The sequence below is a fragment of the Acipenser ruthenus genome, chromosome 7, assembly GCF_902713425.1.
Source record: "Acipenser ruthenus chromosome 7, fAciRut3.2 maternal haplotype, whole genome shotgun sequence".
NCBI lineage: Eukaryota > Metazoa > Chordata > Actinopteri > Acipenseriformes > Acipenseridae > Acipenser > Acipenser ruthenus.
Window position 1 is genome coordinate 27608490 of NC_081195.1, and position 66243 is coordinate 27674732.

The 66243-nt window shown below is 45.2% G+C and overlaps 1 protein-coding gene across 1 annotated transcript; it reads left to right on the plus strand.

Annotated features, from left to right (window-relative positions):
* The first annotated feature begins 15339 nt into the window (after positions 1 to 15339).
* Positions 15340 to 55658, plus strand: LOC117416218 (zinc-binding protein A33-like). Its single transcript, XM_034027303.2, has 10 exons — positions 15340 to 15450; positions 18783 to 18872; positions 20874 to 20990; positions 21710 to 21826; positions 22047 to 22163; positions 29888 to 30004; positions 42235 to 42351; positions 42635 to 42751; positions 53419 to 53445; positions 54171 to 55658. Exons 1-10 carry the CDS (start codon positions 15399 to 15401, stop codon positions 54710 to 54712), a joined length of 1413 nt encoding a protein of 470 aa, XP_033883194.2. The 5' UTR covers positions 15340 to 15398; the 3' UTR covers positions 54713 to 55658.
* The last annotated feature ends 10585 nt before the right edge of the window (positions 55659 to 66243 follow it).

The following is a 66243-nucleotide window of genomic DNA, read 5'->3' on the forward strand; positions in this document are numbered from 1 at the left end:
TGCGTGCAGTACCTTACACTTTTCTCTATTACAGTATTTCTCGACTGCTTGAAAGTATTTTTTGAAACTATGGTGCTGCTTTTTGAAATATTTGACACAAGACACACACATCTGTTGCAGTTTGCAAAACAGCAAATGCATTTGCAAAATGTACTTATTTATTCAAAACTGCAAATACATTCAACATAAGAATATAATGCTTTCATAATAATTAATGCAAACATAAATATCTCTTTGATCAAGCAATCAAAATAGAAATTCTCTCCATCATTCAAATAATCTAATCAAACACAAGCATTCATTTGCAGTCATTTAATCATAAAGATAAAAATAATAAATGAAACCAACAAAAGGTCTATTAGTCAATGTCTCTTCCCTTTATGTCAGGCCACACATTTTCACCCACGTCACACAAAATATTTTCTCTGGCCAGACAACATGGAAAATAACGCCTGGTATGTGGCATCCATGCTTGGCAAGCCTGAGCAGTGATGTCTTCACAGGCTGCATCCATGGCTTCAAGGAGTATAGCCTGGTCATAGGGATGGCGATCATAAACTTTCCAACACCAGGCTGAAAAAAATTCCTCAATAGCATTGAGGAAAGGAGAGTATGGTGGGAGGAACACCATGGACATACGTTCCTGGGCCTGGAACCATTCTCGAACGTGTGCGCCATGGTCGAAGCTCACGTTGTCCCACATGATGACAAAGTCACTGAGTTGTTGCCCCTCCACCACATCCTCTTCCCCCAAGAGCCTGTTAGCAAGTTCATCCAGGAAATTCATCAGTCGGTCCCCATTGCATGAGCCAATGACTGCATGATGATGTATCACCCCACTGCACACAAAGTGATGTTGCCACCTCTTTGTCCTGGGACCTCCTCTGTTGTCCATTGTCCTATTCTGTTTCTCCCGCGTCTTCTCGTCTTTGCCAGATTGAATCCAGCCTCATCCACAAATACATATTGGTGGGGAGTCACACTTGAGTCCAGCTCCATGATCCTCTGAAGAAAGATAGAAAGTGCAGTATTACAGTAGTGCAATACACTATGAAAGTATACTGTATAAGGATGGAGGAAAGTTTACATTACAATACATATAGTACGTAATGTGCTCAACACAATGAGGAAAAAATGCCTGTAAAGAAAATACGTAGCATATGTATTTACATACCTGAGCATACTGACACCGGAGCTCCTTCACCCTGTCATTGTTCCTGTCATATGGCACCCTGTACACTTGTTTCATGCTTACTGCATTTCTCTGCAGTACTCTATCTATTGTGGCAATACTGGTAATTAATTGGTAAATAATTGGTAATTGAATCCCGGCACAACAGTATATATAGATGCCCATTTTACTCACTCTGGGTTGTGTGTTCAGGGCGAAAGAACAGGAGAGAGAGAGGCGGTAAAAGCAATAATAATAATAATAATAATAATAATAATAATAATAATAATAACTGCTAGGAGTGCTGGAAGCACCAGCACCGTACTTGTTTTGTGTTTAGTGTTCGTACCCTGTTTGTTAGTGTCTGTTCGTTTTGTTTGTTGTAACAGGGCGAGCAGCCCTGTACATTGTTTATTTATTTTTAGATTGGGGTCTCCCCCTCCGCCCCTGTGCAGTGTGTTTATTTTGTATTATTTTTATTGTATTGTATACATGACGGCGAGCGCCGTATGTTTGTTATTGTTTTTGTTTATTTTTAAAACGTGTCCTGGCAGAGGCGAGATCGGTGCTCGTCCTCTGCCAGGAGTAATAATTAATAAACCCGTGCAGATTGTGGCCGAGGGGTAATAGGATGATTTACTAATTAGTTAAACCCCTCGGCCATGATATAAAAAGCCTGCAGCTCTCGGCACTCAGGGTGGGTGTTGTAGGTGCGGAGAGAGCGAGACGGAGATTAAAAGCGAAACTAAAAGAAAATAACATACAGGAACAGTGACAGCGACTGCCCAGCCTGACCTGTATGGTCTACTTATTATTTATTGTTGATTTAGTGTTCGTGATTTGTTTTTGTTTACCCTTTTATTTTGCTCTGTGAGCAAGTGTTCTTTTGTTTAAATATTTATTTTATTTTTGGATTCTTTAAATAAAACGGTGCACGCGCCACTGCACCATACGTTTTTTGTTTTGTTGTGCCTTCTTCTGCCGTGACGTCAGACCCTCAGCCATTCCTGTCACACGTGGTGTCAAAAGTGGGATCGCAGCGCCTCCAGGACGCAGGCAGAAGAGGGTACTGCATCTTTTTCATTTTTTTTTCGTTTTTTGATTGTGTGGAGTGAAGAGGAGGAAGGAAGATGGGAGGAAAGAGGTTGGAGGAAGCTTCGTGGTGCCTGCACTTCACGGAGGTGAGGCACTACCAGAGGGAAAGTGCTCCACAGAGGCCACCTCTCCAGAGAAGGATGGAGAGGTATGAGAGCTGGCTGAGGGACCCCAGCGCCCCGCTGTGGTTAAAAACAGAGGGGAGACATCTGCTGGGGGACAGCAACCTGGATATCCTCTTGGACTTCGTTAGGCTGGAGCCAGAAGTTCAGGAAAAAGCCATCACCAGAGGATATCCAGGGCTCATAGAGGCCTTGGAGAGGATGACCCAGATGGTCGACTGGGTCTACCAGGAGCGAGAGGGGAGAGAGCGGAAGGTGAGGAGAAGGAGGCAGAGAGGGAACACGGACCTGGAATGGGAGGAGCCCGAATGTCCTGCGCCTGAGTGGGAGGAGCCCGAACGTCCTGCGCCTGAGTGGGAGGAGCCCGAACGTCCACGGCCCAAGAGGGGGGAGTCGGTGTGTCCACGGCCCAAGAGGGGGGAGTCGGTGCGTCCACGGCCCAAGAGGGGGGAGTCGGTGCGTCCACGGCCCAAGAGGGGGGAGTCGGAGCGTCCACGGCCCAAGAGGGGGGAGTCGGTGTGTCCACGGCCCAGGAAGGGGAAGGCTGAAGGTCCACAGCCCAGGTACCTGCCAGCAGAGGGAGAGTTCCTGCTGGTTACACCTCCACCTCTGTGGGAGGACTGTGAGTCGCTCCCACCTCCGCCAGCAGAGGGAGCATACCTGCTGGTTCCACCTCCGTCTCCGTGGGAGGACTGTGAGTCGCTCCCACCTCCGCCAGCAGAGGGAGCATTCCTGCTGGTTCCACCTCCACCGCCCTGGGAGGACTGGGTGTCGCTCCTACCTCCGCCAGCAGAGGGAGAATACCTGCTGGTGACACCTCCACCTCCGTGGGAGGACTGTGAGTCGCTCCCACCTCCGCCAGCAGAGGGAGCATGCCTGCTGGTTCCACCTCCGTCTCCATGGGAGGACTGTGTGTCGCTCCCACCTCCGCCAGCAGAGGGAGCATACCTGCTGGTTCCACCTCCACCGCCGTGGGAGAACGACGTGTCGCTCCCACCACCAGCAGAGGGAGCATACCTGCTGGTGCCACCTCCGTCTCCGTGGGAGGACGACATGTCACTCCCACCACCACCACCACCAGCAGAGGGAGCATGCCTGCTGGTTCCGCTTCCACCACCGCCAGCAGAGGGAACATGCCTGCTGGTTTCCCTGTTGCAGCCAGAAGGGAAGGAGCCGCCTTCGCTGCCAGAAGGGGAGGCGCCTCTGCCGCCTTCGCTGCCAGAAGGGGAGGAGCCGCCTTCGCTGCCAGAAGGGGAGGAGCCGCCTTCGCAGCCTGAAGGGGAGGACCCCCTGCCGCCTTCGCAGCCTGAAGGGGAGGAAGCCCTGCCGCCTTCGCAGTCTGAAGGGGAGTGTGACGGGGTACTGCCCCGTCTTTATGATCAATGTTGGGACTGGCAGGGAGGGGGTTAAAATTCCTCCCTGCCAGAAAAACATGTGAGAATGTGGCTGGAGCCCTAATTGACTAATCAGTAATTATTGAATAATTGGGCTCCAGCCACAGGGGATAAAAGCCAGGGGAGAGGCCCTGGCTAGGAGAGAGAGGAGAAGAGAGTTCTAGAAGCAAGAGTGTGTTTGTATGTGGTGTTTTTCTGTTCCAGTGAAGGCAACGCCCAGCCTGGAAACTTTATTTTGTAAGTTTTTGTTTTGTGTGTTTATTTTGTGTTTAAATCTCTTTGTTTGGCCCTTGTGCTGGTTTATTTTGTATTTTTGTTTATTAAAAACGTTCTTTTTCAACTTTAAAACTGTCTCTGAGTCTCAAACCTCGGTCCATCCTGTCACATTTGGTGTCAGAAACGGGAGAGCGCCACCTGGAGGCTCAGAGCAGTATTTTTTTTTTTTCTTGAATTTTGGGAGTTTTTTTTTTTGGAAAATGGGGAAGAGCAGACAGCGGCAAAGGCAGGAGAAGCAGCAGCCGAAGAAATGTAGGCTGCTGCAACAACAGCCACCCCAGCTGGAGGACCCAGCCAGTCTTTCCCCTGGTGCTCCTGGTGCGGGAAGGAGGATCATCGGTGGAGGTCCTGTCCAGATGGGCTACCAGCTGACTGGTGTGGGTACTGTGAGGTGGATGGCCACAACTGGGCAGGATGCCCCCACAATCGGGACCAGGAGCAGCTGCAAACCCCGTCCTCGGCAGCCACCCCACCACTTCCTACATCACCGCCTTCACCACCATCCCAGGAAATATGGGACTGGTTGATGCACCCTGAGGCGGACCTCTTCCACGACCTCCCCATAGTTATCAACACGCTGTGGCGTCGAGATGGGGGGAGGTGGGAAAAGTGGGAGGAACAGCATCACCCGGCGTCCTTCGCAGAGCTGGCCTTGATGGTCGTTAATTACCTGGCGGTAGATATGGGAGATGCCCCAGTCATTCCAATAAAGAAGGTGGAGCTGTCGTCCCGAGAGCCAGAGAGGGGTGAGCTGTTGTCCCGAGAGCCAGAGAGGGGTGAGCCGCTGTCCCGAGAGCCAGAGAGGGGTGAGCCGCTGTCCCGAGAGCCAGAAGGGGAGGAGCCGCCGTCCCGAGAGCCAGAAGGGGAGGAGCTGCCGTCCCGAGAGCCAGAATGGGGGCCGCTGCCGTCGCCCAGAGAGGGGGAGCCCGAACGTCCACAGCCCGAGAGGGAGGAGCCCGAACATCCACAGCCCGAGAGGGAGGAGCCCGAACGTCCACAGCCCGAGAGGGAGGAGCCCGAACGTCCACAGCCCGAGAGGGAGGAGCCCGAACATCCACGGCCCGAGCGGGAGGAGTCGGTGCGTCCACGGCCCGAGCGGGAGGAGTCGGTGCGTCCACGGCCCGAGCGGGAGGAGTCGGTGCGTCCACGGCCCGAGCGGGAGGAGTCGGTGCGTCCACGGCCCGAGAAGGGGAAGCCCACAGGCCTAGGGCTGAAGGGACCCGCAGGGGAAGAATATAGGCTGTTCCCGCCTCCGCCAGCAGAGGGAGACGAGCTGCTGTTCCCGCCACCGCCAGCAGAGGGAGACGAGCTGCCGTTTCCGCCACCGCCAGCAGAGGGAGACGAGCTGCCGTTCCCGCCTCCGCCAGCAGAGGGAGACGAGCTGCCGTTCCCGCCTCCGCCAGCAGAGGGAGACGAGCTGCCGTTCCCGCCTCCGCCAGCAGAGGGAGACGAGCTGCTGTTCCCGCCTCCGCCAGCAGAGGGAGACGAGCTGCCGTTCCCGCCTCCGCCAGCAGAGGGAGACGAGCTGCCGTTCCCGCCTCCGCCAGCAGAGGGAGACGAGCTGCTGTTCCCGCCTCCGCCAGCAGAGGGAGACGAGCTGCTGTTCCCGCCTCCGCCAGCAGAGGGAGACGAGCTGCTGTTCCCGCCTCCGCCAGCAGAGGGAGACGAGCTGCTGTTCCCGCCTCCGCCAGCAGAGGGAGACGAGCTGCTGTTCCCGCTTCCGCCAGCAGAGGGAGACGAGTTGTTGTTCCCGCCTCCGCCAGCAGAGGGAGACGAGTTGCTGTTTCCGCCTCCGCCACTAGAGGGAGAGGGGCCGCCGTTCCCACCTCCGCCAGCAGAGGGAGCCGGGCCGCCGTTCCCGCGTCCGCCACCAGAGGGAGCCGGGCCGCCGTTCCCGTCTCCGCCTCCCGAGGGTCCGCTGCTGCTGCCGTCGCCTCCCGAGGGTCCGCTGCTGCTGCCGTCGCCTCCCGAGGGTCCGCTGCTGCTGCCGTCGCCTGGGGTTGCCAGGGATCCTGCTTCGCCTGGGGTCGCTACACTATGGCCGGAGCCCCACGGAGGGGAGTTGCTGGCCATGAAGAGGGGGAGGGAGGTCAGGAGACCAGTTCCCCCAGCTGCACTTTCGCGGCAAGATGGTGTGTGGCCGGAGCCCCGGAAGAGGGAGCTGCTGGCCACGAAGAATTGGGTGGTGCCGGACGTCCCACCATGGCCACCCCCATGGACACTGTGCTTCCCCCTCTTCCGGGACTGAGACTGAGGGGGGAGGTGGCCATTTAGGCCATGTTGTGCTTGGCACAAGGGGGGGGATATGTGACGGGGTACTGCCCCGTCTTTATGATCAATGTTGGGACTGGCAGGGAGGGGGTTAAAATTCCTCCCTGCCAGAAAAACATGTGAGAATGTGGCTGGAGCCCTAATTGACTAATCAGTAATTATTGAATAATTGGGCTCCAGCCACAGGGGATAAAAGCCAGGGGAGAGGCCCTGGCTAGGAGAGAGAGGAGAAGAGAGTTCTAGAAGCAAGAGTGTGTTTGTATGTGGTGTTTTTCTGTTCCAGTGAAGGCAACGCCCAGCCTGGAAACTTTATTTTGTAAGTTTTTGTTTTGTGTGTTTATTTTGTGTTTAAATCTCTTTGTTTGGCCCTTGTGCTGGTTTATTTTGTATTTTTATTTATTAAAAACTTTCTTTTTCAACTTTAAAACTGTCTCTGAGTCTCAAACCTCGGTCCATCCTGTCACAGGGAGGAAGCCCTGCCGCCTTCGCAGCCTGAAGGGGAGGAAGCCCTGCCGCCTTCGCAGCCTGAAGGGGAGGAAGCCCTGCCGCCTTCGCAGCCTGAAGGGGAGGAAGCCCTGCCGCCTTCGCAGCCTGAAGGGGAGGAAGCCCTGCCGCCTTGGCCGCCTGAAGGGGAGGAAGCCCTGCCGCCTTGGTCGCCTGAAGGGGAGGAAGCCCTGCCGCCTTGGCCGCCTGAAGGGGAGGAAGCCCTGCCGCCTTGGCCGCCTGAAGGGGAGGAGCCCCTGCCGCCTTGGCCGCCTGAAGGGGAGGAGCCCCTGTCGCCTTGGCAGCCTGAAGGGGAGGAAGCCCTGCCGCCTTTGCCGCCTGAAGGGGAGGAGCCCCTGCTGCCTGAAGGGGAGGAGCCCCTGCCGCCTTGGCCGCCAGAAGGGGAGGAGCCCCTGCCGCCTTGGCCGCCAGAAGGGGAGGAACCCCTGCCGCCTTGGCCGCCTGAAGGGGAGGAGCCCCTGCCGCCTTGGCCGCCTGAAGGGGAGGAGCCCCTGCCGCCTTGGCCGCCTGAAGGGGAGGAGCCCCTGCCGCCTTGGCCGCCTGAAGGGGAGGAGCCCCTGCCGCCTTGGCCACCTGAAGGGGAGGAGCCCCTGCTGCCTGAAGGGGAGGAGCCCCTGCCGCCTTGGCCGCCAGAAGGGGAGGAGCCCCTGCCGCCTTGGCCGCCAGAAGGGGAGGAACCCCTGCCGCCTTGGCCGCCTGAAGGGGAGGAGCCCCTGCCGCCTTGGCCGCCTGAAGGGGAGGAGCCCCTGCCGCCTTGGCCGCCTGAAGGGGAGGAGCCCCTGCCGCCTTGGCCGCCTGAAGGGGAGGAGCCCCTGCCGCCTTGGCCACCTGAAGGGGAGGAGCCCCTGCTGCCTGAAGGGGAGGAGCCCCTGCCGCCTTGGCCGCCAGAAGGGGAGGAGCCCCTGCCGCCTTGGCCGCCAGAAGGGGAGGAACCCCTGCCGCCTTGGCCGCCTGAAGGGGAGGAGCCCCTGCCGCCTTGGCCGCCTGAAGGGGAGGAGCCCCTGCCGCCTTGGCCGCCTGAAGGGGAGGAGCCCCTGCCGCCTTGGCCGCCTGAAGGGGAGGAGCCCCTGCCGCCTTGGCCGCCTGAAGGGGAGGAGCCCCTGCCGCCTCGGCCAGAAGGGGAGAAGCCGCTGCCGCCTTGGCCGCCAGAAGAGGAGAAGCCCCTGCTGCCTTGGCCGCCAGAAGAGGAGGAGCCCCTGCCGCCTTTACTGTCAAGAGGAGAGGAGGAGGAGCTACCTCAACCTCCACCACCACCACCATTGGGAGAAGTGGAGCTCCTGCTGCCGCCTTCATGGCCAGGGGCTCCCCTCCCGCCGTCGGCATCGCCTAGGGTCGCCTGTGTCTCTCTTGTATCTCCTAGGGTTGCTGCCGGTCCTGCGTCGCCTCCCGAGGGTCCGCGGCCATCGCCTCCCGAGGGTCCGCGGCTGTCGCCTCCCGAGGGTCCGCTGCCGTCGCCACCCGAGGGTCCGCTGCCGTCACTGTGGTCGGAGCCCCACGGAGGGGAGCTGCCGGCCATCAAGAAAGGGGGGGAGGTCAGGAGACCAGCTCCCCCAGCCGCACTTTCACGGCAGGATATTGTGTGGTCGGAGCCCCACGGAGGGGAACTGCCGGCTATGAAGAAGGGGGGGGAGGTCAGGAGACCAGTTCCCCCAGCCGCACTTTCGTGGCAGGAGATTGTGTGGTCGGAGTCCCACGGAGGGGACCTGCTGGCCATGAAGAGGAGGGGGAAGGTCAGGAGACCAGCTCCCCCAGCCGCACTTTCGCGGCAGGAGAGAGTGTGGAGGGAGCCCCGGAAGAGGGAGCTGCCGGCCACGAAGAATTTGGGGGTGCCGGAGATTCCACCATGGCCACCCCCCGGAAACAACTTGCTTCCCCCTCTTCCGGGACATTGAGACTGAGGGGGGAGGTGGCCGTTGGGGCCATGTGTGCTTCGCACAAGGGGGGGGATATGTAACAGGGCGAGCAGCCCTGTACATTGTTTATTTATTTTTAGATTGGGGTCTCCCCCTCCGCCCCTGTGCAGTGTGTTTATTTTGTATTATTTTTATTGTATTGTATACATGACGGCGAGCGCCGTATGTTTGTTATTGTTTTTGTTTATTTTTAAAACGTGTCCTGGCAGAGGCGAGATCGGTGCTCGTCCTCTGCCAGGAGTAATAATTAATAAACCCGTGCAGATTGTGGCCGAGGGGTAATAGGATGATTTACTAATTAGTTAAACCCCTCGGCCATGATATAAAAAGCCTGCAGCTCTCGGCACTCAGGGTGGGTGTTGTAGGTGCGGAGAGAGCGAGACGGAGATTAAAAGCGAAACTAAAAGAAAATAACATACAGGAACAGTGACAGCGACTGCCCAGCCTGACCTGTATGGTCTACTTATTATTTATTGTTGATTTAGTGTTCGTGATTTGTTTTTGTTTACCCTTTTATTTTGCTCTGTGAGCAAGTGTTCTTTTGTTTAAATATTTATTTTATTTTTGGATTCTTTAAATCTGCACCATACGTTTTTTGTTTTGTTGTGCCTTCTTCTGCCGTGACGTCAGACCCTCAGCCATTCCTGTCACATTTGTCTATTTATTTTGGCCTCAAGTGCCGTGTTCTGTGTTGTTCAAACTTTTATTTTCTGTGTGTAATAAAACACTGAGCGCCGCAGCGTCTCAGTTTCACTGCAATTACTGCCTGTCTGTGTGTTTCTTTCTGGCCTGACGTCACCTCTACAGCCAGCCTGTTCACAAGATGGCTTTGGGCTGATTGATCGATTAAGTATTTTGTGCTATTGTGCTGCACAGTCGCTGAAACAATTCACACAAATGGAACTCATTTCCTTAAATTGCAAACAATGTGTGAACAATTTGTAGGCACAGCATTCTCAAGTGAAGCTTGTATTCACTGATGACATTTGTGTTAAGAGTTGTGCAAAACAGTGCTAAGGATACGCTATTCATGTACAAAGAGTAGAAAGGGGTTGACGTTCTGAAAATGTTTCAGAAATTGAAAAATGATGTCATGCGTTAGATATCTTTGACCATAGTTTCCAAAAAAGGGAGTTAGTGGTTGAGAAATACTGTAAATGTCATTTGCCATGTTGTAACGGTCACCCTGCACAGTTGATAGGCAACTGTACTGTCCTCCCTTAGGAGATACTACTGGCCAAATAATTAAAACTAAATAAGTCAGTAAGGGTGACTGACAGTAAAACAGGGTTGTCACAATGCGTCAATTTAACTAAACAAACACCGGTTTATTCCATGGAACACAAAGCTTGACAAAGAGAATCAGACTAAACAATTACAGTAGAAAACCAACTAAATTAGGGACAGAGTGACATGGAAGAAAATATAGTGAAAACAAACCCAGGAAAACAGATTAGAAATGAATATACACAACAGAGCTTGTAGAATATATCCACAACAAATTAACAATTACTGACACGGAGGATAATGAATATACAGAATGAATGAATGAACAAACAATACAACACAAAATATAAATCAACAAAATAGTAAGGAAGTCCCAAAAAGTTATAAAAGAAAAAAAAACAACGATGACCAAGTCAATGGAAAGAGCTCACCAAACCGGTATTGAAGTCCAGTTAATTACTTGGGATGAACGTGAACGATGATGTAGATGACTTCATGAGATGAAAAACATTGAGAGCAATGAAATGGAGGTTTGATGAAAACTGAGGTTGCAAACAGTCCAGAACAGATGCACAAAAACATACAACCACACCCTCCAGCAAAAAACACAAAAGAAACTACCCTACCTAATTAAGCAAAAAACTGTAACTAGGCAATAAACTAAAGCAGCAGACAACAAGAAAAATAAAGGCTAAAGAATAATATGTAGCTAACAGTATAAAGATTAGGTTACAAAAGGTAGACAGACTCTCCCACCAGGGTGCTAGCTACAGGAGAAAAAAACCACACTCCCAACCCCCCACAATCAAGGACCAGGGGTCACAAATGGAGATTAGATAAAGGGGCATTCAGAACAGAAAATAGGAGGCACTTTTTTACACAGAGAATTGTGAGGGTCTGGAACCAACTCCCCAGTAATGTTGTTGAAGCTGACACCCTGAGATCCTTCAAGAAGCTGCTTGATGAGATTCTGGGATCAATAAGCTACTAACAACCAAAGGAGCAAGATGGGCTGAATGGCCTCTTGCTTGTAAACTTTCTTATGTTCTAATCAGAGAAATAAGAGACAGGTGAAGATTGACTGTGTGAGAGGAGTGGTGGATGAAAATTTGAATGGACCAATGGGGTGAAAGCAAGAAAGAAATGAATACTGGGAAATGTAGTTTTTATAGGTTGGCCTGGCCAGGCTACTGCCTTTACTTAAAAAGACAGGTGGGTGAAAATTACACCCACATATGTAGCAACAGTGCTACAATGTGTCTGCCCAGTTCTGAATGTTGTCTAGATCATTTTGAATGACCTTTGCTGCTGCAACAGTGTTTGCCATTCCTCCTATTTTTGTGTCGTCTGTAAATTTAACAAATTTGCTTACTATACCAGAATCTAAATCATTAATGTAGATTAGGAATAGCAGAGGACCTAATACTGATCCCTGTGGTACTCCACTGGTTACGTTGCTCAATTTTGTGGTTTCTCCTCTAATCAGTACTTTCTGTTTTCTACATGTTAACCACTCCCTAATCCATGTGCATGCATTTCCTTGAATCCCTACTGCATTCAGTTTAAGAATTAATCTTTTACGTAGGACTTTGTCAAAAGCTTTCTGGAAATCTAAATAAACTATGCCAGCGCCTAGACAGCCTCCCCAAACTGCCACGCCTCAGCCTCGGCAGCCCCAGCAGGGCCCCTGAAGGCAGGTGGCCCCAGATCCCCTTTTCAGCACAACATCTGCAGTACTGGCATGCTTGCACCTCAGACTCCTGGGTGCTCGCCACCGTGTAAAACGGTTACGTGCTCCAGTTTCGCTTGGGACCTCCTCCCTTTCACGGCTGCAGGGGATCAGAGTATTAAACTACCTCGAGGACTGGTTGATCTGTTCCTAGTCGCGGGAGGAAGCACTGGCCCACACGGCGGTCGTGACAGAGCATCTGGCGAGGCTGGGTCTCACCATTAACGAGGCAAAGAGTCGGCTTACACCGGTGCAGTGCACTTCGTACTTGGGGCTCCGGCTGGACTCCATTACGATGTGCGCATACTTGTCAGAAAACAGAGTTGCAGCTGTCCAGGGTTGCCTCTCCCTGTTTCAACAGGGATCGTAGGTCACCCTCCTATTGTGCCAGAAACTATTAGGTCTGATGGCCGCAGCCACATCAGCCATTCATATATTCTCTCCTTGGTAAATTCTTCTCCGTGCATTCTTTGTAAAGTACCCAGGAGTTGATGGCTGCTCGGTCCAATACATTGTAAAGCACATGAACAGGCCACCGTCGGGAGCCAGCTTTCACAGAATACTTCTGTGCCATCTGATCCAAAACATCAACTCCACATTTTGTTGCATTGTAAAACTCCACGGTCTCTGGTATCTTTTTTTCACTTGTTCCGATGCTAACTGACTGACCAAAAAAGCACAGCTGGCAAGCAGGCGCCAGCCTTCTAAAGGCTGATTGAAAACAATAGACTGTCAGTGATTCACTCAGGCAGAGAGTAGAGACTAATCTGATTACAGCTAAACACATGCAGACTGGTAAATAAAAATAATAAAGTAGAATACTGTTCTGTATAATCACAATACAATTGTTTTCTGTGTGGCCGTCAATGTGACTGCTTCCGGGACTTTTAGGTATAATGTAATATATCTCCTTTATTTCTGCACTCTCGTGTTTCATGCTTTGTCAGAATATTTAATACATACAGACAGAAAGGTACACAAACGCACAGCCCTATATGTGTTACACGACTGGAGAAAATGACATTTTAAAACCAAAAACCACCAAAATGACTGCTGCAGGGCTTCTAGAGTTAACTGGAAAACTATTTTGAATGTTTTTTAAGTGCAATGTTTGTTGTTCTTTCTAAAATCTAAAAATTGTGTCATCAAAAAGAGATGTTTAATTACATGTATGTTATACACATAACCAATTCCTTCTCAATGCCCACCTTTATACTTTAAACCATCCCTTCTCACTGCCCATCTTTATACTTTAAACCATCCCTTCTCACTGCCCATCTTTATACTGTAAACCACCCCTTCTCACTGCCCATCTTTATACTGTAAACCATCCTTTCTCACTGCCATCTTTATACTGCACTTCCAACCCTGCTTCCCTCATTGTCATACCGCAGTTGATGACATGGTCCACAGCTGTTGCCCAGATTTTATATTTTACAGCACTACCCTGTGGTCTCACCCGGGCTGGCTGTCTTCTGTGTCTAATACCATGACCACGACAACGATCACCCCTCTGTTCACATCATCATCCACGACCACGTCCATCAACTTGCCCATCTTGTCCTGCCTGCTCCATGTGTCAGCCCCATTTGTAACATCAACCTTGTATGCATGAGTGACATTTGATTATAGATTGATACATTGTGAAATGTGCATTTCCATGTGTGGAATGTTTATTTAAGGTAATGAGCAGTAATTGTGAGCAATGGCATACAGATATGTGTGTTTTGAAAACAAGACACTCACTTATGAAGCTTGTATTCCAGTACTGAAATTGCATTAAGTGAACCATATAGAGGGTTTAGTCTTTTGCATTTTGTCTGTTAACCAGATAAGTGTGTCAGTAGTTTTGCAAATGAGGAGTCTGTTTCAGTGTTTGTTACTGTTTTGAGAATTGAGCTAATTGTTTCAGGAAATTTGCTTTAGCAATTGAGAAAAACTGTAATAGCTTGCAACAATCAAATGTCTCTTAACAAGCTTAGCGCTGCATTATATCAAAGTAATCAGTTAGTTTCTGCGAATGTACTTTCTTCACTTCCTTTTTTGACACGTTACATTTTATAGAAAGTGCAAGGTTTCCAAAGTATTTTGTTCTTACTAAAATCGAAAATTGTACTGTCATCACTAACCCATCCTAACCCTATCTCTCTCACTGCCATCATTCTATTAGAGGCTAAACCATCCCTTCTCACTGCCCATCTTTATACTGTAAACCATCCCTTCTCACTGCCCATCTTTATACTGCAAACCATCCCTTCTCAATGCCATCTTTATACTGCAAACCATCCCTTCTCACTGCCATCTTTATACTGTAAACCATCCCTGCTCACTGCCCATCTTTATACTGTGAACCATCTCTTCTCACCTCTATTATCTGTCCTGTTTTTCTAGCCATCGACCAGAAACGTATTTTGTCTGCTTTATGACATTTTATATATTTTCTAATCAGATCTGAATGAGTACCAGGCAGTGTTGTTGTGTGATGCACTGTTATTACAGATTCTGTCCCCTGCCAGTGACAGATGAGGATAAAAGCTCTAAAACCATGACTGGTTGTTGAGAAGACGTGGTGGTGTGCAGATCTTCACTCGCATGCTTGGTTTTTGAGAGGACGTCACAATGTCCAGATCTTCACTCAGCATGCTTGGTTCTTGAGAGGATGTGGTGGTGTGCAGATCTTCACTCGCATGCTTGATTCTTGAGAGGATGTGGCGGTGTGCAGATCTTCACTCAGCATGCTTGGTTCTTGAGAGGATGTGGTGGTGTGCAGATCTTCACTCGCATGCTTGGTTCTTGAGAGGATGTGGCGGTGTGCAGATCTTCACTCAGCATGCTTGGTTTTTGAGAGGATGTGGTGGTGTGCAGATCTTCACTCAGCATGCTTGGTTTTTGAGAGGATGTGGTGGTGTGCAGATCTTCACTCGCATGCTTGGTTCTTGAGAGGATGTGGTGGTGTGCAGATCTTCACTCAGCATGCTTGGTTCTTGAGAGGATGTGGTGGTGTGCAGATCTTCACTTGCATGCTTGGTTCTTGAGAGGATGTGGTGGTGTGCAGATCTTCACTCAGCATGCTTGGTTCTTGAGAGGATGTGGTGGTGTGCAGATCTTCACTCGCATGCTTGGTTTTTGAGAGGACGTCACAATGTCCAGATCTTCACTCAGCATGCTTGGTTCTTGATAGGATGTGGTGGTGTGCAGATCTTCACTCAGCATGCTTGGTTCTTGAGAGGATGTGGTGGTGTGCAGATCTTCACTCGCATGCTTGGTTCTTGAGAGGATGTGGCGGTGTGCAGATCTTCACTCGCATGCTTGGTTCTTGAGAGGATGTGGCGGTGTGCAGATCTTCACTCGCATGCTTGGTTCTTGAGAGGATGTGGCGGTGTGCAGATCTTCACTTGCATGCTTGGTTCTTGAGAGGATGTGGCGGTGTGCAGATCTTCACTCACATGCTTGGTTGTTGAGAGGATGTGGCGGTGTGCAGATCTTCACTCGCATGCTTGGTTTTTGAGAGGATGCGGTGGTTTAGTTGGGTCAGCAAAAACTAACCCAGTTTACCTCAGTTTAAATAGGTTTGAGAGAAGGGTTCAATTCAGGAAGCCACTATGATCTCACACCCGAATTCTAGTTTATAAAAACACTCAGACTTCCCTGTCAGATCAGACCAGGCTCTCTCTCTCTTCAGTAAGAGCACTTGCTATGGAGCTGTATATGATGGGACCGGGGAAGCAGCAACTTGTCAAAGACACAGGTAATTAGTGAGTTTATTAGTGCTGCTGTAAAATCATGTTATTGAAAACATTTTGGCCACTGTTAAAAATAACTGTCTGAGTACAAAGTACAAAGATGGGTAAACTATTGTATTGTATGCATGGCAGTGGAATATATTTTTACAAATTTGAATACAAAGATGGGTAAACTATTGTATTGTATGTATGCATGGCAGTGGAATGTATTTGTTCAGGGGAAGAGGATGCTAATCTGTGCAATATTTAAAATAAAATTTCAACGAAAATCTGGAAATGTAAGTTTACTGCATAACCATAAGTGAAAAAAGTTTTAACAGAAATCCGTGGTATTATGTGATTATTATTACATTGTATTGCTGTCGTGTTCATGATCAGTGGTATTACGTGATTATTATTACATTGTATTGCTGTCATGTTCATGATCAGTGGTATTACGTGATTATTATTACATTGTATTGCTGTTGTGTTCATGATCAGTGGTATTATGTGATGATTATTATTACATTGTATTGCTGTCGTGTTCATGATCAGTGGTATTATGTGATGATTATTATTACATTGTATTGCTGTCGTGTTCATGATCAGTGGTATTATGTGATGATTATTATTGCATTGTATTGCTGTCGTGTTCATGATCAGTGGTATTAGTTGATTATTATTACATTGTATTGCTGTCGTGTTCATGATCAGTGGTATTATGTGATGATTATTATTGCATTGTATTGCTGTCGTGTTCATGATCAGTGGTATTATGTGATGATTATTATTGCATTGTATTGCTGTCGTGTTCATGATCAGTGGTATTATGTGATGATTATTATTGCATTGTATTGCTGTCGTGTTCATGATCAGTGGTATTATGTGATGATTATTATTACATTGTATTGCTGTCGTGTTCATGATCAGTGGTATTATGTGATGATTATTATTGCATTGTATTGATGTCGTGTTCATGACAATCCTAGTGTAAAACTATAGACTGGTAGATTTGTTATTTTTGCTCAAGCACAATGATCCAGATTTTCATAGGTGTCTAAATGGTGTTCAGATATTTGGATGGATGTCTAGTGTAAGTAAATTGCTTAATCCTAGTTGTGCCCCCATTGTTGCTTGTGGTACATTTGTTGATTATTTTACCCTCTCAGAACTCTTCCATACTAAATGTCTTGGCACCCTGTATTAAGGTTGCTACAATATCCAAAAAACATTATTGAAATTACGGCGCAACTGGTTTCAGATCATTTGCAATACATTTAAGTTAACAGGTAGAGGAGCTCAGTTTGTTTGAAAGCATTTTAAATGATCTCATGTATTTAGTTAGAAACTCATCACCTCACTGTTTAATATTCCCTGATGTGCAAGCGAAGGATTGACGATCATTTCTCACAGCCTCGCTGTTTGTATACTTGGCCCAGTTTCTTCATCCTGTGTAGACTGTGTCAATGGAAGCGACACACTCGCTCTCCCCCTCAGGCTGATCTCTTGAAAACAAAACTTCCCATTGCAATTTAACCGTCTCCATTACTTTTAACGTATTTCGAATGTGCTTGGTACTTCAAAGCAGGCCCTGCCTAAAATCCTTTGTTTTGGTTGCATAGTAATAAATCCACGAATGGCAATAAAAATATGTAAAATTACATTTAGTCTGGAGTCAACTGAAATCACACGAGATTTTAAATTAAGCAGTGTGCTGTTGACTGCAACGTGACTTTAATATGCAACAGATAATCACTGTACTCTTACCTGTGTAGATATTCACTGTACTCTTACCCTGTATAGATAATCACTGTACTCTTACCCTGTGTAGATAATCACTGTACTCTTACCCTGTGTAGATAATCACTGTACTCTTACCCTGTGTAGATAATCACTGTACTCTTGCCCTGTGTAGATAATCACTGTACTCTTACCCTGTGTAGATAATCACTGTACTCTTACCCTGTGTAGATAATTGCTGCAGTGTAATCTAGTTTCTGGGGCTCATTATCACCCATTGCTTTGGTTAGCCAAACTACTTATTCACTACAATAGCCAGAGCCTCCCTTACTGTACTTGAAGGAATGGGCATCCCGATACAGGGGTAAATAGTCAACTTGCTTACAGGAGTCCCAGGGATTGGTGGCACCATAACACTGTTCAATGTTTTTACATTGCAAAGATCAAACTGCATTGACTTCTAATGTATCCTTGCTATGGAAGGGTGGTGGGCAATTCACTGACACAGAGGAACTTTATTTGTATTATTATTATTATTTATTTCTTAGCTGACGCCCTTATCCAGGGCGACTTACAATTGTTACAAGATATCACATTATTTTTACATACAATTACTCATTCATACAGTTGGGTTTTTACTGGAGCAATCTAGGTAAAGTATCTTGCTCAAGGGTACAGCAGCAGTGCCCCCACCGGGGATTGAACCCACGACCCTCTGGTCAAGAGTCCAGCGCCCTAACCACTACTCCACACTGCTGCCCCATTTGTAACGTCACTCAGGGCGCTGTTGTCCATGGCCTGAATACTGAAAACAGGACCACAGGGTTACCAATACTGGTATACAGTCCAGTGCACATACAAGTACTCAAAAATAATAATGAAAACAAAAGGCAAAAGAAAAAGGGAAAATAAAACTACAAAATAAAGGTGCTGCACTCGGCAGCGTTACCCCGACCATCGCTATCCACACGGCCCGGGTCTCTGTTCTATGCTCACCTGTTCCCTCAACCTGCTCGTACTGTTTGGGGTTCTGCCCAAGTTTTTCCCCGCTCCTAAAAATTCATTTTCTTTTTAATTAATTAGTTGTTGTGCTCGTTCTTCTCCGGCTGTGCTCGGTCCGACAGCAGAGCTTCCGCCAGCTGGCTCATTTCGTCTTAGAGGGGCAGGCTGAGGGAACAACAGAGCGTTATCTTACAGGGTTAGCAATCCTCCAAGGCCCGCCTCTCAGCCACTCAGAAAGAGGGAAAACCAACACACCCTCTTCCCCACCTCTCCGTGTCACTGCCATGAGTGACAGGCGGATCTTACGAGGCTGCTGCCACAGTCAGAGCCTTCATGCTGAGAGGGTAACGGCTCTATTCAAATACACAGTCAGAGTCTGCATGCTGAGAGGGTTACTGCTCTATTCAAATACACAGTCAGAGCCTGCATGCTGAGAGGGTTACTGCTCTATTCAAATACACATTACAGCGGTTTATAGAATAGTAGTATTTTGGGAAGGGTTGACATTTTAGAGAAGAAGAAAAAAAAAACTACCTGACAGGTAATTGGTAGTTTTAGTTCCAGAAGTTTGTATGTATTCTACATTATAAACAGTATCTGAAATCTGTATTTCCAGCTCCACCTCCTCCACGGTCCTACAAGTGTGCTGCAGTGACCTTGGCAGTGCTGTGGATCCTGTCAGTGGTCATCGAGCTCGGAGTCATCTGTAAGTATTGAGCTACTGGAGGGAGGAGGGCATGTCAGAATGCTTTCAATGCTGCAGACACCAGGACACTTACTGCATATACTAATGGACCAAGTATATAGAGATGCAGAGGGCCCATGTTTCATCAGCTGGAATGCTGGTCCAGACTATTTGCTGTGGACAATGATTAATTTGACCAATATTATTTAAATAATGTTTTTGGTTTATTTAAAATTATATAATTTGCAACATTAGTTAGTGGTTCTTCCTTTCTTTTTTGTTTTCTCTGTTATGCTTTTTCGTTTGTTGATTTTTTAAAATAAAGCCAGATTCCTGCTCTCTCCCACTATAGAGACGTGGAGGTCAGTCTCTGCTGCTCTCTCCACTATAGAGGCGTGGAGGTCAGTCTCTGCTGCCCTCTCTCCCACTATAGAGACGTGGAGGTCAGTCTCTGCTGCCCTCTCCACTATAGAGGCGTGGAGGTCAGTCTCTGCTGCCCTCTCCACTATAGAGGCGTGGAGGTCAGTCTCTGCTGCTCTCTCCACTATAGAGGCATGGAGGTCAGTCTCTGCTGCTCTCTCCACTATAGAGGCGTGGAGGTCAGTCTTTGCTGCCCTCTCCACTATAGAGGCGTGGAGGTCAGTCTGCTGCTCTCTCTCCCACTATAGAGGCGTGGAGGCCAGTCTCTGCTGCTCTCTCCACTATAGAGACGTGGAGGTCAGTCTCTGCTGCTCTCTCCACTATAGAGGCGTGGAGGTCAGTCTCTGCTGCTCTCTCCACTATAGAGGCGTGGAGGTCAGTCTCTGCTGCTCTCTCCCACTATAGAGGCGTGGAGGTCAGTCTCTGCTGCTCTCTCCACTATAGAGGCGTGGAGGTCAGTCTTTGCTGCCCTCTCCACTATAGAGGCGTGGAGGTCAGTCTCTGCTGCTCTCTCCCACTATAGAGGCGTGGAGGTCAGTCTCTGCTGCTCTCTCCACTATAGAGACGTGGAGGTCAGTCTCTGCTGCCCTCTCCACTATAGAGGCATGGAGGTCAGGCTCTGCTGCCCTGGCTGCCCTTCTCATGCATGACTGGTTTATATAATTTCCTCTTTCATTATTTCCTCATGTATTCATGTTGTGCCAGCTCTGGTTCTTATGTATATAGTTTTGTTGATTTGCATTTGATTGTAGTATGTGGCTGCTCAAAGACTCTCAGTAAGCATTATGCTTTATTTATTGTTTTCAGTTCAAAGAGGCAAGTGTAAGAAAGTGAATTTAAGGAGTGAAATGTTATGGGTTTAATATTATTGCACATATGCTCTCTGTCCTCAGTTTAGCTGTCACAAAATAATCTTGAGATAGCAGTGCCTAGTAATCAACTCCCCAGAAAGCAGTTTAAGAGAGTTAGAGGGGATGTGAAACAATTGCACCATATCTCAGGAATATAGACGGTTCATCACAGAAACTATCAACAGTGCCCTGAAGAAACAGAGCAGAGGACTAACATAGGCTGTAAATACCAATTGTAAAAAACAGCTGTAAATAAGTTGTAATTAAGCTGATAAACGAGTTTAGGTCCCAAGGTCACCTAGTGAAAATTTATATAAGAAGTGGATTAGGGATAGATTAGTTGAGCAGTGGTAGGAGATCCATCGGCTCCAGTGTCCTCCGTGTGCCTCCGCTCTCCCAGAGAAAGGTAACTGTATTTTTTTCTCTGTACTAGATTGCTGATGCATTTACAGTCTGTGCAACTGCTAAAATAAACTGCTTGTGTTTTCTTTCTGTATACTGGAGTCCTGTAACCCACTGTGTTGGGATGAAATAAAAGGGTTTACATTTTACTGATTGGCTGTAATATTTTAATTCTGGGAACTATAAGAGTTATAAATGGAGATAATTGAGTTAACAAAACACATAAAACCAACACAAGCATCAGAGATGGGGAGGAATCAGGTATTAGTCATGAGGCTACATAAGGAAGGTCAAATAATTGGACCGTCTTGAAAAGGGGTAGCTGTTTGATTTACATCTTGTTTTTCAGTTCACAGAAGCCTCTTTGCAAATAATTCAGAGCTGGAGAACAGACTGAAGGACATGGAAAACAACTACTCTGCTTTACAGAAGAACCAGAAGAATACAACAGAAAGCTGGATTGCTGGTAAATATTATCACCTAAAGATAAGGAAAACAAAAGCAGATGAAGGTATCCTCTCTGCTTCATACTGATGATAGAAGCAGTCTGTGTGTTCATGCAATCTGATTTTGTAATATTTTATTATTTATGAATGAGAGGAGGCCGGTCAGCCTATCTATGCTTGTCCAGTTCCTAGTAGTCGACTGCTCTCTAAACTTTGTCAAGTTAAAGGATGCCTGTGATTCAGCCTCAGCAATCAGCACTCTCTGTGTGAAGACGTGTCTCCTTTCGTCTGTCCTAAGTCTGTCTCCACTACCAGCTGTGTCCTCTGCTCCTGGTTTCTCGACTGTGCTTAAAGTACTGGTTATGGTTAGCTAAGTCAACTCCTTTTAGGATTTTAAACCTCCTCATTCTTTTTTTGTTCTTGGCTAAATATATGCAGTTCTTTCCTCCATCTCTCCGTAGCTTATTCCTTTAAACCCAGGATTAGTCTGGTTGTTCATTAAATTCTCTCCAGGACCAAAATGTCTTTTTGGTACTGTGGTGTGTATACCCAAGCATTCAGTTTGCCTTTTTGATTGCTTCCCCACACTGTGTGGGTGCTGACAGTGATGAGTCTAGAACAACACCAAGGTCTTTCTCGTGGTGAGCCTGTTCTAGTTCTACACCACCTCTTTGGTATTTGGGTTCTACATGTTTGTGACCTGCATGTAACACTGTTTGATTTCCATCTTGTTTCACAGTTCAAAGAAGCCTCTTAGCAAATAATTCAGCGCTGCAGATTCAACTGAAGGACACAGAAAAGAACTACTCAGATTTACAGAAGAACCACAAGCGTGTGACTGAAAGCTGTAACAATGGTAAATACTCAAACTGAGCTGTATTAGCACACAGGCTGCAGGTAAGTTTGACTTGATTTATTAGTGGTGGGCAACGATATGATAATTTTACATCGATATCGTAGCAGTCAGGAATGCTTGAGAATGTAAGGTTGCTGTCACTACCACCAGTCACAGAAATGAGATTTCACAAGTTCAGTCTTAATAAGAGAATCTGTTTGGTTTTTATTGTGTTTCTCAGTTCAAAGAAGCCTCTCTGCAAATAATTCAGCGCTGCAGATTCAACTGAAGGACATGGAAAACAACTACTCTGCTTTACAGAAGAACCAAAAGAATACAACAGAAAGCTGGATTGCTGGTAAATATTATCACCAAAAGCTGTATTAGTGTGACTGACTTCAGTTATTGTGTCTTTGACACCCTTTTATAAGAGCACACGTGAAGAAAACAAAGTATGGGAAGCGCAATTGCTTCTGATATTTTAGTTTGGAAAAAAACCAATGAAACAAATCAGATTGCAATAAACTAATACAGGATCTAAAACTATTCCAAACATAATGTATATGAGGCTTCTAGAGGTTTGAGTAAAAACAATTAGAACATGTCCCCTCATATTTAATTAAAATATATAAGAAAAGATAAGGAAAACAAAAGCAGATGAAGGTATCCTCTCTGCTTCATACGGATGATAGAAGCAGTCTGTGTGTTCCTGCAATCTTTGATTTTGTAATATTTATTTTTTATTTATGAATGAGAGGAGGCCGGTCAGCCTATCTATGCTTGTCCAGTTCCTAGTAGTCGACTGCTCTCTAAACTTTGTCAAGTTAAAGGATGCCTGTGATTCAGCCTCAGCAATCAGCATTTTCTGTGTGAAGACGAGTCTCCTTCCCTCTGTCCTAAGTCTGTCTCCACTACCACCTGTGTCCTCTGCTCCTGGTTTCTGGACTGTGCTTAAAGTACTGGTTATGGTTAGCTAATCAACTCCTTTTAGGATTTCAAACACGTCAATCGTCCTAATTCTTTTTTTGTTCTTGGCTAAATATATGCAGTTCCCTTTCAAGTTGAAAATAACCATCAAGGTATGGGATATTGCCATCAGGGAGTAGCGATTGGCTGAGCTTTATAGCAAAGCTGCTGATAGGCCTCTGCACAAGCTGCCACGTAAGCCCGCCCCCCTGGGAGCTTACTACATGCAGCGCGCAGAGACTCTCTTCCTCTTTTGTCTTCAGCATTGGTAGCGGTAGGTCATTTGAGCTTGTCGACTGACTGTACTCATTAAGCTTAGGCTTGAGAAGCTGGTTTTTTGCCCCTTCTCCGAGTTTATTTCAGTTATACTCATTATTATTTTGTATTTCGGTTTATATAATCGTGTATATAAATTTATATTACATTATATATTCCTTCACGCTTTGCTTCGGCATCGCGTTTCTTTGTTACTCTCGTGGTCTTCGTCTTTCCTTTTACTATAATTATTTAATAATTGTTATTGTGTGTTTTGGGGTTTTTGTATTATATTATATATCTGTATATATATATATTTGTTTACGACGCCGTTGCGTTGGCCACGCGCGCATTGCAGCATTGGTCTTGCCTCTGGCTAGACCGCGTGTGTGTGGAGCCTGCTCTGCAGCCTCTATATTAATCCACTGCGGTGTGTTCCATCCCTGCCGCGTGGTAGCTGTACGGTCTGCCCTTACAGTCACTAAGCACTATAGTGTTGCTGCAGCGTCCCACAAAAAAAAAAAAATCCCTTTTTTCACCATTTGGAAGACGACCACCAAACACATACTCCCTTAAGCATCTAGGTAAGTATTAATCAGCATCAGACACTGTACCAGCACTAGCGACTCTGCTCTGCGGGTCAGCTGACGCTTAGGCGTCTCGTGCTAGCGTCTCAACGCTTGGTACTCGCACTCCGCATGGTGTCAGCGCCTCGGCGCTTGGTGCAGCGCTTCCGCGCTTGGGACTTGGTGCTCGACGCTCGACGCTTCGGTGCTCGACGCGTTGGTGCGCGACGCTCGGCGCGTCGCTGCTCGACGCTTCGGCACTCGACGCAACCCCCTTCGACGGTCGACGCTTAGGCGCTCGACGCTCTGTGCTCGGCGCTTCGACGCTCGGTGCTCGGCGCTCGGTGCTCGACGCTCGGCGCTCGACGCTCGGCGCTCGACGTTCTGCGCTTCGGCGCTTCGACGCTCGGTGCTCGGCGCTCGGTGCTCGACGCTCGGCGCTCGGCGCTCGGCACTCGGCGCTCGACGTTCTGCGCTTCGGCGCTCGACGTTCTGCGCTTCGGCGCTCGACGCTTGGTGCTCCGCGCTTCGGCGCTCGATGCTCGACGCTCGGTGCTCGGCGCTTCGACGCTCGGTGCTCGGCGCTCGGTGCTCGACGCTCGGCGCTCGGCGCTCGGCACTCGGCGCTCGACGTTCTGCGCTTCGGCGCTCGACGTTCTGCGCTTCGGCGCTCGACGCTTGGTGCTCCGCGCTTCGGCGCTCGATGCTCGACGCTCGGTGCTCGGCGCTTCGGTGCTCGGTGCTCTGCGCTTCGGTGCTCGACGCTCGGCGCTCGACGCTTGGTGCTCCGCGCTTCGGCGCTCGACGCTCAGCGCTCGATGCTCAGTGCTCGGTGCTTGGCGCTCGACGCTCGATGCTCGGTGCTCGATGCTAGGTGCTCGACGCTCGGTGCTTCGGCGCTCGACGCACATTTGGCGTTTGTTGAGCCACGCTCGACGGCGATGTCGGGCTTACATCGCTGCGTGACCTGTCAGGCAAAGCTGCCTGCCAGCAATCCGCACAATGATTGTGTGACGTGTCTGGGGCCAGAGTACGCCGCATCCGCGTTGGCGGATACGGCTTTTTGTCATCTCTGTGCTGGCTTCCAGGCACGCACCCTCCGCCAAAGGGCGAAGAAAGCAGTGGGTGGGCACTCTCCTTCCTCGGGATCATCCCACACCATTTCTGCCCCGCCGTCGTCTACGGCGACGCCGCCAGGACGGCTACAGCTCTCCAGGAGCCCGTCCTCCCAGCTAACAGCTGGTCAGAGGTCCCCCACCAGACGCGCCCAGGAAAGCAGCCCCTCCCCTCGTAGGGTACGCCCCCGTCGGGAGTCTAGGTCGCACTCCAGATCGCCTCGACGGAGAGGACGCTCTTGCTCCCCTCGTCGGGACAGGCGATACAGAGACAGGTCGGGGGTGGCGGAGCTAACCTCCAAAATGTCTCAGTTTATGGAGGTTATGATGGGACAGCAGTCCATCCTCATGTCCCTAGCAAATGTGGTGCCCCCAGTCCCAGAACAACCGACTGGGCCCATTGCTAGCCAGCCAGTGGCCCCTCCACAACCTGCACCGGTCGTCGCCCTCCCAGTGCAACCTCTAAAGGAGTGGGATATCGATGCAGTCTCCAGAGACGCATCTGACATCCTAGACATCTCTGAGCAGGACATCGAGCTCCAGGTGCTGGATACCGACGACCCGACGTGGTCTGTGGTGGAGAGAGCAACCCGCCACTTGGGCATCGAGTGGCCTATGACGGAACTACCACGGCGATCCTTGTTCGAGTCGCCTTCAGCCCAGCCCCATCAGTCCAGGATGCTTCCGCCATTCCCAGACTTTATTAAGGAGGTGCAGTCCACCTGGGGGGCTCCGGCCTCTGCCCCTGCGACTTCTCGCAAGGCCTCAGCCTTTAACATGCAAGGGGCAAGTGAAACATTATCGGGGCTGACAAAAGATCCTGCATGCCCCAATAAGCAGTGCAGGACCACAGAGGTACACCTGAAGAAGGGGTACACTGCAGCCACGGAGGCGGTCAAACTGTCAAATGTGGCCAGCTTGCTGACAGTCTACCAAGCAGCACTCATTAGAGACCTGCCTGAGTGCCCTTCTGTGGCCCTCAGAAGCGAGTTGGGGACGGTCAGTCAACTGCTGGTGAAGTTGGCCAAGCTCAACGCGCGGGCTCAGGGCAGGAGCATCGCATCTCTGGTGGTGGCCAGAAGGCAGCTCTGGCTCTCGCAAGCGAGAGTGCAGGAACCTGACAAGGCCCCGTTCCTGGATGCCCCAATCACACCGGGACACACATTGGGTCAGGCGGTGGAGGAGATGCTGCAACGCTCCGTCAAGGCGCGGGAGGCGTCGCAGCAAATGGCAAAAATGTGGCCAAATAAGCCGTTCAAACCGAAGTGGCCTCAGGAACATCAGTGGCGCAACCACGGGGTAGTAAGACCTCCCCTTTAGGTCCATCAGCGCGCGGCCAACCCTCGTTTGTAAGACCGCAGCGCGGAGGATGGCGCCCTAGAGGAGGTGGCAGGCCATGCCCTTGTGGCTCTGGCCAGGCCCCTCGCGAACGAACGCAGCCAAAACAGCCCTGAAAACTTCAGGCAGCTGTTAACCCACCCCTACACTGTCCCACAGCTCCAGTTCTTGCAACAATGCCCCAACGACATCTGGGTGCGCAAAACTATATTCACCGGGTACACCCTTCAGTTCCAGTTAAAACCTCCCCCCTTCCGGGGAGTGGTGGTTACTGCAGTGAAGGACTTGGTTCAGTCCTCAGCTCTGAATGTGGAAATACAGGCATTGCTCAGGAAGCGTGCCATCCAACAAGTAGACCCTGCTCTGATCGACCAGGGGTTCTATTCCAAATACATCTTGGCGCCCAAAAAGGATGACGGGCTCCGCCCTATTTTAGATCTGCGAGTACTGAACAAATACCTCCGGGTGTTATCGTTCAGGATGCTTACGCACAGGCACATCATCCAGTCAATCTGACACGGCGACTGGTTCACCACCGTGGACCTGACAGATGCGTACTTTCATGTTCCCATCTGCCCGGGTCACAGGAAGTATTTGCGTTTCACATTTCAGAGCAGGGTATACGAGTTTTGTGTCCTTCCATTCGGCCTGTCACTAGCTCCTCGAACCTTTTCGAAATGTATGGATGCCATTCTAGCTCCCTTGCGGGCTCAAGGCGTCCGACTGCTGAACTATCTGGATGACTGGCTCGTCTGCGCGCAGTCGAAGGAGCAGGCGGCACAGCACACAGTGATGGTTACAGACCATCTTCAGCGGCTAGGTCTGAAGGTCAATTCAGAAAAGAGCCGCCTCGTGCCGAGCCAACAGACCAAATTCTTGGGTCTGCATCTGGACTCAGTGTCCATGGAAGCGACCCTGTCTACACAAAGAGTTGCCTCGCTGGAGCGGTGTCTCTCCCTATTCAGGTTGAGAGAAACAGTCAGCATGGAGCTGTGTCAGCCCATGCTGGGGTTGATGGCTGCCGCCTCGCAAGCCCTTCCCTTGGGCTTATTACACCAGAGACCTCTGCAGGCCTGGTTCAATGCCTTCGCGTTGCATCCGCGGAGAGACAAACACCGCAGGTTGACGGTATCCCGAACCTGCTGGGAAGCGCTGCGCTGGTGGAAAGTTCCGTCGAACATCCGCCAGGGCGTACGCTTGGGTCCCATCTTCCGAAGGGAGGTTATCACGACCGACGCTTCCAACCAAGGTTGGGGAGCAGTCTGGAACGGCTCAGGGACCCGCGGAGTGTGGTCAGGACCCTGGAGGTCAGCCCACATCAATGCTCTGGAACTCAGGGCGGTGGACCTCGCCCTTCGGCACTTTTTGCCAGTGCTTCTAGGCAAGCACGTGTTAGTGCAGTCAGACAACACCACGGTTGTGGCGTATATCAACCGCCAGGGCGGCCTATGGTCCCCTCGCCTTCACCGGATGGTAACACGGATGTTGCTATGGGCACAACCGCGTTTGACCTCTCTGCGTGCGGTTCACCTACCGGGCAGAGTCAATTATGCAGCGGATCTTCTATCCAGAGGAGGTCCTCTTGCGGTGGAATGGCGTCTCCACCCTCAGGTGGTACAGCGCATTTGGGAATGGTTCGGCATAGCGCAAGTAGATCTCTTCGCTTCGCGAGAGACCGCGCACTGCCCCCTATGGTTCTCGGTGAGGGACCTCGACAGCCCCCTAGGAGTCGATGCACTGGCTCACGAATGGCCGCCAGGGCTCTTATATGCATTTCCACCGATTCCGATGCTTCCCGCCTTCTTGGAGAAGGTCAGGGTAGAGCAAGCGACAGTGATTCTGATCGCTCCTCGGTGGCCTCGGAGAATATGGTTCCCGAGTCTGGTGCAGTTGTTGCACGGTCGCCCGAGGGAGCTCCCTCTGCGAGCGGACCTGTTGTCCCAAGCCCAAGGAGGGCTATGGCACCCGAACCCCAAGCTCATGCAGCTATGGGCTTGGCCCCTGAGCGGGAGCGCCTGTCAGCCTTAGGGCTTTCGACGGCGGTTATATCGACCATTCAAAGTGCGAGGGCGCCCTCCACTCGGTCGCAATATACGTATAAGTGGCAATTATTTCAGAGTTGGTGTCTGGCTGAGAGCCATGACCCGGTCTCCTGCCCTATGGCAGTGATATTACAGTTTCTGCAGAAGCTGTTAGACGAGGGTAAGTCTCCCTCTACACTTAAAGTGTATTTGGCTGCTATTTCGGCTTGCCACGTACGCATTGACGGACTATCACCTGGTTGCCATTTTTTGGCATCTCAGTTTCTGAAAGGCGCAAGACGCTTGCGGCCTCCAAGAACTACCAGTTTACCGTCGTGGAGCCTTGATGTGGTGCTGGAAGCCCTTGCCAAGGCACCGTTTGAGCCTCTCCACAGCGTGGATATGAAGCTCATATCTATTAAGACTGCGTTTTTGCTGGCTGTGGTATCAGCAAAACGCGTGAGCGAGTTACATGCACTGTCAGTGCATCCTTCTTGTACTCGTTTTGCAGGAGACGGTTCTAAGGTCACCATGCGCCCAAATCCAGCCTTTTTACCCAAGGTCATATCCCCGTTTCATATGAGCCAATCAGTCGAGTTGATGGCGTTCCATCCTCCTCCTTTTTCTTCCCCAGAGGAAGAACAGTTACACATGCTCTGCCCCGTGCGGGCATTGAGGTGTTATATTGACCGTACAACGACTGTGAGGCAAACAGAACAATTGTTCATATGCCATGGTTCTAGGACTTTGGGTCAGCCGTTGTCTAAACAACGCCTTTCCCATTGGATAGTGGATGCTATTAAATTAGCTTATGAATCTGCAGGCCTTCCGCCACCAGGGCAGTTGAAGGCACATTCCACTAGGGGTATGGCGACATCCTGGGCCCTCTTCATTTGCGCGGCAGCCAGTTGGGCTACACCACATACCTACATGAGGTTTTACCGATTGAACGTACTGGATTACTCTGCTCCACTATTTGGAGCATCTGTGCTACACTCTATGACGCCTCAGGATGCGGACATATAGAGTGGTTGACAACATGGTGTTGACTATTCCACCTTAGGACAGGTGTCATTGCGAGCATAGACGCTGAGGCGCAGCTCCGCATATGCGTAGATGTATTGCCTACGCAGTTGCGTCATGACGTAAGTCTGTCCTACTGCCGAGAATCCTCCCTCGCGACGGCTTGGGTACACTGTTCACATACCTTGATGGTTATTTTCGACTTGAAAGGGAACGATAGGTTGCGGATGCAACCCCGGTTCCCTGAAAGAGAAAATACCCATCAAGCCGCGAGGTCGCTCCGGAAGCCTTCACGGCCTGAAGAGCAAAAGAGGAAGAGAGTCTCTGCGCGCTGCGTGTAGTAAGCTCCCAGGGGGGCGGGCTTGCGTGGCAGCTCGCGCAGAGGCCTATCGGCAGCTTTGCTATAAAGCTCAGCCAATCGCTACTGCCTGACGGCAATATCCCATACCTTGATGGTTATTTTCTCTTTCAGGGAACCGGGGTTGCATCCGCAACCTATCGTTCTTTCCTCCATCTCTTCATAACTCATTCCTTTAAACCCAGGATTAGTCTGGTTGTTCATTGAGTTCCCTCCAGGACCACAATGTCCTTTTGGTACTGTGGTGTATATACCCAAACATTCGGTTTGCCTTTTTGATTGCTTCCCCACACTGTGTGGGTGCTGACAGTGATGAGTCTAAAACAACACCAAGGTCTTTCTCGTGGTGAGCCTGTTCTAGTTCTACACCACCTCTTTGGTATTTGGGTTCTACATGTTTGTGACCTGCATGTAACACTGATTTCCATCTTGTTTCACAGTTCAAAGAAGTCTCTCAGCAACGAATTCAGCACTGCAGATTCAACTGAAGGACACAGAAAAGAACTACTCAGATTTACAGAAGAACCACAAGCGTGTCACTGAAAGCTGTAACAACGGTAAATATTCAAACTGAGTTGTATTAGCACACAGGCTGTTGGTGAGTTTGACACTTGAAATCCTGAGCATTCAAACCATTGCCTTTATAAGAGGTTCCATATCTAAGATTTGTTTATGATTTATTAGTTGTGGGCAACGATATGACAATTTTATATTGATCTTGTGATGCACAAAAGAAACACAACACTCACAGGTTTAATGGATTTAATCAAGTATTTTAAACATAGGTATCAAACAAAATCACAGAAAATGTGAACAAAAATACACATAAAAAAAACATGATAAGTTTTCAGTATAAAACGTGACGCATTGTCAAAATGAAAACATTAGAACGTTAGTATCGGTATGTGACAGGCTGGCTCGCAGTGGTGAGGTGTGGTGACGTCACGGACCAGGAAGTAACTGAAACCAAAACAATGGATGGGCGGGTGAAGCTGAATGCTATGGCACTCAGCTGAATTTATTAATAAACAAAACAAAACAAAAGATTTAAACAAACAAAACAGAAACCAAAGGGCACGAGGGCCAAACGAATAAACAAAGACTGTTTAGCAGTCGTTTTTTTAAATGTTATTTTTCCTCGCTCTTGCTCTCTCCCCGTACTCTCCTCTGTACACTCCACCCCTCCAGAACGGACAGCTGCAGGTTCTTATACCTAGGGGTTATCTAGCCGAGGGGTTAACTAGTTGTTAATTATCTTATTACCCCTCGGCCAGAGTCTGCACGCGTTTGGTAAGGATGCATGACTGTCAGCTAGTTAAATAATCAGTAGCTGATCAGTCATGCATCCTCACGGGGTTTTTAAATATAAGTAATAAAAGATGCGGCGCTTTTACCCGTGCCGCAAACAAAAATACAAATAATAATACATAGGGGCGGGACACTCCGCCACACGGTATTACCTCCCTGAGCATTAACACAATCCTGGCAGCGTTGACACATAGACCTGAGCAGCCTCTGGATAGACTGCTGTGGCATGTTCCGCCGCTCTTACTGTGCAGCTGCCGCCAGCTGGTGAAGGTTGGCTGGTCGCGGTTGTCTTTACGCGATTATGCAGATGGGTCAGTCGGATGTGACGATCCTGGGCCGGTGTGGTGACCTTCTGCCTTCCAGGACGTGGCCTGTCCCTCACAGAGCCAGTTTCCTGGTTTCTCTGGACTAGTCTGCTGATTATTGAAGCAGAACAGCTCATTCTCAGGGCAACTTCTCTCACAGACAGGTCGCCTTCAATCATGCCGATAGCAACCATACGATCTTCATTACTCAAGCGGGGCATAGTTATATCTTTCGCTGTTCTTGCGTTAATTAAAATCATGTCTTTTTGAATGGCTATTTATACAGATTCTTAATCAACAAATTTTGGCAATTTTAACTCAACTCAAATACTAAACACTGAGCGCCTGGTGTTTTTATGAAATCACATGACTTGAGCATAGTATTTTGTTACCCCAAGTAACAAACCTATCTGCTCACTATTTAAAATGTAAATAACGTTATGTATGTGGCCAATGAGCTATTGATGTAAAACTTAGACTGTTGCGTTTTCATTGTGCATCAGTTTGTGTGTGTATATATATATATATATATATATATATATATATATATATATATATATATATATATATATAGTGATGGAGTGTACATTCATAACCAGAAAGAGCGGGTTTTAGGACCCTGGGGCTGAGGAATTTACACTCCATCTTGGTGAAGGGGGGCTGTGAGAGGAGGCCATCTTGGTGAAGGCCTCAAGTGTATAATTCATCGTTTGATGGAGAATTGCTGTGACTAATTATGGCCCCTTTAAAAGCAGTACATGATGGCTGTACACAGAGAGGGTGTGTAGGAAGAGAGAGAATTTTGAATTTTAAAATCCCTTTATTGAACAACACAAAAAAGAACAACAAAACATGAAAATAGAAATAAACTGTTCATAATAAACAAGAATAAAACACAGATCAAAATTAGATTGCCATCTTCACCCACTGCACACAGCCCATCCTCAATACACCACCTCATAAAATGATCCATGTCATTCATCATGCTGTAATAAGAAAAATCAACTTTTACCCTGGTTACAACCAGAACTCTAAAAACACACAGGGCATCATCTATACCAGTGTTGGATAGTCTTTTTAAAATCCCGTAAAAATAGAGTTTATAAATGAATAATGGCCAGAGTCGTGGGCAGTCTGTGAAGAGGTGGAACAGAAAGGATACTGCTCCCCCACACCTGGGTCGACCCGGCTGAACAGTCGCCACTGCAGGTCCACGGAGCTCTTGGGCAGAGGAAGCTTTTACAGCACCCTCCATGACAGCAGCGCAAACTCCTCCATCACCAGGTGAACCCTCCACTTGGTGTCAGTCAGGTCTTTAACCACAGTGCTGTACAGCTGCCTCTTCTCTACAGGTTGGTCTCTTCATCCAGGGGTAACAGCATCCCGGGTTGCTCCCCCACCTCCTCCTCCGGCAGCGCAGGGGAGAGCAGCACTGAGGGGAAATCAGGCTCAGGTTCCGGGGCCTGCCTCTCCGAGAAGCACCACGCCACGAACTCTAACGCTGCTGGGCTCAGGGAGGCTCGGATCTCTCCCAACACCCTCTCTATGAAGCGCACCGAGTGTAGGCCTAACACTGCAGTCAACTCGGCCCCGCTCTTCCATCGCCACTCGGTCCATTCTACCAGGTGACCCAGGGTGGTGACTCACGCCTGTAAAAACACTAAAAAAAGCTGTTTAGAATTTACAACATCACTGTTAAAAATCCCATTAAAAAACAAAGGCTCCTCAAAAATATAACTCGTATAGAGGCTTTCATCTGTCCTTAAAATCTTAACCAACACCCAGACATTTAACATGTTCCTGTAAAAGCTTTCCAGCTCAGTACTGATAACTTTACTGGGGGTCATTAAAAACAGCTGCCTGTCTAAGCCAAGCCCCCAACCCTCATGAGGAGGGACAGAGACAGGCCTCTCCAGTTCAGCTCAGGGGTGTACAACAGCCTCTGGGCTGCCTGCAGTCTGAATGCAGCGACCCTGCCCCCTTTCGTCAGGGCAGGTACATCACTGCTGGTCACAGCCAGTGGTTTCCATCCCAAAAGAAATTAACCAGCTTTCTCTGGACCTGCTCCAGGAACCCTGGGGGAGGGTCCAGACACATTAATCTGTGCCACAGCATGGATGCTACCAAGTTATTAATCACAAGGACCCTCCCCCTGAAGGATAGGCGGTTTAGCAGCCACTGCCAGCTCTGTAGCTTTCCTGCTGCCTTCTCCAGCACCCCCTCCTAGTTTGCCTCTGTTCCTAAGTACGCCCCCAGCACTTCTAGTCCAGCTGTGTTCCACTCCAGCTGCAGTGGCAGGGAAGGAGGAGGCTTTCTCAGCCAGCTCCCTGCCAGGAACGCTCCACTTGTGGCCCAATTCATTTTTCAAAGCCCTTCATGCAGGACTCTAGTACCGCCATGTCTTTATCACTGGTTACAAACACATTCAGGTCATCAGTGTACGCTCAGAGACGGATGAGCTGGGCGAAGGGGAGGGCAGGTATGGCCAGGCCAGCGAGACGCTACCTCAAGCAGTGTAGAAAACGTAGAGCATCCCCGACAGAAAGCAGCCCTGTCTGATCCCTCTCTACACTGGGAAGGGCTGACTCAGACAATTATTAATCTTAACAAAGTTAAAAATATTAGAATATAAAATGAATATATTAAATTTAAACAGGACCAAAACCAAATGCCTCTAGGGTGTGAAATAAAAAGCCATGGTCTACCCTGTCAAAAGCCTTCCCCTGGTCAAGCAACACCAGCCCGAAATCTAAGTTAAAAAGTTTAGATACATTAAAAATATCTCTGATTAAAAACAAATTATCAAAAATGGAGCATCTTGGTACATAGTAGGTCACTATGCACCACAGTACCCATACACTCCCTAAGACGGCTGGCCAGAGCTTTGGAAAAGAGCTTATAATCGCAGCACAGCAACGACACAGGACGCCAGTTCTTCAGTCCACAGAGGTCTCCTTTTTTGGGTAGTAAAGTCAGTACTGCCCTGCGGCAGCTCAGAGGCAGCTCTCCCTCCGCCACACATTCATTCAGCACCTGGTACAGATCATTTCCAAAGCAACTCCAGAAATGTTTATAGAATTCAGCCGACAGTCCATCCAGCCCATGTGCTGTTCTATTGGAGAGCTGTGTGACGGCAGTTGTGAGCTCCTCCAGAGTGATGACCGTGTCCAGGTCGCGGCTCTCCTCCTCACCCAGGCGAGGGAAACCTTCCAACAGCTGATCCGTCTCCTGCTGGTCGCAGTCCTCAGCCTGGTACAGATCTGAATACAATGTCACCGCGGCCTGACGAAGCTCCGCAGGGCTGGAGACCTCTCTCCCCCCGGGCAGCCTCAGTGTAAGCATTTGTTTTCTTTCAGCTTCTTTCTTCTCCAAGCTGAAGAAGAAGGTCGTGGGGGCGTCCATGTCTCTTAATTCCACAAATCTTGCTCTTACCAGAGACCCCTTGACCTTCTCCTCCAGCAGGCTGCTCAGGTGCTGTTTCCTCTCTTTCAAGCTACAATAAGCCCCCTCCATGCTCTGACCGCTCAGCTCTCTCTCAAGCTCTAAAATATCATTCTCTAGCTGGCTGGCCACTGCATTCAACTCACTAGTGATGTTCTGGGTGAATTGCTGGCAGAACATTTTAATTTTAATTTTCCCCACATCCCACCGCTGTCTCAAATAAGAATAGCAACCCTTTTCTTTTCTCCACTTACTCCAAAATAGTTTGAATATTTCTTTAAACTGTGTGTCTTGTAATATTTTAATGTTAAAGTGCCAATAGGATTTGGAGTGCTGTACAGTGGTTAAACACAAAACAGCTGTGATGAGGTGATGATCGGATAGAGATGTGGGATGAATACTGCTACTCTGCTAATAAGTCCATTAAGGTGGTGCTTTTGGGTGTAAAACTAACTGTGCACCAGACAATTTACCATTATTTATTTTTAATGCAAGTATATTGTTTAGATCGATTATGTAAGTTTCTCCAGACGTCAACTAAATAAAATTTTGTCAGCACGCCAGCCAGCTCTCTCGCAGATTGGGGATTGGGTTCATCATGATTTCTGTTGTGATTAAAATCCAATATACAGTTAAAATACCCTCCTACCAAAATATAATTCTCTGGATCGCACTTCTCTAAAAGTTTATTTTTTGGGGCTGGCTGACCTGGATGTCGGAGAGCATCGAGGTGTCAGAGAGCTCTCCCTCCTCATCCTCGTCCTCTCCAGTGAACGCTGAATCCTCCTCTCTGGCTCCCGACTCCTGAGAGGACTCCACTGAGGGCAGGGCCATGGTGTGACTGGATGTTAGTCCAGTGCTGTTGCTAGCCTCCTTCCCTGTGCGGTGAAGCTCCGCAGCCACGGTCTGAGCACTGCCTTCTCAGCCGCTCTCCCAGGGCCACAACTCTCCGACATCGGCAGCGCTGGGCTTAGACCGCTCGTCACCGCCCCGGAGTGGCGGGTTGAGACCCCCCGCTACCTTTGTGAGCTGCCACAGGGCCCCAGATAGACTTCCCCTCGACCACTGCTTCAGCTCTTTCCTTCATTTTCTTTTTTTATGACAACAGTAAAGCTCTCCTCCGGATCGGCAGGGGGTTCCTGTACAGTTGCCTCTGTAGGCTGCTCCGCTGCTGTAGACTGTTCCTCCACAGAAATCCTGTTCTTAGCTTGGGGTGCAGGCACGGGCGTCTCCGCCGACTCCTCCAACTATGCTCCCCGAACACCCTCAGCCTGATCAGCCCCCTGCCCTTCGGAGCTGCCGATCTGAGCTTAGGGCAGGCTTGCTTCATGTGCCCCTCCTCGCCATAACGAAAGCATCTCATTGTGTCCGAGATTGCAAAAATTACACACTCTTTCCCCTCTACAGTAAACCTCCAGGCTACACTTGGCTTCTGCCCCGGTTTATGCGGCAATACAAACACTTGTCTACGAAAAGACAACCCATGTTTCACCTCGGGATACTTACAGCTAACAGAATCATCCTAATAGGGGACATTATTTTACCGTATCTTGTCAATTCTCTTTCGATCACTACATTTGGAATAAAAGGGGGAACATTCGATAAACCCACTTTCCTGAGAGGAGTTGAAAAAGGTAAAGCAGTAATAAAAGCACCGTTGACAGAAAATCCTTCCTCCACAATCTTATTTACTAAAGGTTTGTGACTTAAAATCACAACAATGGCCTTATTCATACGTGAAGCAGATTTAATGTTATTAAAAGCAATTATCCTACCGACTGACAATAGAACATCCTCTATGGAGACTCCGCTGTCAGGCACACACCTGAACCTGTGTCTCCCTGTCAGTTCCTCAATCTCACTGGAGTGCGAGCCCATCTCGGGACTAAAGACACTAACTTAGCCTCCTGATCGCTAAGGCCAATAAATAATAAATATATATACAAAACAAAATATAAAAGGCTATAATTAAATAAAGTTTCTAAAAAAACTTACGGACCTGCACTATTCAAACACCCTGCTCTCAGCTCGCAAGCCCAAAGCAGGCAAGCTGCTTCCAGTGAGCCCCCTCCCCAGTGTACAGGAGAATCTGTACTGTTAATAAATGAAAAGCAGGCAAGCTGCTTCCAGTGAGCCCCCTCCCCAGTGTACAGGAGTCTCTGTACTGTTAATAAACGAAAAGCTGCCACCCTGCCTGCGACGCTGACCAATGCCCTGTGTATTTGCCCTGTGTATTTCTTTACCTGTAATTACTGTGATCAGAGTGCAATGATGGTCAGACAAGCTGTTCAGTGTTATTGTTGCTTGTGTGAATTTATTGAGATGATGTTTGAGTGCGTATATCCTGTCTAGTCTTGCTCTAACTGTATACTGAGAAAGGCGGTGTGACCAGGTATACTGGCGAGTGGTGGGATGAAGACACCTCCAAACATCAACCAAGCCACTGAACTTTAAAATAGCAGCCAATTCTCTTGCTGAAGGAGGATGAGGTTCAATACTATTCCTATCTTTATTAAAATCTACTGTACAGTTAAAATCCCCTCTCACTATTAATATATCGTCCTCATGTACTGTTAAAAGAGTCTGCTTTAAAACATTCAGGAATACAATTCTATCCCTTCCTATATTTGGAGCATAAACATTAATAAAATCATAAATTATCTCTCCTATCTTAGTCCTCACTTTTACAAGCCTCCCTCTAATTATCTCTTTAAAATCTAAAATGTCAACTTCCAAACCTGGTTGAAAAAGCACAGCCACCCCTGTGCTGTTATTTGTTCCGTGGCTCAGCACACACTGCCCTCTCCATTCAGCAAGCCATCCTGCCTCATTCTCTCTGTCTGTGTGTGTCTCCTGTAAAAAAAGCCTCTCCCACCCTCTTCTGTTCTAAAAATTCAAATAACTGTGCTCTCTTAAAATCCTGCCTACAACCATTGACATTAAAAGTGATAAAATTAATTCTGTCCATGATGGCTAAAAAGTTTTTAAAAAACTAAGAAAAAGCAAACAGTAAAAGATGTAAAATTCCTATAAAACCTATCCATTTTTGCAATAAATAAATAAATAAATAAATAAATAAATAAATATTTATACTTTGGTTTTCTGATGTAATGTTTTCCTAACTGTTTGCATGAATTTCTTCAGTCTATACCGTTTTGGTTGATCTAATTCCTGTGTTGTGGCTTTCTTGAGGGCTATATGTGCAGAATTCAAAAACAATTTCAAATCTGGAAACGACTGTTTTATATCTCCGCCTCTCCTACCTTTTGACTCAGCGCTGCGCTCCTCTCCCTCTGAACAGGGAGGCACAGCAGCTCCAGGTAGAGACTCAGCGCTGCGCTCCTCTCCCTCTGAACAGGGAGGCACAGCAGCTCCAGGTAGAGACTCAGCGCTGCGCTCCTCTCCCTCTGAACAGGGAAGCACAGCAGCTCCACGTAGAGACTCAGCGCTGCGCTCCTCTCCCTCTGAACAGGGAAGCACAGCAGCTCCAGGTAGAGACTCAGCGCTGCGCTCCTCTCCCTCTGAACAGGGAGGCACAGCAGCTCCAGGTAGAGACTCAGCGCTGCGCTCCTCTCCCTCTGAACAGGGAAGCACAGCAGCTCCACGTAGAGACTCAGCGCTGCGCTCCTCTCCCTCTGAACAGGGAAGCACAGCAGCTCCACGTAGAGACTCAGCGCTGCGCTCCTCTCCCTCTGAACAGGGAGGCACAGCAGCTCCAGGTAGAGACCCAGAGCCACCGTCACTCCTCCCCGGGTTCAAATCAGGAGCCCCCGCAGCATGAGATTCCACTCCCGCAGCGCCATGGCTCCCAGACCCGAACCTCAGCCTCTTATCAGACCTGAGCCCAATCTCCTCACCATCCGCTCCTTCAGAGCTGATGGGCTGAGAGAGACCCTGGTCCAATGAGACCGCTCCAGAGCTCCGCTCTGACACACTTTCATTTTCTTTAAGATCTGTAAAACGCATTTGCTTCCTTCCACAGTAAACGTTCAAGCTACATCAATATCTACATTAGGATTGTTTAATAAAATGAATACCTGCCTTCTAAATGACATTACATGCTTTAGTTTGGTATCGATCTAATCGGAGATGTTAATTTTCCGTACCTTAAAAGCTCCCTTTCCAGCAACTCATTTTTAAGGAAAGGGGGCACATTTGACAGAATCACCTTAGTTACAGGTGTAGCTAGCGGAGACGCCATCACCAGACTTCCTTTAACCACAAATCCTTCCTACACCAGCACATCTACAGCTTGTGTTCACTGAAAAAAATATTCCCCTTTATTCATGCATGACGCTGATTTTATTTGACCTACCTGATTTTATTTCTCCTATCACCTCACTGATAGCGAGCAGGCATTCCTCCACCGACACTGTGCTGTCAGGATCACAACGACAGCCATGCCAGCGAGTCAAACCTGCCATCGCCATAGCTGAGGCTGAGCTGACCCAAAGCTACGAACAAAACAAATAAACAAACAAATAAATAAATAGACTATTTACTATAAAACTAAGACAGTAATGTAATAAATAATCCACAAACGCACTCCTACCCCAAACGCTTCCTCCAGCTCCTCCCGTAATCTCACAATCCTCTGAGAGAGAGAGAGAGAGAGAGAGAGAGAGGGGAGAACAAAAGAATGTGACTTTTAAAGAAACAGTGTTTAAGGTTGAAGTAAACAGGCTTAACCTGTACTAAGTCAACTCCTTTTACGATTTTAAACACTGCAATCCTCCTTGTTCTTTTTTTGTTCTTCTAAAATATATACAGTTATTTCTTCCATCTCTTCATATCTCATTCCTTTAAACCCAGGATTAGTTCTTCATTGAACTCTCTCCAGGGCCACAATGCAGTGGCGGCCCGTCCAATTATGCAACTGAGGCACGGCTTCACTAAAGATTAAATGGTTCAGTTATCATTCCAAAAGGTTAAAATATATATATTTTGCAGACTCGTTTTATTAGTTGATAGAAAATACACAAAATTAACTACAATTGAACATACTCATTGCATAAATTCCCAAAAGCGCTCGTGACAATACTGAAAAGTTACCAGAGACTCCCCTAAACCGGAAGCACAACACCAGAGAGCAGAAAATAAGTTGATTTTAGGTGAGGCACAAAGCAGCACTGTGCCTCACCAAGCGGTGGTGTTACCATGGCAATGGAACACACTCAGCAGTCCTGTGTGAAGCGTTGCTACAGTAACCAAAGCTTGGTGAGGCACTGACGGGGGCACGCAGCGGCGGAGGGAAGCAGCGCGCAGGAGATAAAATATTTTCAACTTTCGCCGCGCCGCGACGTATACCACCAGCAGCCAATCAGAGGAAAGTACTCTGTATGGAGGGTGACGGAAGTAGAGGCGGAGTTGAACCTGGGTTTTCTCAAAGATCCGATGAAGAGAGACGTGTCATTGTGAAGAGGGGAGAATAAAACCTGTGCTGGATGTTCTAAAGAAAGACGGGAAAAGAACACGGCTGTTTCAGGTGTCTCGGTACGGAGTACATCAATGGCTGACCGGCAGCACCATGAGTAACAAATTATACTGCTGGCCAGGCTAGCTGCTTTCTATTGAAAAATCAGTTTGGGCAAGTGATGGTTACTGAGACTGGAAAAATCTGTCACAAAGTGTGACTTTGCACAGCTTGTAACAGGAACACATAAGGAATGAGGTTTCCTTGAAATGCTTAGAGCAGGAAAGCACTGCCATAGATGTGTTGCTCAGTGAGCAAAGGCGCCTTGCTGTCATTGAGCACAATGAAAATGTGAGCAAGAATAGGGAGAATTTGAAGAGGCTGATCGATATATCAGCTGTTCTGTCTCGTCAAGAGCTTGCATTCCGTGGCCACCGTGAGGCAGAGGAATCTAACAACCAGGGTCATTTCAATTTTTGATTATTTTTTTCAGCATGACACAGAGTTGAAAGCCTATTGGCAAAAAAATGCATCTGTTTTTTCTGGCCTGTCTAAGACGATACAAAATGAATTGATTGAGTGTGTGGCTCAAGAAATAACTGGTGTTCCATGCTGGTGTCATGTAATTAATTAGTATAAATTAAATAATATATTATTTTAGGCTAGATACATAAACAAATAAGAAAAGCAGTGTGAAACAAAATGTTATCATGCAACTTGAACCTGGCTTTGAGGCTATAGCCATCAGCGGTAACTTTGTATTATAAAATGGCTTGGATAAATTAAGTGCTGTGATTGGCTGAACAAGGTCACATGACGGTGCGGTAATAACTGTCTTACCGCGTGGCTATGACATCACAGACCAACTTACTTACCTGATTTATTAATATTACTACACCTTAATAATAACAATTATCTAAACAGTGTTTCTGTAGGTAAAAATATCAACATACGACTGAAACAGCATTTAAATCACTCAACAATCTCTGTCACTAAGAATTACAGAAAAATTGGCAAATATACTGTGGTATTTATTTAGTCAGAGAAAAGAACAAAGAAAACTCTGAGGCAAGCAGTAGCAGTAACACTATTCAAAAGCCATCTGAGAAATCACCACGCAAGCCTCACTCAGCATGTAATATATAATAATAATAATAATAATAATAATAATAATAATAATAATAATAATAATAATAATATATAGATATGCAGCAGCAGCATCTACTTATTAAACTAAATATCGCCTTATAAAACTGGCTAGCGAGTATGCAATGTTTAAACTAGACACAACAGATACATCTCACCACTACCCTCCGATTACTGAAACATATTTAAAACACAATTTAAATCTCTCGTGCTCTCTGCTGACACAACCGTTGGACTTTTAAATAAGGTCGGGTTCGACATAGAATTCTACTGTGCTCGCCGCGGACGGGAAGGATGATGCCGGTTACTCGAATCGATGTGAAAACAGCCCCAGAAATTATTGCTCAGCTTCTCTTGAACACTGCAAAGCTTGAGTAGGATAATTTCCTACAAAATAAAATAAAATAAAATAAAATAAAATAAATAAATAAATAAAAACACTCGGAAGCCCCCTCCCTCAATGTCAAGTGCAGTCTGCTTTCAATTCCCAAATGCCATTTCATCTCGAAAATGTTACTATAAACGGCAATGTTCAATGTAATGTTTATGGCAAATAAAAAAGTACAAAATATAAGTCTTCAGGGACTATTTTTTCTCAGTGGAAGGATACATAATATATTTCTTATTTTTTTCCTTAAAAAAAGCTATTTTGTGTAATTATTTTCAAGAAAAAAGTGGAGCCATTTTATAAGCAAAATAACCCAGAAATGTGTGACAATTCTTACCTCACTTCCTGGGTGGTTGAAGGGTCTCAGCCTGCGTCCTCGTGCCTCACAACGCACCCACAGCGTGTGGTAAGAATTGTCTTACCACACACCCAGTCATGGGTTATTTCTTACTTATTGCACCCTGATTTCCAAACTTCCAAAGTGAACAGGTTTGATTTGAATGTGTTCATACTTGGCTTTTTTTTTTTTTTCGTGATTTGTACTTCACCAGTCAAAAAAGTCACCGACCGCTACTGCCACAATGTCTCTTTGGTACTGTGGGGACCAGAATTGGACACAGTACTAAGTATACCCAAGCGTGGGTGCTGACAGTGATGAGTCTAGAACAACACCAAGGTCTTTCTCGTGGTGAGCCTGTTCTAGTTCTACACCACCTCTTTGGTATTAGGGTTCTACATGTTTGTGACCTGCATGTAACACTGTTTGATTTCCATCTTGTTTCACAGTTCAAAGAAGCCTCTCAGCAACGAATTCAGCGCTGCAGATTCAACTGAAGGACACAGAAAAGAACTACTCAGATTTACAGAAGAACCACAAGCGTGTCACTGAAAGCTGTAACAACGGTAAATATTCAAACTGAGTTGTATTAGCACACAGGCTGCGGGTGAGTTTGACTCTTGAAATCCTGAGCATTCAAACGATTGCCTTTATAAGAGGTTCCATATCTAAGATTTGTTTATGATTTATTAGTGGTGGGCAACGATATGACAATTTTACATCGATATCGTAGCAGTCAGGAATGCTTGAGAATGTAAGGTTGCTGTCACTACCACCAGTCACAGAAATGAGATTTCACAAGTTCAGTCTTAATAAGAGAATCTGTTTGGTTTTTATTGTGTTTCTCAGTTCAAAGAAGCCTCTCTGCAAATAATTCAGTCCTGGAGAACAAACTGAAGGACATGGAGAATAACTACTGTGCTTTCCAGAAGAATCCTACCCGATTGACAGAGAGCTGTATCCCTGGTAAATATTCATATCTGCAATGGATTGGTACATTGTGACTAACAGTAGTGACTGTGGATTATCCAATGCTTGCGTTAACACTTAAAATCACCAAGGTGCTAGCTATGCACAGGGCATATTACCCATAAGCTGTTTAGAATTGTATGTTGCATGTAATATACCATAGTAGTGCTACTACTAAGACACAGATTTAAACAATCACAATAATAGTAAAGCATTAAAGTATAAAACAGATCTCTTGCTAGCTCCCTCCTCTTGTAATATCACATTACAGATAAGAGCAGTTGTAAAGCACAATCAATCTGCTATTGTTTTGTATTGTCTAATAGTGTTGGGATGGTTGTTGAAAATTCAATATTGTGTAAAAATGTACTGTGAAAAATCATGATTATCATCAGTATCGCTATTATCGAGTATCGTAGTAAGAATTTACAAGATAACATTCAATGCAAAAAAAACAAAGTTCAGCAGTCGGTCGTCACAGAGTGAGCAATTTGTTTCTGCTAAACATGGCTATATGTCTCTACGTTTTGCCTGACTTATAAACAGTCGACAGGACACAACAGAGCAGTGCTTCTGAAGCACAGTTAGAGATGATTATTTATTATTATTTATTTCTTAGCAGACACCCTTATCCTTATCCATTGTGTAACTTACAATTGTTACAAAATATCACAGTATAAAGTATCACATTACAAGGTATCATATAAGATATCACATTACAGAATATCACATTACAGAATATCACATTACAGAATATCACATTACAAGGTATCATATAAGATATCACATTACAGAATATCACATTACAAGGTATCATAAGATATCACATTACAGAATATCACAGTACAAAGTATCATATAAGATATCACATTACAGAATGTCACATTACAGAATATCACATTACAGAATATCACATTACAGAATATCACATTACAAAGTATCACATTACAAGGTATCATATAAGATATCACATTACAAGAATATCACATTACAGATAAGAGCAGTTATAAAGTACAATAGTCAATAGTAAATAAGTCAAGTAAGAGCAAAATAAATAATACAGTAAATAATTGTATTTAACAATGAGTTTGACTAAAAACAGTTAACTTATAGTAAAGTCCAGTAACAGCACATAATAAGTATGATAAATGGATGAGAATGATTTCAAATAAGAGCAATTACAAAAAACTTAAATACGGATACCTATAAAAGTGAAATCAGGTATAAGATACAGGAAGTAGTTATAATTAAGAGCTGTAGTAGAATACAGCGAGGATTGGAGCAGTTCAGTGCAAGTACAAGCTGATGCAAGTACTGGTACAATCGGGTGCCATATAGTCCAGTATAGTCGAGACATGAGGTTTACAGATGCTGTCTGAACAGGTGTGTCTTGAGGAAGCACCGGAAGGTGGTCAGGGATTGAGCAGTCCTGATGTCCATGGGTAGGTCGTTCCACCACTGAGGGGCGAGGGTGGAGAGGAAGCGGACTCTGGAAGCGGGGGAGTGGAGGGGGGTACAGCTAATATGCCGGTGGTGGAGGAGTGGAGGGGGCAAGAGGGGGTGTAGGGAGAAATGATAGTCTTTAGATAGGAGGGAGCAGAAAGGTCAAGACAGCGATAGGCGAGTACAAGAGTTTTGAATTGGATGCGAGCAGTGATAAGGAGCCAGTACAGAGAGCAGAGCAGCGGTGTGGCGTGGAAGAAATGAGGAAGGGAAAAGACAAGGAGAGCAGCAGAGTTTTGGATGAGCTGGAGTGGATGGAGGCAGGGAGGCCGGCCAGGAGGGAGTTGAAGTAGTCAAGGCAGGACAGTACCAAACCAGAGCCCAAACTAGGAGCTGCGTGGAGTAGTCACTGAGAATGGGGCGAATTCTGCATATGTTGCTGAGGGAGAATTGACAGGAACGTGCCAGAGTAGAGATGTGCTGAGAGTAGGAGAGGGAGGGGTTGAGGGTGACACCGAGGTTCTTGAGGATGAGGAGAGAGAGAGGGTTGTGGATTCAAGAGGAATAGAGATAGAGATCAGCAGTGAGGGAGGAAGAGGGGGTATAAAAGGAGGTCTGATTTGGAGAGGTTGAGTTTGAGATGATGGGATTGCATCCAGGAGTTGATGGCCATGAGGCAGGTAGAGATAGGCGAGGAAATGAACTCGCTTTTCTCATTAAGCTGCAGTCGCACGTGTCATTGTCTATTAGGGGAAGAACAACAAAACAAAACAAAAAACAACAGCAAATGCACAAGCATGTAGTTAAAATAGTACAGATTAAAGCCAAACTCATTGACCCGATTTTTAGGGGTTATTTTTGGCATCTTTAAACAGCTTGTGCAGTTCTAACAACGCACTGGATACTGAAGTTAACTGCAGCTACATTTCAACACTGCAGTGCGCCTCGTTCAACCTTCACCTCTGTACACCGGAACTGGTTTTATTGAACAAGTATGTTTACGTAAATTAAAAGCAAAACTGCCAGTGTTGATGATTATATATGATAAGTGTATTGATTTAGTTATGAAACAAACAAAAAAAGCCTCAAGCGTAAAACTAAAAATGCTCCTACTGCATTATTCCACAGCAAGCAGGATCCCTAAAAGGGTATATCTGTCATTTATGCATTTATTCTGAGGAGGTATTCAGGGATAAATAAGCTGAAGTAACCCAGATGTTTTAAAATAAGGAATTCCAGTCAAAAGGGGAACCGAAAGTACTTTTGCTTATGGTTCAGTGTGGGAGGGGCTAGTGTGGGCGAAGGTATATAAACCAGGGCTGCGCATTCAAAAGAGAGACGTGACAGAAGAGGCTGGAAAAGTCTTTATTAATATTATTACTTTTAGATTGGAAAATATTGCAGCTGTTTATGTAAGTATCTAAAATAACTACTTGATAGATACACTCAAACTAAGTGGCTCAGATCGCTCAATTAAGTTAGTAAAATATGTTATACTTTTGTGACAATTCCTTTATTATTCACATTGCTCTTTAAAAATGGAAAAGAAAATGGCTATAGAATATACAAGTGGTGAGGTGAAGCCCCTCCGAGTTAATAAAAGCAGGATTTCATGAGGTGAACAGACTTGGACACGTTCGGCTTGTTCGATGTGGAAAAGGAACAGGTTTTAGTCTGTTCGTGAAATCAGTTTGTTCTATTTTTGTGTTTAGCATCATGGCTGACAGCGATTTGGGGATGCTGTTTGTGCTTTATGATGATTTTGTTTTCAGTCAGAAAGTTCCAAGCAGTATTTATATCATATGTGATAAACTATAACATTAACCCTTTGCTGTCCTATGTCGGACCTGGTCCGACATTGCAATTATTCTTATCAGGTCCAATGTCTGACCCTGTCCGACATCATCAAAAAGATGCAAAAAACAGGTTTTTAGTCGTTTTTTCTACGGAAAAAGCCAAGAAAACCATTCAATGGCCGAGTGGGAGCGACAGGAGCTGTGACAAGCTGAAAAAAAAGGGCGTATCTCATGAATAGTCATACTTGCCCCTGGCATCAGAGGGGCGGCCATAAGGAAACAAGCTGGCTGATACTGCATCAGCGCACAGAGAATAACACGGACATTTGCAGAGCTTTTTTGAGATGTTATAGTAATATAATAATGACTTGGATCGCATTATTGAGGAGTTTGGTGATAAAACGAGATGATCAGGAAATGATCGATCGGTATGTACGACTATTATTATTATTATTATTATTTATTTCTTAGCATATGTGAAAGCTATAGCGAACGAAAGGGTGGGGCGGGGCTGGAGATGCCTAGTGAGTGCTTTGTTGATATGCAGGGCCTTGTAAACCCGTTTGACTGTGGGAAAAAAATACTTTTAAACAGCGCGTCTAAAATTAACTGCGCGTACGAAAATAAATTGGACCTAACGCGCCTGACACTCACTTAATAAATGGACTGCAAAGGGTTAATAATATTATTATGGGTCAAATATATTTTTAAAAAATCACTACAGACCATCGTAATTCAAGGCTATGTTTATTGTCATTTGCCAGTATTGCAAGTACAGCTGTGTATTAGAATACAGAGAATCAGCAGTACAGCTCTGGACAAAAGTTTTGCATTATCACCCTAGAATGAACTATTTGTGCTTCATAAAGTCGACTGAAACCTGCTGAATAATGTGACGCTAACATATTGAATTACATACTGCTTTGTTTTTTCCATATTCTTAACGAAAAACAGACGACAAATGAAAAATGTGACATATTGAAATCTAACATGAAATACTGTACTACTATTATGGCTTCCGGTAGACTTTTGCAATATCATTTTGTAGTTTATTTGATTACATGAAGGTAAATAAAATATTTAAATTATGTTCATATAGGTTTTTTTTTTTTTTTTTTTGTTTTTTTTTACTGTGTTTCAATCCTACAATTCTAGGTGATGCAAAACATTTTGACACAGCTGTCTTGCAGGGCGCTGCCATTTGTATCCACAGTACATGCTTTCTTACGCAAAATAATCCTTATACTCCAGCATGAAAAGGGAGATAAGAAACGCTATCACAGATTGTTTCTCACATTTTGCCACAAAGTCACCAAAGGCCTCTACATCCCTTTCTTCAGAAACTACAGTTGTACCTTACATATGGTACTGTAAATTATAAATGCATACAATTAATTTGCTGCCACAGCGTTATAGACAATAAGTGTATGCAGTGTTTGCAAAAGACTGCAAGCTCTGGAGTTTAAAGCCATCTGTAAAAGATCTTACAACACTAGAAGACCTTGAAGTTGTGCTCCTGCCTCTCCAAAGGTTTACTGACACCTTTAGTAGGGAGCAGTATGTCACAGTGTCCTCCCTCTTGATGGTCTGCTTACTCCGCAGGAGAGTGATCTCCATGGTAAAATAGCTTAAGTGGACAATCAAGTCTGGTCTTAAAGAGAGATGTGCCAATTTCACTGTAATTCTACACAACAGCACCTTTCTTTATCCTCACTTTCGTGTACTTATAATTAGGGTGCCAATATGACTCCATGTTCACCAGGACAGTTCAGGCTTTTCAACTCACACCCCAATGCATTCTGGTAAGCGTAGTCCTGCTCTAATGGAAAGAATGGTACCTGAGACAGGTAAAACATACCAGAATACATTGGGTTGTGAGTTTAAAATCCTGAACTGTCCCAAACTGTCCTGGTGAACATGGAGCCATATGGTCACCCTACTTAAAATATAGGGGTTTTAATCGATTAAAGATTAATCGATTAATCATGCCTGTGGGTGTTGATCGATTAAAAAAATAATTGATTGATTAATCTAGTCTACCCATGTGCTGTAGCAAAAAGCAGTGCGTGAGAAAGAAAGATGGCGGAGAGTACTTCACAAGACGATGGCAAACGGGATACAGGGAGATATACCCAACATCATGCCATAGATCAGAACAGTGTTTTTCAGAGGTTATTAGGGGGCACCAAGACCTGACTGGAAAATACATTTTTTTGACTTCCTGGTGATTGTAAAAGCTCCAGGTAAATGGCAGACTCCGTGGGTCTCCAGGATGATTGGCTGTATCAGATATCCAGGCAGGGATCACATTTAACCAACCCTCGTCCACAGAGCTTGTGTCATTTCAGACCTATTGTAGCTCAGAGCCTCTGCTCAGCCCTCCTTCATTTGAAAGTATAGCGGCGGGTTTTAATACCAGATACATTTTGTTCACAAATAAATGAAATAAAAATCTAGACTTAGGTAAAGCTTCAGTTTATTAATTTACGTGATTTGCTGCGTGCAGAATGAAGAAAAAGAGGAAACGGTGCACCAGCTCAGCATCTTCGGTACTCTGATGGCCCTGCGGATTAACGTATAGGCAAACAAGGCACCTGCCTAGGGCCCAAAGTCATATGGAGGGTGCCCAAAGTCATGGGAGGGGCCCAAAATCAATGGGAGGTGGGAGGGGGCAAAGTCATGGGGGGGACAAAGTCTGGAACTTTGCTCTTGTTCACTTTTGTGGGGCAACACAAGTAAATTCCAGGTCAGTCAGTTTGAATTTGCTTGAATACAGCAAAGCACAAACATAAGAAGGGGAAGAACAGGAATGCAAGCAGCAAAAGGCGGCATTGTAAATATTTTACAAATCGGTGCAAAAAGCCCCAAACCACCGAAAAACTCAACAGTAAAGCAAGGAAAGCGCACTCCCTTTGCTGTACTGGCAATTGAGAAAGAAGTAAGCCATGTTAAACTGCATTTGACTTAAGGTTGCCAATTATCTATATAGTTTAAGGCCAGTCAGTAAAAAAAAGTCACATTTTAACACTAAAACGTAAATTTAAAAAGTCAGTGATTTTGAATCAAAATAAATATGATATTGCTTGCGGTTTTCCCAATCCGCTCGAATGACATATACCTACACCTTATGATGCAGTGAAAAGCATCAAAAGAAGAATGCCAATTAACAATACTGTGCTGAAATGATTATACGCGTTCTTCAACCAAGTAACCAAAGCACAGCGAGCTCGCGAGACATCGTCCAGCTTGCAATGCTATTTTGTTACTGGAAATATGCTGCATAGCCTAGATGTAATGTATGCAATAACAAGTGACTGATTGACCTGATGGGTCTTAGACGGGATCTGGCAGCTGATGAAAACTGGCTCAAAATTACGCTTTTGTCTACACCTGGCAGAGAGCCACGTTTCCTACACTTGCCAAGGTTGCCATTATAATGTTGGCTTTGCCACACAGCACTACAGAATTAGAACGACACTAATCAGGAAATGGTTGGGAGTTCCACGCTGCCTCAGCAGAGTGGGACTTTATGGTAAAGGAATACTGCAGCCACCAGCATCTGCTCTAACCGAGGAGTTTAAGTGCGCCAAGGTCAGACTGGAAATGACATTAGTAGAGTCACGCGACAAATGCGTAAGGGAGGCAGCACCTGTGTTGAAAACTGGAAGAAAGTGGGCGGCAAAGAAAGCTGTGGAAGATGCAAAGGCTGCCCTTCGAATTGGTGATATCATGGGGCAAGTTCAGCATGGAAGAGGGGGTCTTGGTTTCAGTTCAGCTCCTCCTACATGGCACAAGGCAGACCCAGCTCAACGGAGGAAGTTGGTAGTCAACGAGGTGCAAAAGCAGGAGGAGAGGATGAGGTGTATAAAGGCCATTTCCCAGGCCAAGCAGGGAAAATGGATGAGATGGGAGAGTGTGGAACAACGCAAGATTGTCTGGCAAGACCTATGGTCAATGGAACAGAGCAGGATCAGTTTCCTCATCAGGTCAACATATGATGTTCTCCCATCACCACAGAACCTAAACCTCTGGGTAGGAGAGGATCCCTCATGTCCTTTGTGTTCATCACCTGCAACATTAAGGCACATTTTGACAGGATGTAAGGTGGCTCTTAGCCAAGGACGGTTTACTTGGCGCCATGATCAGGTGCTGCGATGTTTGGCCTTAGCATTGGAAGACAAGCGTAACATGACCAGTAAGTTGCCACCTGTTCCATCAAAACATTACACACAAAAGACAACATTCCTCCGCCCAGGAGAGCAACCACCAAGAAAAGGTGTTAAAACCAATCCTCGCCCAGGACAACTGGAAGCTGCTAGAGACTGGAAAATGCTGGCAGATGTTGGTCAACGGCTTATTTTTCCACCTGAGATTGCCACCACTAACCTTCGACCAGATATTGTCTTGTGGTCTGGATCAGCACGCCTTGTTCACCTGGTAGAGTTAACAGTGCCATGGGAGGATGCTGTAGATGAGGCGTATGAGAGGAAGAAACTGCGGTATGCTCAACTAGCCACTGAAGCGGAACAGCGAGGATGCAGAGTCCGGGTTTACCCAGTGGAGGTGGGTTGTCGAGGATTTGTGGCACACTCTACAACCCTTTTTCTCAGAGACGTCGGATTCAGTGGCCAAGAGTTGCGTCGCACAGTGAAGAACTTATCTGAAGCAGCAAAGAGGAGCAGCAACTAGCTGTGGTTGAGACAGAAAGATTCTGGCTGGGGATCTCAAGCACAATAGAAAGAAAGAAACGCTGATGTACAGGTAAGTAAGCTGGGCTGAGTTGAGAGGGGGACGAAGGGGGGTGATGCTGGGACGCCAGAATCACCGTCGAGCCCTCTTAAGGTGTCGTGGGCTAGTCGACGAAACACTGAGGATGGAAGGTGCCCACTTGAAAACCCCAGAGATGTACCCTACTTAGCTCAATCCAGACGGTTGTCATGCTGATGCGCTGGGTAGGCCGCACTGTGGTTGATCCCCGGAGCCAGCATCGCAGCCGTTCTGTGTGCTGATGCGCCAGGGAGGCAAAATAAGCTGATCCCTGGAGCCAGCATTACACTTCAGCCATCAACACCAGACAGAAGGATATCTACATCATCATATGGAAGGAAGCGCAAATGGATGGTGACACACATGGATCACATTAGTTTACTGTAAAGCTATGTCTTAGTTGGTGCTTATCTTGGTGAGAGCCGAGTTCAAATCAGCATGAAGTTTTAACATCTACTCTCGTGTAATGGAAATCAAAAATATAAACATGCAACAATTTCAAAGATTTTACTGAGTTAGTTCATATAAGGAAATCAGTCAATTGAAATAAATTCATTAGGCCCTAATCTATGGATTTCACATGACTGAGAATACAGATATGCATCCGTTGGTCACAGATACCTTAAAAAAAAAGGTAGGGCCGTGGATCAGAAAACCAGTCAGTATCTGGTGTGACCATGTGGTGGAGTGTCCCGCCCCTATTTATTATTATTTGTATTATTGTTTGCGGCGCGGATAACAGCGCCCCGTATTTCTTATTATTTATAATTTAAAACCTGTGAGGATGCGTGACTGATCAGCTACTGATTATTTAACTAGCTGACAGTCACGCATCCTTACCAAACGCGTGCAGACTGTGAGAGTATAAGAACCTGCAGCTGTCCGTGCTGTCAGGGTGGAGTGTACAGAGGAGAGTATGGGGAGCGGAGAGAGAGAGAGCGAGGAGAAATAACGACATTTAAAAACGACTGCTAAACAGTATTTGTTTATTCGTTTGGCCCTTGTGCCTTTTTGTTTTGTGTTTTGTTGATTGTTTAAATCTTTTGTTTTGTTTATTTATTTATTAAATACGCTGAGTGCCGTAGCATTCAGCTTCACCCGCCCATCCACTGTTTTGATTCAGTTACTTCCTGGTCCGTGACGTCACCACACCTCACCACTGCGAGCCATCCTGCCACAGACCACCATTTGCCTCATGCAGCACGACACATCTCCTTCGCATAGAGTTGATCAGGCTGTTGATTGTGGCCTGTGGCTGTGCGAAGTTGCTAGATATTGGCGGGAACTGGAACTCGCTGTCAGGTGAGTATGCAGGCCATGGAAGAACTGGGCCATTTTCAGCTTCCAGGAATTGTGTACAGATCCTTGCGACATGGGGCCGTGCATTATCATGCTGAAACATGAGGTGATGGTGGCGGATGAATGGCACGACAGTGGGCCTCAGGATCTCGTCACGGTATCTGTGTGCATTAAAATTGCCATCGATAAAATGCAATTTTGTTCGTTGTCCGTAGTTTATGCCTGCACATACCATAACCCCACCGCCACCATGGGGCACTCTGTTCACAACGTTGACATCAGCAAACCGCTCGCCCACACAACGCCATACGCGCTGTCTGCCATCTGCCCGGTACAGTTGAAACCAGGATTCATCCGTGAAGAGCACACTTCTCCAGCATGCCAGTGGCCATCGAAGGTGAGCATTTGCCCACTGAAGTCGGTTACGACGCCGAACTGCAGTCAGGTCAAGACCCTGGTGAGGACGACGAGCACGTAGATGAGCTTCCCTGAGACGGTTTCTGACAGTTTGTGCAGAAATTCTTCGGTTGTGCAAACCCACAGTTTCATCAGCTGTCCGAGAGGCTGGTCTCAGACGATCCCGCAGGTGAAGAAGCCGGATGTGGAGGTCCTGGGCTGGCGTGGTTACACGTGGTTGTGAGGCCGGTTTGATGTACTGCCAAATTCTCTAAAACGACGTTGGAGGCGGCTTATGGTAGAGAAATGAATATTCAGTTCTCTGGCAACAGCTCTGGTGGACATTCCTGCAGTCAGCATGCCAATTGCACGCTCCCTCAAAACCTGAGACATCTGTGGTATTGTGTTGTGTGACAAAACTGCACATTTTTAGTGGCCTTTTATTGTCCCCAGCACAAGGTGCACCTGTGTAATGATCATGCTGTTTAATCAGCTTCTTGATATTTATTTTTTTTAATATATATTATTGTGGACTATATGGGACCTACTGTTAGTGGACGAATGTTTGAGCCCCTCCTATATAGAAGTATCAGGTTTTTTTTATTTTTCCCAAATCAAAATTACAAACAAAAACACAGCTCACAGAGACAAAAAAAAAGTTTTACTTTATAGGCATGTTTGTTTGTCTCCATGTAACAGCAAAACCCTCTCTGTTCCCTCTTTGGTAGAGACTACCAGAGGTTCTCGTTACATGCTGTGGCTGTTTCCAATTAGCACCAGTTTTGTAATTTGGTAACAGCCACATTCTAACATGTATTTGGCAGGGATAGGAATTAACCCTATCCTTGCCAACCACCACCACCAACACACAAACCAAACACTATTTACAAGCAGGGCCCTTCCCTGCCACAGTACTGTATTGAACAGACCTGTATGGAAATCCTGTTTCTTTCTCTTTTCTAGTGTGGAAGTGGATCCGCAGTGCTGCAGGTACTGGTTTATTGTGTTTTTTACAAAATCTCTTGTGTCATAATAATAGAAAAACATATTCTGTTAATTTGAACATATCATCTAATGTAATACAGTGTATTTTCACGATTCAAGATGTGTATTCTGTCATTTCAACTGATTTACTTTCAGTATGCTTTTAATGAAAGAAAATCTGTCAAATTAGTTTGACATCACAGCTAAAGAACTATTAATCTACATTACTGTCAACAGTCTGCAGTCGTTCTGTTCAAGACAGTGTAAAGATCTGAAAAAAAGTTGTATACTTTTTAAGTTTATGTTATACATGTAAGTTTATGTTATACTATTGATATTATTTGTCAATTCAGCGTACAACCAGATGGTGCAACAGGGAAATAAAAACAATACAAAAGACTACTTGCAAGTCCCTAAATTAAAATTCTTAGTTACTGGTCTGGTGTGTCAGAGTTTGGGAACACAGGGATAGTGAGAGCTGTGGAGTGGAGAGATACAGTACCGTTACTGTGCTCACTGTCTTTATCAATGTGTCAGAGCTGTGGAATAGAGATAGTGAGATAGAAATATTGATTCAGATTAAATCAAAAATATATCTGTGTGCCTGGAAATGAGGCTTAAGCAGTGTGTGAATCCATACACAATGGAAAGCTGTTTAACATTCAATCACAGGGCTATTGGAAGTGTTGGTAGTTCTCAGTTATCATTATTGTCTCCTCTCTTCTCCACAGTTGATGTGACTCTGGACCCTGATACAGCACACCCCAGTCTCATCCTGTCTGAGGAAGGTAAACATGTGAGACTTGGAAACACACGGCAGGCTCTCCCTGACAATCCAGAGAGATTTGATCCTGTTGTCAATGTCCTGGGCAGGCAGGGCTTCACCTCAGGGAGACATTACTGGCAGGTGGAGGTGGGGGAGAAGACTGCGTGGGATTTAGGAGTGGCCAGAGAGTCCATCAACAGGAAGGGGAAGATTACAGCAAACCCTAAGTATGGACTCTGGATTGTGTGGCTGAGAGATGGAGAGTACAAGGCTCTTGCTGATCCCTCTATCCCCCTCCCCCTGAGCGTGAAGCTCCGGAAGCTGGGGGTTTATCTGGATTATGAGGAAGGGCAGCTCTCCTTTTACAATGTGGAGACCCGGTCTCACATCTACACTTTCAATGACACCTTCACTGAGAAGCTTTACCCATTCTTCAATACTGGTGTCCTTAAGGATGGTAAAAACGCAGCCCCACTGATCATCCGCCCTGTCAGTGATAGAGATTGAAAAAAGTTGTGTATCTGTATGATGGAATATAACAACATTGATAATACTGTTCATTTCATTGTTACTTCCCCACCTATTTCTTTGTATACATGTAATTGTTTTACTGATTGGCACTGACAGTCTTTTTGGGATTGACAAATCTGTGGGAACGCCTGCCACATTTAACACACTCTGTGACTGGTGCAGATAGGCTGCCCCTCACATGTCTGATTCATGTGTGTGGCACCAGCCATCTCATCACTGTGGTCAGCCCCATTACTGTGATCAGCATCATCACTGTACTCAGCCTCATCACTGTGCTCAACCTCATCACTGTGCTCAGCCTCATCACTGTGCTCAGCTTCATCACTGTGCTCAGTCTCATCACTGTGCTCAGCCTCATCACTGTGCTCAGCCTCATCACTGTGCTCAGCCTCATCACTGTGCTCAGCCTCATCACTGTGATCAGTCTCATCACTGTGCTCAGCCTCATCACTGTGCTCAGCTTCATCACTGCTCAGCTTCATCACTGTGCTCAACCTCATCACTGTGATCAGTCTCATCACTGTGCTCAGCTTCATCACTGTGCTCAGTCTCATCACTGTGATCAGCTTCATCCCTGACCCCCTTTCATTGCGATGAACATATTTTGCTTGTGTTGTTGTTTTGTTTTATATGAATATTTTTGTTTGATTTTACCTAATACTTCATGTGATGCATGTCAGGTCAAATTTCCTAGATTTCCTGGATGTATTGTAACGTAGTTCTGTATGGTATGTTTTTATTAGGTTTTACAGTATATAGCAGGTGGCCTGCACTGCACTGTAATCACTGCTAAGAGAATGAAGAGATGCATTGATTCCTGTATGCTAACATGAAACTGGATTGCAATAACAATGGTGTGTATGTTTACATGCTTATTTTGTAGATGCTTCAGTTTTTTAGCAACTGATATTAAAGGTTTACTTTACACCATCTACGAATGACATCAGTAACAAAAACAACAGTAGAGAATGTTAGAGAACTATATATGATATTAAACACCTAAGAAATTAACCATGTAGAAGATGAGTACCAATATCCCTTTACAATATATATTTGCTTGCTTATTTGGACTTCATGCAAGTAAGGTTAAGATATTTAGGTATCCATTCTGTCATTAGTTTTTATAAAAAATGTTATAATATAGATTATAATGGTGTTTATAATATATATATATATATATATATATATATATATATATATATATACAGTGCCTTGCGAAAGTATTCGGCCCCCTTGAACTTTGTGACCTTTTGCCACATTTCAGGCTTCAAACATAAAGATATGAAACTGTAATTTTTTGTGAAGAATCAACAACAAGTGGGACACAATCATGAAGTGGAACGAAATTTATTGGATATTTCAAACTTTTTTAACAAATAAAAAACTGAAAAATTGGGCGTGCAAAATTATTCAGCCCCCTTAAGTTAATACTTTGTAGCGCCACCTTTTGCTGCGATTACAGCTGTAAGTCGCTTGGGGTATGTCTCTTCAGTTTTGCACATCAAGAGACTGACATTTTTGCCCATTCCTCCTTGCAAAACAGCTCGAGCTCAGTGAGGTTGGATGGAGAGCATTTGTGAACAGCAGTTTTCAGTTCTTTCCACAGATTCTCGATTGGATTCAGGTCTGGACTTTGACTTGGCCATTCTAACACCTGGATATGTTTATTTGTGAACCATTCCATTGTAGATTTTGCTTTATGTTTTGGATCATTGTCTTGTTGGAAGACAAATCTCCGTCCCAGTCTCAGGTCTTTTGCAGATTCCATCAGGTTTTCTTCCAGAATGGTCCTGTATTTGGCTCCATCCATCTTCCCATCAATTTTAACCATCTTCCCTGTCCCTGCTGAAGAAAAGCAGGCCCAAACCATGATGCTGCCACCACCATGTTTGACAGTGGGGATGGTGTGTTCAGGATGATGAGCTGTGTTGCTTTTACGCCAAACATAACGTTTTGCATTGTTGCCAAAAAGTTCGATTTTGGTTTCATCTGACCAGAGCACCTTCTTCCACATGTTTGGTGTGTCTCCCAGGTGGCTTGTGGCAAACTGTAAACGACACTTTTTATGGATATCTTTAAGAAATGGCTTTCTTCTTGCCACTCTTCCATAAAGGCCAGATTTGTGCAGTATACGACTGATTGTTGTCCTATGGACAGAGTCTCCCACCTCAGCTGTAGATCTCTGCAGTTCATCCAGAGTGATCATGGGCCTCTTGGCTGCATCTCTGATCAGTCTTCTCCTTGTATGAGCTGAAAGTTTAGAGGGACGGCCAGGTCTTGGTAGATTTGCAGTGGTCTGATACTCCTTCCATTTCAATATTATCGCTTGCACAGTGCTCCTTGGGATGTTTAAAGCTTGGGAAATCTTTTTGTATCCAAATCCGGCTTTAAACTTCTCCACAACAGTATCTCGGACCTGCCTGGTGTGTTCCTTGTTCTTCATGATGCTCTCTGCGCTTTAAACGGACCTCTGAGACTACCACAGTGCAGGTGCATTTATACGGAGACTTGATTACACACAGGTGGATTCTATTTATCATCATTAGTCATTTAGGTCAACATTGGATCATTCAGAGATCCTCACTGAACTTCTGGAGAGAGTTTGCTGCACTGAAAGTAAAGGGGCTGAATAATTTTGCACGCCCAATTTTTCAGTTTTTTATTTGTTAAAAAAGTTTGAAATATCCAATAAATTTCGTTCCACTTCATGATTGTGTCCCACTTGTTGTTGATTCTTCACAAAAAATTACAGTTTCATATCTTTATGTTTGAAGCCTGAAATGTGGCAAAAGGTCGCAAAGTTCAAGGGGGCCGAATACTTTCGCAAGGCACTGTATATATATATATATATATATATATATATAGAACATGAAACTACTGCAATAACAAGTAACTACGATGTGATAGGTGTTACAGAAACTTGGTTGTCTGAGAGTGATGGAGACGAATATAAGATTAGTGGGTACACACTGTATAGGAAAGACAGGCAGGACAGAAGAGGCGGAGGGGTAGCGCTATACATAAGAAATAGTCTTGAAGCCCAGGTGTTAAATCAGGACAAAGAAAACAATGCAGAATCAATATGGGTCAGAATAATGGACAAAAATTCAAAGGGCATAATAATAGGAGCATGCCATAGACCGCCAAATTCAGACGCCGAGCAAACTAATCTGTTATACAATGACATTCAAAATGTGTGTAGAAAAGGAGAAGCCATACTAATGGGGGATTTCAACTTCCCCGTCTAAAATGGGAGAACCCGGTGGGGGGCACGACGGACGAAATTGAAATGGTGGAAATGACAAATGACTGCTTCCTAACGCAATTTGTCAAGGCACCGACTAGAGGGGAGACATGCCTTGATTTAGTCTTTTCAAATAACGAAGACAGAATAACTAAAACAGAGGTCAGAGAGCCATTGGCAAATTCAGACCACAACATGGTCTCATTCGAAGTGATTTTTAAAACCCCAAAAGTAATAACTAAAGCTAAGGATTACAATTTTAGAAAAGCAAACTATGAAGGTATGAAACAGAGACTAACAGAAGTAGATTGGAGTAAAATAGAGAAAACATCTACAGAAAAAGGATGGCTGTTTTTTTAAAAATGTAGTACTAGAGGCGCAAAACAATTACATCCCAAAAGTAGACAAATCTAAATCGAAAACAAAATGGCCAAAATGGTTTAATAGATCAATTAAAAAAAATATTCAGCGAAAAAAGGCACTTTACAAAGCGTTTAAAAGGGACCAAAAACAAAGTACACAGAAAGAGTACTTGGAACTGCAAACACAAGTCAAAAAGGAAGTTAGAAAGGCCAAGAGAGAGATAGAAATCAATATTGCTAAGGGGGCTAAAACCAATTCCAAAATGTTTTTCCAATATTATAACAGCAAGAGAACATTCAAAGAGGAGGTCAAATGTCAAAGAGACACAAATGGCAAAATCATAGATGAAGAAACAAAAAATAGCAAATATATTAAATGATTACTTTTCACAGGTTTTTACAAAGGAGGACACGGACAACATGCCCCGCTTGTCAACCTGTTCCTATCCAGTTTTAAATAACTTTAGCATAACAGAGGCAGAAGTGTTAAAGGGACTAGGAGCTCTTAAAATAAACAAATCCCCTGGGCTGGATGAGATCTCCCAATAGTACTCAAAGAAATGAGAAAAGTTATTTACAAACCGCTAACCAAGATCATGCAACAGTCTCTTGACACAGGGGTTGTACTGACAGACTGGAAAATAGCAAACGTAATACCGATCCACAAAAAGGGAGACAAAACCGAACCAGGTAACTACAGACCAATAAGCCTGACTTCTATTATATATAAACTTATGGAAACTATAATAAGATCTAAAATGGAAAATTATCTATATGGTAACAATATCCTGGGAGACAGTCAGCATGGTTTTAGGAAAGGGAGATCGTGTCTAACTAACCTGCTTGACTTTTTTGAGGATGCAACATTGACAATGGAGAATTGCAAAGCATACAACATGGTTTATTTAGGTTTCCAGAAAGCTTTTGACAAAGTCCTGCATAAAAGATTAATTCTCAAACTGAACGCAGTAGGGATTCAAGGAAATGCATGCACATGGATTAGGGAGTGGTTAACATGTAGAAAACAGAAAGTACTGATTAGAGGAGAAACCTCAAAATGGAGCGAGGTAACCAGTGGTGTACCACAGGGATCAGTATTAGGTCCTCTGCTATTCCTAATCTACATTAATGATTTAGATTCCGGTATAGTAAGCAAACTTGTTAAATTTGCAGACGACACAAAAATAGGAGGAGTGGCAAACACTGTTGCAGCAGCAAAGGTCATTCAAAATGATCTAGACAGCATTCAGAACTGGGCAGACACATGGCAAATGACATTTAATAGAGAAAAGTGTAAAGTATTGCATGCAGGAAATAAAAATGTGCATTATAAATATCATATTGGAGATACTGAAATTGAAGAAGGGAACTATGAAAAAGACCTAGGCGTTTATGTTGACTCAGAAATGTCTTCATCTAGACAATGTGGGGAAGCTATAAAAAAGGCCAACAAGATGCTTGGATATATTGTGAGAAGTGTTGAATTTAAATCAAGGGAAGTAATGTTAAAACTTTACAATGCATTAGTAAGACCTCACCTAGAATATTGTGTTCAGTTCTGGTCACCTCATTACAAAAAGGATATTGCTGCTCTAGAAAGAGTGCAAAGAAGAGCAACCAGAATTATTCTGGGTTTAAAAGGCATGTCGTATGCAGACAGGCTAAAAGAATTGAATCTATTCAGTCTTGAACAAAGAAGACTATGCGGCGATCTGATTCAAACATTCAAAATCCTAAAAAGTATAGACAATGTCGACCCAGGGGACTGTTTTGACCTGAAAAAAGAAACAAGGACCAGGGGTCACAAATGGAGATTAGATAAAGGGGCATTCAGAACAGAAAATAGGAGGCACCTTTTTACACAGTGAATTGTGAGGGTCTGGAACCAACTCCCCAGCAATGTTGTTGAAGCTGACACCCTGGGATCCTTCAAGAAGCTGCTTGATGAGATTCTGTGATCAATAAGCTACTAACAACCAAACGAGCAAGAACTGAACACAATATTCTATATGAGGTCTTACTAATGCATTGTAAAGTTTTAACATTACTTCCCTTGATTTAAATTCAACACTTCTCACAATATATCCGAGCATCTTGTTGGCCTTTTTTATAGCTTCCCCACATTGTCTAGATGAAGACATTTCTGAGTCAACATAAACTCCTAGATCTTGTTTTATTAAACAAAATAACATATTCAAAACATGTTGTACAGCAAAATGAACTGTAATCCCTCAAGAATGATTGTTGTTTTTGGAGCAAAATAACTTAAACCAGTCTGCTTGAAAGAAGGTCATCCGCTAGCCATAGATTCCAGTTTACTGTATTTGTGTGTGTGTGTGTGTGTGTGTGTGTGTGTTTGTGATTTTCTTCTGTTATTATTATTATTATTATTATTATTATTATTATTATTATTATTATTATTGTTTATAGAACATTGTCTAAAGTACTATAGCATTCTATATTAGTAATGTGGTACTGTGTAGTACATACTGTGGTATTTTGTAGTATGTTCTTTAGCACATATAGAATACTATAGTACCTTCTATAGAGTACCATAATATTCTATAGCAGTACTGTGTTATAATATAGTAAATATAGTATTGCGCACTGTGTTCTATAGTACCTGTAAAATGCTTTGTCTAAACAAGACTAAATATGAATGTCATTCTGTATTGGACAAACCGTTAGAGCAAATACTATTTAGCAAACTAAACTATACATAAAAGAATGCAATTCTTCTGCAAGGGTTACTTAGAATTAATGTGTACGTTGCCCTGGATAAGGGCGTCTGCTAAGCAAATAAATAAATAATAATAATAATAATAATAATAATAATAATAATAATAATCTATAGAACTCTGCAATACAGTATTTTGTGGTGTTTTATGGTACGTTTTATTATCTTCATGGTGCTAGAGTACAATATATATTATAAACTAACTTGGGATAGCTTCATGTCAGTTTTCTGTCTGTCTCTCTTCTATAGTTTACATACATATATATATATATATATATATATATATATATATATATATATATATATATATATATATATAGACACTACAGTATATAATCATGCAGAAACAGCACTATGAAACTATACAAACACAAGTGAAGAGCATTAGATGCCGGTACAGTGGCTGAGTGGACTGGTACAATGTGCTCAAGCTGATGACTGACAGCAAGCACTGCTGGTTTCTTTTAACCACGTGCATCACAAAGAAATTGTTATTTTAAATTCAGCGTCTTAAAAGGAAGTAACATATGCTGTTTAAAAACATGGCAAAGTACTGTGCCTTTGATTTTCCCGATGATTTCTCAGTGGAAATTGGAGAAACATCACTAATAGTCGGAGAAACACCAGATCCCCAAGACCACAATAAAGAATATTTGGTCCGATGGAAAGGACAAGGAGCTACGCAGGCTCGAGTACTGGAATGGGAGGTCATTTAAACACCATGTATCTATCAATTTAGAACTGCTATCATTTAATAAACACACAGAATTATTAGTGATTCATCAATGTATGTATTCAGTGATTTAAAAAACTATTATAAAAACTAAATATTTCTGGAACTTAGAAAAAATCTCAGACTAAAGTCACTGTAATTCTAGTTACACAGTAGGCCCAATAAAACACAAACCAAATAATTCTGCTGTTGTTGTTATTAAATAAAAAAACGTTTGTCACAATACTCTAAGGCAAAGGAAATGGTTTATTTTAGGCCAATCTTAAGTCTGAACGCTGTCTGCCATAAGGGACATATGTGGGAATGTTTAAGAAACCAGCAGCAAACTTGGAAAAGGGCATCGCAAACGGACAGCTGAAGTATGGAAGAGAGGAATCAAGATGAGGATACTGAACAAGAAGTAGTGAGTCATAAACAGAAACCATTAAACAATTAATGTGCTGGGAAAACACAGCTCAATAAGAAGAAAAAATGCAATTGCATGTAAATTTGACCAACAGAGACCAAAAACTTCCTGATTTGATTCTAAATTGATAACATGGGTAAAACATCATAATTCACATTACGTATTCTATGCAAAAAGAAAGAAGACGAAGTTGAAGTCTGGGGGAACCAGAACCTTAAAATAATTTCAATAGCAAAACGATAAAGTATGTTTGTACCCAGTAAGTTACTTTTTTCTTTTTGTTTGTAGTTATACAACTGTGTGTGTGCACGCTACTTTTCTGTATATTCGACTCCAGTACTGTTGGTGATATCACAGCTGCAACATTAAATACAGTAGCCTAATAAAAACAATCTTAATAATCAGTGACATCACTGACACATTTAAAGTAATTGCACTATAAATAAACCATGATGTGTGCTTTTATGTGACTTGTCACGAGTGACCCTAAAACCTGTCTTCCCTTGTACACGGTGCGAGCACCTTTTTCAGTGAAAGGTGTATGCAGCAGCGATGAATGGCTCTTTGATAGAAACAGCTTAATTTATTTGAAGTCTTCCCACTGACGATGGGAATGAGAATGTAGAGATAGGAGCCCTGCTAACAAGATTTAAGTTGTTTGCAGGTATCGGGCTTTTAAAGGCTGACACCCACACCTGTGTTGGCTTTGACAGACTCGCTGAGAGCAGAAACTGACCCAAGACTGTCACCGCTACTGAAAGCAGGCTGATCTTTGGGAAACAAATTGAACATTTGTGAAACTGCAACAAATATTGTAATGAGTGTAATGTATTTTAAAAGAATATAAAGTCAGCAGAAATATTAAACAAATTGTTAAAACAGACTATTCAGAAAAAAGTGTTATAGTGCACTCTGTATTAGCCTATGAGAATATTGTAGGATTCCATATTCCCGTTTATTCTAGTATAACAGTAGAAATATATTATCAGTGAATGTATAAGGTCAGGCTGGCCTGCTGAAAGTTCCAAACATCTCTTATCAGGCAAAAGCATCTTTTTTAATTAGACTCAGAGCTTCAAACATTCCGATCCAGCGAGAACTGAATGGCAAACTCTATGGAGCACAGTTAATATGCCAGTATCAACTGAACTCAAATAGGTCTGTGGTTCTACTATAGTAAGTAAGTAAAGTTAAACTGTTAAACAAATACAAAATTTATTGTTGAAAGAACATATTACAGTTAATAATGAGAGTAGTTCAGTACTAACTGACACTGTCAGAATATTGTAATAATTGTACTGTGTTTTAAAGAATATAAAACCAGCATAAATAATATTGCAGCAAATTATGAACAGGTTACAAGGATTTGAACTAAGAAAACTGAACAAGTGTTAATGTTAGAAAAAAAGCTGGTCCGTATGCCTTTGTTATTAGAGTGCACATACACTCTTGGAAGCTGGTCATTAAACATAGGGCTTCCCCTATCTTTAAATGAATAAAGACAATTGTGCGCGGAGGCCTGTGTTAACCCTGGCAGAAGCAGGCATCTCATTTAATTAACTTGAAGATGAAGTCATAGTTTTCGAGGAACTAAACACAGCTAGGTATTGCCATATAGCAAAATAAATAAAAAGCAACCCTTTTGACAGGATTATATTTTAAACTAAAAAATAACAGTATTGCATCTATTTGAGTTTTATTGTAAAAACTAAAGAAAGGAACCAAGTATCTACTTTGCTTAAGAGTGTCAAGTTTCTTATTTAGGAAAGAAGTAAGCTTGATCTGAAAGTAGTCTTTAAGCTAAACACAGGTATTCTAGAATAATTCAAACAGAATATAAGTGTAAATGTTTTATTACAACAGAGGAACTGTAAGAGTTTGAAACTAAGAGACCATATGTTTACAGTCAGGTTTCTTATTTAGCTTGATCTGCAAGTAGTCTTTAAGCTAAACACAGGCATTCTAGAATAATTCAAACAAAATATAAGTGTAAATGTTTTCTTATAACAGAGGAGGTGTTATGTTTGAATATAAGACAATATAAGACAAGTGTAAACTGTATTTAATAACTTTAGTATACAGTGGACCTACTGAAGGAAAATAACTAATGTTGTGACCTCTTCTTTACCTGCTTGTAGCAGAGCGGTGCTGGGCATGGAAAGTGACCTCTACTTTACCTGCTCGTAGCAGAGCAGCGATGGGCATAGAAAGTGACCTCTTCTTTACCTGTTTGTAGCAGAGCCGTGCTGGGCATGAAAAGTGACCTCTTCTTTACCTGCTTGTAGCAGAGCCGTGCTGGGCATGAAAAGTGACCTCTTCTTTACCTGCTTGTAGCAGAGCCGTGCTGGGCATGAAAAGTGACCTCTTCTTTACCTGCTTGTAGCAGAGCCGTGCTGGGCATGAAAAGTGACCTCTTCTTTACCTGCTTGTAGCAGAGCAGTGCTGGGCATGGAAAGTGACCTCTTCTTTACCTGCTTGTAGCAGAGCAGCGATGGGCATAGAAAGTGACCTCTTCTTTACCTGCTTGTAGCAGAGCAGTGCTGGGCATGAAAAGTGACCTCTTCTTTACCTGCTTGTAGCAGAGCAGTGCTGGGCATGGAAAGTGACCTCTTCTTTACCTGCTTGTAGCAGAGCAGTGCTGGGCATGGAAAGTGACCTCTTCTTTACCTGCTTGTAGCAGAGCAGTGCTGGGCATGGAAAGTGACCTCTTCTTTACCTGCTTGTAGCACAGCGGTGCTGGGCATGGAAAGTGACCTCTTCTTTACCTGCTCGTAGCAGAGCCGTGCTGGGCATGGAAAGTGACCTCTTCTTTACCTGCTTGTAGCAGAGCGGTGATGGGCATGGAAAGTGACCTCTTCTTTACCTGCTTGTAGCAGAGCGGTGATGGGCATGGAAAGTGACCTCTTCTTTACCTGCTCGTAGCAGAGCGGTGATGGGCATGGAAAGTGACCTCTTCTTTACCTGCTTGTAGCAGAGCCGTGCTGGGCATGGAAAGTGACCTCTTCTTTACCTGCTCGTAGCAGAGCGGTGATGGGCATGGAAAGTGACCTCTTCTTTACCTGCTCGTAGCAGAGCGGTGATGGGCATGGAAAGTAACCTCTTCTTTACCTGCTCGTAGCAGAGCGGCGATGGGCATGGAAAGTGACCTCTTCTTTACCTGCTTGTAGCAGAGCGGTGCTGGGCATGGAAAGTGACCTCTTCTTTACCTGCTCGTAGCAGAACGGTGATGGGCATGGAAAGTGACCTCTTCTTTACCTGCTTGTAGCAGAGCAGCGATGGGCATGGAAAGTGACCTCTTCTTTACCTGCTTGTAGCAGAGCAGCGATGAGCATGGAAAGTGATCTCTTCTTTACCTGCTTGTAGCAGAGCCGTGCTGGGCATGGAAAGTGACCTCTTCTTTACCTGCTTGTAGCAGAGCCGTGCTGGGCATGGAAAGTGATCTCTTCTTTACCTGCTTGTAGCAGAGTGGTGATGGGCATGGAAAGTGACCTCTTCTTTACCTACCTTGGGTATGTTAGTTGGTGAGTGTTTGTGAGAGTGAGTGGTTCTTTTTGGATAGTTCGTGCTTAAAGCCTGTTTTTGTGTTTGTCTTTTTGGTTGGCCATCGTGCCTTTTGTTTTGTGTATTTTGTTTAATTAAAAGTCTTTTATTTTCCCTGCACATCCTGACTCTGAGTCTCCTTACCCCGGTCAGCCTGTCACAGTACCTCATTATATTAATAAAATAATGAGAGTTTAGTTATAAAAATTAGGATGTAAGCTTTTTTATTATCTGAAAAGATACCGGTTTGAGGCTCTCTTGATCCGGCCAAAAAATGACCATGCGGTGAATTTGGAAAAGCGCTTACAGTAGAGTTTCATATTAATTGAAAAAAAATAGCCTTGGCAGGTAAACAGGGTGTCTGAAAACTGCTTGTGCAGGGGATTAGAAACCGAGAGGGCAGGGTTAGTCCAAGCATGGTACAGTTAATATGAGAGTATTAGATTGAACATGTTCATTAAAGCCTGAATTTAAATGAAAATAAC

What these genes read in the sequence shown, in the direction of transcription:
- LOC117416218 (XM_034027303.2), top strand. Translation starts at nt 15,399, where the DNA reads ATGGAGCTGTATATGATGGGACCGGGGAAGCAGCAACTTGTCAAAGAC. An exon ending in GACAGAGAGCTGTATCCCTG is followed by an intron (nt 42,752 to 53,418) that starts GTAAATATTCAT and finishes TCTCTTTTCTAG; the next exon opens with TGTGGAAGTGGATCCGCAGT. An exon ending in GTGGATCCGCAGTGCTGCAG is followed by an intron (nt 53,446 to 54,170) that starts GTACTGGTTTAT and finishes TCTTCTCCACAG; the next exon opens with TTGATGTGACTCTGGACCCT.